At 37.5% G+C, this 72,089-nt stretch overlaps 1 protein-coding gene across 1 annotated transcript; it reads right to left on the bottom strand.

The window, feature by feature from the left end:
• Positions 1-2,532: 2,532 nt before the first annotated feature.
• Positions 2,533-58,755, bottom strand: LOC113987637 (macrophage mannose receptor 1-like). The gene is made up of 30 exons (XM_027720576.2): positions 58,668-58,755; positions 54,516-54,917; positions 52,982-53,155; positions 49,106-49,267; positions 46,070-46,183; positions 43,578-43,724; positions 38,937-39,119; positions 35,000-35,157; positions 31,158-31,271; positions 29,693-29,808; positions 28,237-28,385; positions 26,479-26,678; positions 25,877-26,001; positions 24,606-24,693; positions 23,569-23,713; positions 22,144-22,185; positions 21,859-22,022; positions 20,658-20,725; positions 19,287-19,387; positions 18,603-18,745; positions 17,767-17,881; positions 15,888-16,057; positions 13,867-13,969; positions 12,771-13,000; positions 11,094-11,259; positions 10,614-10,766; positions 9,633-9,749; positions 7,596-7,763; positions 4,316-4,375; positions 2,533-3,938 (listed from the first exon to the last, which is right to left on the bottom strand). Exons 1-30 carry the CDS (start codon positions 58,726-58,728, stop codon positions 3,688-3,690), a joined length of 4,389 nt encoding a protein of 1,462 aa, XP_027576377.1. The 5' UTR covers positions 58,729-58,755; the 3' UTR covers positions 2,533-3,687.
• Positions 58,756-72,089: the final 13,334 nt, after the last annotated feature.

Genomic DNA, 72,089 nt, shown 5'->3' on the forward strand with positions numbered 1-72,089 from the left:
AAACGTACTACAGGCAGCTTTATCTCAGTGTTTGCAGATTGCATCACAGCACACAAAGTGGAAAAGAAAACCAGAGGACTGCAAAGATGCACTCCAGGATCTACCCCTTGGCAAGACACAGCCTGACATTTTAGAAGTGGCAAGGAACAAAGACTGCTTGGTTTTGTGTTGTGTCAGCATTGTTCCTTTGACAATCTCTGCTCCCAGGCAGGAAGTTACATTCACAGTGTGCAAATTCACCACCTTTCTTCTGAAGTTCTAACTTTTTTGGAGAAAAGGGGAAATGAGAATTAAACATAAGGATATCAAGAAACACAGCAACGTGCAAAGAGACAAAATTTTACACACTACTGAATATTGCCATCGAGTCATTCCTCAGCTGCCACAGAAATGCATGGCTGAATCCATCCAGGTTCATAACTCATTTTCAAAAACACTTATATTAAAATCCAAAAGTAATTTTGTGATCAATTAGCCTGCTATAACCTGATATAAGATTTGAATCTGAAATCCCCACATGTAGCAAAATCAGTTTCCAACATGATGTAAAGATTTAAAAAGAAAAACCAAACATACTCTAAACTTCATTAGAAACATTCTAGCCTAAAAAAAGCCTCAGAGAGTGAGCAACCTTTCCATTTCTCTAGACAGACTCAAAACACACTGAAAGAGAAACATAAAGCACCTTGCACTTTCACATTATATTTTCATGCTACATAATCAACATTTTTTTTGCTTTCCTTTACTGAAACTGCCTGATCAAACATAAGAAATATTGGCAGCATCTGATTATGCATATGAATTATTAATGATCAGTTAAAAATTTCATTTGTTTTTCTATCAATCACTTATGCTTTATCTTGTTTATCAAGGAATTATTTTCCTTGTTTTTACAGCAAGAATATTTCAGAAAAGTGAGAACCTAATTCCTCTGTCAATGTATATGGATGCAACATAGAGCCTGAAAACTCCCCAAAGTAGTGGTGTCTACTCAGGAGACAAAATAAGAGATCACAATAAAAACACCTCGGTTCTAAGGCAATGGATTGATCCCACTAGGAATAGCAGTCAGTAGCAGAAAATGGTTGAAAGAGTTGGTGAAGGATCAGAATATATAAAGTGTCAAATTATATTGCATCCATGAATCATATCCAATAAGACACATTTCTTTTGTTCAGTCAAATAGAGAGACATAATTTCCCCATCTCAGCTACCAGGTAAAAGCCTTCCATTTAATCTTATATTAAATAGATGTTGGTTAAAGTGTTCAAGCTTGTTTGCTTCTCTACCTTCCATTCAAAAATTTCTATTACGGTTTGTGTGTAAAGTGCTCATCTTCTGCTTACTACATGGAACTGTAATGATTTCCTGTGCTGTAAATGCCACTGCTTCCATGCTTTATCTTTTTAGTGGGAAATTTGCTTCAATTCCACTGTATTGAAATAGGAGGGACAGTAAGCCATGCAGCTTAAATTTTCTCCTCTTCTGAAAATCTTTGTGGTCTTTTTCACTCACACTCTTTCTAAAGTGAGCAAGCTAAGTAGCTCCATCTTCACAGTAGAGCTTTTTATTTGCAATCTCCTCTATTTTTTCTGTACCTATTTGGACAGCAGAACAGGACTGACACAGCATCTCACAGAAACAGCTATACCTACTGCCAGCTGTTAACTAGCTAGCATGGCATTTTTAATTCTCTTCAACTCAAAGATGATGGTGGATTTCAGGCAGTATAAAGGGGTGAATGAGCTCAGGATTATCCAGGCTCCATTAGCTGGATTCTCTCCCTGATACTTTTTAGCAATGTGTCTGGTAAGTATGGCAAAGAACCAGAAATGAGACATCCCCTCAATTTTTATCTTCTTTCCAACCAAACCTTTGCATATATACATGGGATGAAATGTTACCTGGAAGAATCACTTGGTGTGCAATCCCAGAACAGGACTAAACTTCTTTTGGGTAGAGACTGCATTTCTTTGCTCAACAGCCAGCACAGGGAGGTTGGCATTCTAGTCAGGGTCTCTCAGCCTTTCATTCTCCCTTTCACATATCATTCTACCTGGTTCTATCTATACCTCCCCACATAACTGAAACAACATAATCTTTAACATTATTAATCAGTCAGTCAGGAGCTTTCTGGCACACAAGCCACATCAGATAGTGTAAAGAACCATGAGAGGTACTGCTCCTTGAGAAGATATGCTTAAAAAACTGTGCATTGAAAATGGAAACAGCATTAGGAACAGAGCAAGGAAATAACCAGGAGAAAGGGAGCGGAGCCAGAGAAAAGGAGTTCCAAGACAAATGTTCCCATCTTACCTGCACGTGTATGTAACTTGAGATTTTTTACTTAAGCACTCAACTCACATTTTTGTTTTAGCTTTAAGCAGATAATCCTGGGAAAGATTCAGGAAAATATGGTTAATACAATACTTGGTCACAAGTTTTGGTGGAATGTCTCCACAATGGTATCTTCTTTTTCACTTTATCCTCTTACAGTGTCTTATACAGACAAAACTATAAAATGAAAAACTATTTAAAAATGAAAGCTAGTTACTTTTTATTTCACAGAACAAAACCTGAAGCCACAAAATCAAACCTTGCAAACCTTTGTATGCAAGTGAGGAATCATGCATGATTAACATTTTACAGGATTTACAAAAATTAAGAATACAAACTCCACTCTGGGGAATCTCAAGACTTCCGTAAATAGTAGCTGATCTAGCCATTTTTGAGTAAATAAAATCAGTAGTAACTATTACATAAGTAAAGCTAAATTGTTCTTGACTTGCTTGTTCTTGCAGCACACACCCCACAAACCTACACTGCTTGAGAAGACATAGGAGAGCAGTACCAAATGCCATCACCACAACAGCTACCCAGTGCTCCAAGAAACCCTCAGAACACATATAGGCAACATTCTTCCCCCTCCTCAGTAACTGTTGTGCTCATTAGAAGGAATTTTTGCCATGACCTTCATCATCTGTCACCAGCAAAACCCATTTATGGCCAGCCAAAACTCAAGCAGTTAACATCAACCACACTTTTCCATTCCAGAGGCCTGTCCCCAGATTTTACCTGATTAAATCCTAGAATACATAAACTACAAGAACTGCAAACGTAGTTCTCTGTGTTGTGTGAAATTGTGGGAACTGAAATATCACAAAGGATTTTTTCCCCGCACAGTTCAAAGAGGATGTGCCCAAATACAGACTTGCCATCTAGTAACTACGCCTGTAGTTAAATCCTTAGGAATACCTGAAAGATGGTAGAATTAGAGAAATAGAGAGATGTTTGCTGAACAGCACTGAGCATCTGTTCATTAGCATGGTTTGAAATAAATCTGATGCAAAAATTTCAAGTCTTGTCAGCATTCCTCAATTGGAAGTTTTACTTCCTTTATTGCATCCATTTGTATTGTTCCATTTAATAATTAGTCAACATTATCTCTTTTCTTAAGACACACACTCACCAGTGTGATCATCAAATCCTGAGATATGAAATCTTACGCCTTATACAATATCTAAAAGAAAGTAATTCCTTATATGGCATCATACACACACTGAAACAGGCTACTACAGCAATTGCACATGAGAAATAACTTTGGCTTAATTCTAATTGCATAATTTAAGTAAAACAAGGCACATTTCATTTTATTACATTACACTTTATATTACACATTACATTACATTACAGTGTTGCATGTTCATTTCGTTCTATGTTGGTCACAAGATCCTTTGTGTCACCAGTTCCAGGAAATCCATCACTATTAAAATACAAATTGTTCTCAAAACTGTCATTTGTTGGTAAGCAATTCTTTCTTCTTTTGTAGAAGAGATAGCCTGCAAGGCCACTTCCAGCTAGGAGGAGGAGAACAGCAATAACTACAGCTCCTGTTTTTCCATGGTTCAGGGTAAGAGCCTTCTTATCCATTGTCATTGCTGAAAACAAATACAAGGAAATCAGGAGGATGCTACATACTCTTTATCTGATTACTGGAAACAATTTCTTTAGAATGCATGACATTTTAAGCAAAAGCATTTTGTTTCAAAATAAAAAGAGACAAAGACAGCAGTATAAAATAAATTGATTTTAAGTTGCCAACATCTCATGTTTTATCACAAATTACTATTTTTTAAATCTGCATTTCCCACCAAATGGAATATATTGTATAGTAGTATATACCACTAAGAAACAATATATTCCTAGGAATCAAGTATATCAGAAAATGTAAAAGACATAATACAGGATAGGATTTGTTCTGTTTATGATTTTACATGGGACTAGTTTTTGTCTACTTGAATGATAATATTCTTACCCATTGTAGGTATTTCTGCCGGTGACATTTCAGTTGCTGGCAGCATTTCAGTTGCTGGCACTTGAAAATATTGAAAAAGCATTATCTTTTTATATTATCAGGTTATTTATTTCTACATTTTTTTTCTATATTTGGAACATACTAAAAATCATGTTCAGATAAATATAGGGTAATACAAGGCACTAAATACTTAAAACACTTTGGTTTAGTTCACACACACGAAGTTATATAAACCTAAGGCCTCGCACAATGGTCTAGTGTATTCTGGTCTCATATGTAGTTATTTATGTGAACTAGCAGAAAAGAAGAAACATCAAAAACTCCATGGAGACTGATCCAGACATCAGGGTAAAACCACAAGAAAATCTATACAGCATCTTCAGGATAAACATGGTCAAATATAATCCTCAACATAATTACAAATTCTTGCAGATTTGTGGCCTAAACATAGCAAGTGTAATAAATTTGGTTTGCTAAGAGACCTTAATGGCTTACCTACACAGACATTTGAAATCACTCATGGACTTCAATGTCCTAGCAGATAACTAAACATCCAAACTAAAATGTTTGCAGCTCATTTAAAATTTCATTTTCTGGACCAAAAAAATCTGGCTTACTGGGAAAACTGAACCACTGTTTAAAATTAAGATATGTATTTTCCCATGTGGGCATAAAATTAGTCTATAGCTAAATGTTCAATCAATGCATCATATTTCATTCTGAAATCTTCTCTGCAGTGCTGCCCAGTGACTGAACAGAGGCAGTGGGCATCAACTGAAACACAGGATGTTCCCTCTGAACATCAGGAAATGCCTTTTCATAACAAGGGTGACTGAACACTGGCACAGGCTGCCCAGGGAGGCTGTGAATTCCTATCCTTGGATATATCCAAAACCCATTTGAACATAGTCCTGAGCCACTGGCTATAGGTGCCCCTCTTTGAGAAGGGGGTTGCACCAGATGACCTCCAGAAGTCCCTTCCAGCCTTAGCTGTTTTGTGGTTCTGGGATTTTGTGAAGATACCTTATGTCCAAAAGCACAGTGTAAAAACAGTCTCAGAAATGCAAGAAGGAATAGGAGGGAAAAACTGACGTTAGGTAAACTTTGGCTGCATTACTTCATTTGATTGGACAATTTTTGGAATATAATAACATAGACACTTCTTCCTTGTTCTTCACCAAGAACTGTTGATTGACCAAGTTTGGTACAGCACTGCTAATGTACAGTATGCACATTGCTCTTGAGTTTGATATGAGGTGACTGCTTGCTAAACTTACCTACGTGTTAAACAAGCAGCATATTAAGGGATATGAATCTGCCATTCCCAAAAAATGAGAGTGAGATACCATGAACACAACAAAGAATCATAGAATGGTTTCGGTTGGAAAGGACCTTGGAGATCTCCTAGTTTTCTAAACCCCCTGCCATGGACAGGGACACCTTCCATTAGGCAAGGTTACTCAAAGCCCCATCCAAACCAGCCTTGAACGCTTCCAGGGATGGGGCATCCACAACTTATCTAGACAGCCTGTTCCAGTGTCTCACCACCCTAAAGCAAAGAATTTCTTCCTAATATCTGATGTAAAGCCACTATCCCTTGTCCTGTCGATACAGACCCTTGTAAAAGTCCCTCTCCAGCTCTCTTGTGGACCCCCTTTGGGTACTGGAAAGTGCTATAAGGTCTCCCCAGAGCCTTCTCTTCTCCAGGCTGAATGACTCCTCACTTACAAATAAAAATAGATAGTTTATGGAATAAACCTGCTACAGAATTTCGAATTACTCTGGTAAAAATTATCTCAAGACAGGGAACAGAAAACAGCATCTATTCAATGGGAATACTTCAGTCCTTATTTTGTGCTTCAATCTCTTCAGAAAACAGCAAACATAACCAGCCACAGCAAGGGTAGCTCAGTAAAACCATGCTTCTAACATCCCATAGTCTATAGCTATTAAATAATTTGTTTAAATTCTGCAAAGGTAACATTGTCACAGTTCTGCAAAACTGTGCCAAGAAAAGCTGCATATATGTGACAACGTAGGACTAGATTGTGGCCTGTTCTTGAGCAAAAGACTATATAGTCCTTGCAGTGACACTGGCATTTGGCTGAATCCATGGCATTCCAGATAGTAAGCTAGACTGGTTGAAGCTAATTCTAGGAAAAACATAACTAGTTTTCATCTGCTTCAGCATGAAATGGCTCAGTATCAAAACTGGTCAATGCCAGTATCAGCACAAACAGTTGAATTAAATGGTCACAAAGGAATGGTGGCCATTGATTTTAACACTGGTTACCTACATCTGTGAATATTCTGGATAGAGAAAGAAAATAAAGTGCCTGGTTTTTGTCAATCATAGTGCAAAAAGACAGATAAGTAGACTCTGAATGGGTGGTTATATCGGATAGTTTGCAGTATTTCCTGTAGAAGATACAGTCATCATTACAAGCATTTGAGTAAGTAAGAATAATTTTAGCACATTTGTAGAAAGGATAGCAGAATTTCTCTCAATTTCAGTACTGTAGAGGAAGTGGGTGTATTTCAGCTACTACAAGCATTTCACTCTTCCCAGTAAACACTGATAAGAGATTTTGATATTGCAATATATGCTGAAAGAAATTATTATGATGCCTTTTAGGAACACAGATGCCCTAGCTGTCAAATTTGCACATTCAGTTATTTCAGGACATTTTCAGTTTAGCACTCAAACTATGTTGCTTGCTTTGTGTTCTCCTTTTGTGAAAAGACGAATGAATGAAAAGCAGAGACAGAAGACCCCAGACTGTTAATCAATTCACAGTTCATAATTATTCAATTCACAGAAATAGTACTTCATACTCAGAAAATGCATGCATATGAGAGTGCATGCCAAAGGGAAATAAGCAAAATGTACTTCCTGAGTGGAGCAGAGGGGATATCCTGAGAAATGTATTTTCATATAGATGAAACAAATTTTTGTATGCAAGGCACAGTACTTACACTGTGATTACTCAACCATTAGTCATAAAGAACATGCAAACTCATTAAGTGCATACACTAGGTACAGTTAAAATACAAATGCGTTTCTTTAAAAGTAATTCTAAAGGGACTTGAGCACTGGTCAGAACTTCAACTTACTGACAGAAGTTACTCTTTTTGTTGGCATGCAAATGTGCATCATTTGGCATTTAAAAAAGCTCAAACCAGCCATCTAAAATGCATTGTGTGTAATGGCCATGTATTAATACTAATGTACAGGGAGCATACTCCATACATAAAGCAAATTCATAAATGCAACACTTACTTTTTGGTTTTTTACAAACATAGCCTTTGTAGGAAGAGCAATAGATATTGTTCCAGTACCCAGAGTCTGCGTACATTTCAACACAGTGCTCGTTTTCTTGAGGAGAAGGTTCTCCTACATTCCAGTTGACAAAATTCACTGCAGTGTTGTCTAGCCACAGCCATTCTCCTAATTAAAAAATATGGGGAAAAAAGATAATATTAATATCCATATTGACATCTTCACATTCTCCACATTTATTGCCTTCCTAAGAAATTTACCTGTTGCTACTATTGGAGACAAGCCACTAGGCCATTTACATTCTTGTTCTGACACATGTTGCCGCTAAGTTCTTATGCAAATTTTTTGAAAATAGCAGACTAATCTGGTTTATGATGTTACAAAGGCAAAGCAGTTTAAAGAAGTATCTCCCACAATTTATTGCAGTGGTGTGAAGTAAATTATTTACTCAGTTTATAGAAACAACTGATATCAAAATATAACTTAACTTCACCAGCATTCTCTTTATTTCAGTAATTTGTAGGGAGGTTTTGTGTTACTCTTTTCAAAGCCTACACTGAAATCTTTCTAAGCCCAATTTTATTCCATTCTCTTTTCAGTTTCTGCTCCTTTCTACAAGCTTTACACATACAATTTTCCTTTTTATAGATCTGCTTCAAAAATCTTGTGATCAGCTATGCTGGGACTTTCTGTCTCTTCCTTCCTGTTCCTTTTTTCTTTCTTTCTTTTAATAGGGATATTTATTTAGAATAAATGTGCCCCTTGTGACTCCAAGTTGTACTCAAGCAAATTCTTAGACTCAGCATGAAAGTTGTATTCTGTTTTCTTACAAGATTCTACATATTTTGTGTTTATTTGTTTGTTTTTAAATTCCTGCCACTCTTTGTGTCATAATATGACATCTAGATACAATCCGGATACATACATGAAGATATGAAATTTAGTTATGCAGTTATGCTGAAATCACTATAATCATTATCTAGTGATATAATGAAGAGCTAAAGCAGATCTTGTGTTTATGATTACTCTAAGAACTGTTTTGTTCCGCACAGCTCTAGAAGCACTTTAAAAAACCTGGTTTGTGTCAATTAATCACGTGAGTAAACCCCAGCTTTTCTTTGTGTGTTATGCTATAAATCACTACTTTCAAATTCTTTCTTCTACTGCAAACTTTCACTTTTCCTGGTTAAGATTCACTTAATGTAACTGAATACTTGTCTTCTCCTTAAGCAGTTTGTCATTGAAGTGCTTGAGTAGACAGTTGTTAAAATCCCCTCCAAAACTCAAGAAAACCCCACCTCAAGTCACCTGAACTATCTGCAGCCCTGCCTCTGACAGTTATACTGGAAATTTTAGCCTGAACATTGCAAGACTGAAGCAACTTTTAAGTCTACCATAAAGACAGAAATATCTATTTAATTGAATACTAATTGTATTAATTAAAATGCAATAATCAGCAAATGTAAGATTTAACTAAAGCGGCCTGTTTTCTATTCTGTTTTGCTTTACCCTCCCTAAAGAGAGGCAGAAAATAGAAAAACTTGTGATACACAATTCCAAAGACCTGAACATTTCCATCTTCGAAGTGAAGCTGTTCTGAGGGCCAGCTGTAACTAAAGTGAGAGACTAGTCATTCCAGGATGGTGATTCCAAACACTAGAGGTGTAGCTCAAAAAATGAAGTATATCAATGAAAAGCACATGGGTCCAGGGCCTCTTCATGTTTGAGAGGAACTATGGCTCAACTCCCAATATGGTCCTGTCTGTCCTCTGCTATATGCTCCTTTGTGCCTTACTTTGTTATGAATTACTTTTTTTCCTCTAAAATGAAGTTTCGGTACCTGGTCTTTCTGTTATATATTATTGGTTATCACTTGACTGAATTTGACCAATTCGTCCTGTGAGGATAATATATTACCTTTTCTAATTTCACTATTTAAATATTACAGAAGTATAATCTGAAATTTTCAACACTTATGTCAAAAAGCTTGTGGCAATTATTCACTAAACAAAAAGATGTCAAAATTAAAGAAATTACCATCCACATTTCTGTACATTCCTGTCCAAAATGTTGATGTTTTCCCTTCAAGGGGTTCAATGCTGTAAGTCAGAAAGTTGGCTTCAGCTGAATCTTCAACTGAGACCAAAGAGGCACCTGGGAGACACAGGGGAAGAAAAACCTCTTAGAGATATCAGTTTCACAGTGAAAAGGATTCTTCCTGTCCTGTCAATATATGAGCTCATGAGAACCCAGGAATGAACCTGAGTACCAGCAGAGAGAGGGAGAGTCTCCTTATCCAGATCTATGTGTCTATATTTGACATGGGTTTCACTGGTAGGTTTATTATCAGCGAAGGCCTAGAGTGCAATTCACCTGATCTATGTCAAGATATACTTCCAGTGAAGATAAACCTATAGTCTGTTCCACTGGCAAAGTGAACAAGATCTTTGCATAATCTAATGGGAGGTCAGACACCAAAGTCACATTACCACCAATGCTATCGGCAACAATACTACAGACATATGAAGCCCAGCATAATGAAATTTGCACCCCTTTACCAGAGAAAGAGGTTGAGAGAATGAAACTGTATAACCCTAGTTCACTAATAGATTATCCAGCCTAGAGAGCTATAGCTTTCATTACAGTGGCATAAAACTGCAATAATCGAGGGGGAAATTAGACCAAGAATAAAAAAGATATAAAATTCCATTAAAATAAGCACTAGTGACTGCTGTGAATGAGGCTGTCTACCTCCTATCAGGGTCAAAATACAAATTTTCCACTTTCATGATCTCCACTCCAGGCCACAAAGCTCCTCACGTGCCTGGTCCCATACGCGTGCCTTTGGTAGACCGCTATTTTCCATTACCTCCCAAATTAAGGCAATAATTGGATGCAACTTTCTTCTCCAACACTTGGACCATCCTTGAAATCACAAAACCCACATATCACATGTTCAGCTTCCCACAGATAGGAAAAACAAGTCAGAAAGATGTGCTGGTTAAGGAGGATACTCACCCAGTCGAAGACATTCTAAAGATGCCTGGGCCCAGTTTCTTGTAGATGAAGATTCAATGTAGTAGCAATGACCTCGGAAAGGGATCCAAGACCTGTGCCCTTCTGATTCAGGGCATTTTCCTGGAAGTTGAGGGGGCTCGGTGGGAGCTTGGACTGTTTAAAAAAAGTTTAAAAAATATATGACTAGTCCCTAATATTCATTGCCTCTTGATTTTTGAGGGGTTTTATTGGCATGTTTACTCAATAGCAGAATGAAAGGACATTATCTTTGAAAATTATATCTAACGTTATTGTTGGCAAGTGATAGCTATTCACAGTCCCACTAGCCCTTTCTTAGTATGTGTTTGCCCTCATTTTAGGGTAGCCTGCCCCATTCAATCTAAGTAAATTTTAATGATTTCTATTTGACTCTTGAAATAAAACTCAGCATATCTGAAGAGATACTGATTGTAATTGCAAAGGTCAGATTGAAGTTCTTACCGTCGGATTTTTTGCAAACAGAGAAGTAACTTTCATTGCAGAATCCTGTCTTCCAGGATCCAGAAATGTCTAGATAGACACAACCTATTTTCTGCTTTGGCTCCCCTTCAGCCCATTTGGTATACTTCATCCTCCAGTTATCAATCCACTCATAACTCCCATTGGTCTAAGAACAAAACACATTAACTGGAATGATTAAACTCTAAGCATTAACCATTCTTCCATCAGTCAAATGTCTGTCTGTGTAATACCTTGTGCCAGAAGATTGGGGGTTTTTTTAGAAATCAAGAACAAATACTAATGGCTCCATCTTTGAAACTTTTGTTGTGACAAGCAGCTATTCATTGAGAAATATAGCAGTGCAATAAACGCTTTTCAGCAAAAGGAAATGCAGAGTAGGTTACATTGAGTTGATTCTGAACTTTTAATGTGGAACTAATAAGAATTTCATTTAAAATAATTTGTAGGAGCGAAATACAAATGACTAGTTTATGCACTATCTGTTTCCCCACAAATTTCAAGACACATAGATTATTTTAACTTGAAGTGCATTTGAAACTGTAATCATTTTCCACCAAAGCTGGAGAACTCAGTGATTCATCCTGTTGATTAAAGTTAGGGGAATCTTTTGCGTTTTAGGAAGTGGTGTGTTATGCTCAATCATTTGTTTTTTTCATGTAATCAGCCAAATGGAGTGAGTGTGGGACAAGTGTCTGTGCCAAGAAGAAAAAGCGTTGTATTTTAACATGCAGGAAGAATCAAAATATCGAAGAACTGGGAGAGGGGAGACAAATAAAATTGAACTAAGTAAACAAATTAATTATTTTGCTAACTATCCTCAAAAATGTTTAAATAGTCATAGTAAGAGCACCTTATTATATTTCTGAAAATTAGGTATTTTATTTAGAATAAATGTTTTCCTGTGTACATCTTAAAACATGTGGATTTTATATGAAATAGACCATATATACAAAGAGATACTTTAAGGTGATAGCCTACAATATCTTATTTGGAAGTGCACATAGTGGAATATTACAGAAATAGCGTGGAAAGCATGTGTAATATATACAATTTAATCATATTAATAGAAGAGAATGGTGAGGCCACACCTTGAGTACTGTGTCCAGTTCTGGACCCCTCAGTTCAGGAAGGATATTGAGGTGCTGGAGCAGGTCCAGAGAAGAGCAACAAGGATGGTGAAGGGACTCCAGCACAAGTCCTATGAGGAGAGGCTGAGGGAGCTGGGGTTGTTCAGCCTGGAGAAGAGGAGGCTCAGGGGAGACCTCATCACTCTCTACAACTCCCTGAAAGGAGGTTGTAGCTCCCAGGCAGCTATCAGTAAGACAATAGGGCATGGTCTTAAGCTGTGCCAGGGGAGGTTTAGGTTAGATATTAGGAAGAAATTCTTTACAGAGAGGGTAATCAGGCATTGGAATGGGCTGCCCAGGGGAGTGGTGGATTCTCTGTCCCTGGAGGTTTTTAAGATGAGATTGGATGTGGCACTTAGTGCCATGGTCTAGTAATCATGGCAGAAGTGGATCAAGGGTTGGACTTGATGATCTCAGAGGTCCCTTCCAACCCGGTTGATTCTATGATTCTATGATTCAATGAATTCTGATCTATAATACACAAAAGTATTTAGGACCAATATGTAAACAATTAGTTTAATGTTCTTACCACATTACTGTTTAGACCAATCCATATAGGCACCTCATATTTTAATATCTTCAGCCACAGGAACGAATTACTGTAGGGGTCTAAGATGCTGGAAAGGTCAAACTGATCATGTTTGCAGTTTTTTTGAGCATCCTCCCATGTCATTTTGGTATGGATGAAGATGTAACTGCTGTTACCATAACGGACAAGGTTGGATGGAGACGAGCTTGTAGAAGGCAGAAACTCAGCATCTGTAAAATAAAGGATAAAAAAAGACCCATATACTTGTTCAAAAGGGGATTATGATTTCGAGCGGTTTCAAATAAAATTAAACAAAGACCTTCTTTCTTGATTTCATATTCCCTGACTTATAATCAGCATGGGTTAGATGCACTGTTCTTTAAGCCACTGATAGTAGTAAAAATCAATTACAAAGCTGTAGAAAGGAAAAGAGCTGCTTAAAGCAACCACTTATAAGCAGTAAAGGAGCATTCTGTACAGTTCTCAAGAACAGGATTGCTGAAATTATTCACAATTAGTTCATAATTTCTTTAAAAAGTATTTTTCATCAAATGAAAACTTTTGCAGAAAATGTGTTGTTTTCCAGATATTTTTTTTTGTACCCAAGAAATTAAAAACTTCACAATAGACCAGTTCTTAAAAATCAATCATATACTTAGAGGTTTTCAGTGCTTTATGGTCTCTTTTTTTGGAGGTGATTTCACTCAACTTCAGTGCAGATGAGTTACGGTGTCACTCCAGACAGTTCATGTTACATGTACAAACAAGTATTTTCCAAAACATGTTTTGAAAGCCAGTATATTCAGCAAATGACAAAATCATGGAACAAAAGTCATACCAAGGGTCATACTAAACACAAAGAGGCAGATACAAATTCCAGCTCAGGAAGATAGCAACACAGCAGTTACTGGGAAGGGTCAGGTGAGAGTAATGACTAACTGGACCTCTGACACATATGACCCTCGTGTTCCTGCCTGAAGAACAATTTGTGCATTTATCTTTATTGGAAGTGAAATTATGTTGAAATTCAGACAGCTAAGCAATTCCTTGAAAAAAACACGAGGCGTGACTGTGTTTTAACTAAAATGACAAGTACCTGCATCAATTTGGCATATATATCCTCTGCTGTTATCACAACTCAGATCAGCCCACTTTCCTGCTTCCTTAATAGGATTGTTTCTCATGACAACACAATCAGCCTCGAAGCAAAAAGATATAAAATCAGTTACAAATAGCTAGAAAAAGCAAATACAAAACTTTTGTCTCCTTTTTACATCTTCAGACACAAATAAGACTGTAATTTTACTTTCATATCTTTGTAACATTTAAGAACATAAGTTTTATGATGTGGAAGTTCTATTCCTCTTACACTTCACAGATTGCTTAATGTTGCTTTCTCTTGCACAACATTGGGGTGAGTAAGCAGACCAGAGAAACTGCAGTGTTCTCAATCTCCAGGCATATAGCACGGAGAGGAGTCACAGATAATTTAAAGAGAAATGAGATCAATTATTATAGAAAAGACTGATTAACTTTGCCCCAGAAAAAACCCTGGACCCTCAATGAACAATGCATCATTTCAGACATATCAGCCTCTTCGAATTTATTGTTGTAAGCTGTAATAGTACACTCAGCAGTTAGAATGGCTCTGCCCAAAGGCAGCCACCCTCACAAGGATATTTCAGCTTCAGAACCTCAGAACCAAGCTTAGCACGTATTAAACAAATACTGATGAATGCAAAAGCCTGCATGGGTACAATGAAGCATACATATGATTTTGTGCAATGAAGCATACATATTTATTTTATTCTATTTACTTGTTTGCTTTTTTCTGTCCAGGAGGAGATGCACGGATAAATACTTCACTTGCAAGTGAAAAGCATTGAGATTTAAATCTTTCAAACTGACCAGTTGCATAGTATTTTGTTAACTATAATAACATTTTGTGCTAAGATCAAGTAAACTTAAAAATAAATCTGAAATTTATAAAATAGGGACTTAATAAGTTTTCATGTAAGACTTCATAGAAATCCTACTGCTTTACATAAAAAGAGAAAAACATACGTTGTTCTTTTCAGAAGTGACATTTTAAAGATATTTTCTTTTAAACTCCAAATTCTCCCTGATTTTCTCCCTCCCTTAGAGATCAGAAGTTCACAGGTGATACTTTCAAAAACAGAAAAAAGGACATTATACATCAAAATAAGATTTCTACATTGAAAATGGCAGTCAACAGAAATAGAGCTAGTACTATAATGTGCTGTAGTTTCAGAGTAGAGTAGAGAACTATCTAAATATGTAAGATCAGAGATAGGAATTCTGTGACCTATCAGATCAGTTTGTTTGACAGGGAAATAGGGGAAGTGACTTTCTACTGGTTTTGTTTTTCTTTTTTTTCTTGTAACAACTGAATGGCTGTCTTTTTATAGACTCGTGCCCTTCCTGCAAATGTGACTGACAGAATGTGCCTATTTGCTTCTAAGACACCCCTCTTTGAGAGAAAACTCTGTAAATGCCCCCTTGCAAGTTACCCAGCAGCTGATAAACCTGCAAAGTTCAGGCACAACTGTAGCCTTCATGGACACAGAGAACTGAAAACTGAAACAAGTCTTGTATAAGCACTCCACAGATCCTGTCACCACCTGATACAGCAACTTCACAAGGGCTCAAAACCTCTCACTCTACTTGGATTTATGTCTGACATATAAAAGTATGAAAGTAGTGAGACAAGCAGGAACATGTTTGAAATCACAAAAAATGCGTAACGGTAATCTGAAGCAAGATGGATGTTGGTCTCTTCTCCCCAGTAACAAGTGATAAGACAAGAGAAAATGGCCTCAAGTTGTGCAAAGGGATTGGCACGACTAGATTGGATATTAGGAAAAATTTCGTTATCAAAGCAGTTGTCAAGCACTGGAACAGGCTGCCCAGGGAAAAGTGGTTGAGTCACCATCCCCGGAGATATTTAAGAGATGTGTATATGTGGCACTTAAAGACATGGTTTGGTGGTGCTGGGTTAACAGTTGGACTCAATGATCTTAGCAGTTTTACAAATCTGTGTGATTCTATGATTCTGTAAAACCAAATTTCAGTGAACAATTTGTAATTGTTATTTACCTGGCCGTCATATGAGTATGAATTGCTGTGTCCTGATGGGAAGCCTTTGGCCCAGTCTGTAAAGTAAACTCCTGTTCCATCTGTCCAGAGGAACCTCATTTCATGATTTATATCATTTAATCCGATCCATGTATCCGTATCAAAGTCTTTCATATGAAAGGTGAGAAAAGCTAGAGTAGAAAAAAAAGGCAAAGAAAAAGAGGAATAATTTTAATGGAGGACAATTTAAATATTTGGCCTCAGTGAGATCAGTGATATTGAATACGTTTTCTGAAATACACAACATGCCATTGTTCTCAACACAAGAAGGTAAGATGAAAAGGAGGTGACTTTTGAGTTTGATGAACAGGAAACCAGATATATAACTGTGGCTTTGGGTAAAATACTTCAGCTAGGTACCTAACCTGGCACTGGGACAAATCCCAAAAGCATGACAGAAGTGTTTTTTATAATGTTACAAGGCACTTTTGAATCCTGTTCCCACAACTGACTTAGGAATATACAGCCATGGGGATTACATACATTTGTTACAGTCCCATCTGAGTGGTTGCCCCACAATGACACCAAACACCACCACTGAGCACCTCCATTTGTGTGTCTGCCCAAGTAGTGCTGTTCTAGAACAGCAAGGGTGTTTCCTCCCTCCCTGGATGCCTGGACAATAGCCTGCACTGCCTTAGGAGGGAACCAAATCACAAGTGACATGCTTCAGATGAGTCCCAACAAAACAAGCAAATCAATTACTACAGCTTTGCACAGTCCAGGAGGGTGCTTACATGTCTTAGCTTACATGGCTAGCTCACAAATAGAGCAGGCTAGGTCAGCTGGCATTCAGTAACTCACTAATCCACAACACATCAAACATTTTGATAAAGTGAATATATCATGGCTTATGCCAACTGCTACAGTCATTGTTATGAGGTTTTTTCCCTCTGCAAAGAATAGATGTATTTCTGTCTGCTCTGTTAATCGTTCACCTTCCCTCAGTATTTTTAAATGTATGCAACTTACTCTTCCAGGAATGAAGCCTGTAGATTTCTTTGCCTGTCTGTCAGAAACTGTAACAGGAACTCAAGCCTTTATGCCTTCACTTCCAACAGTGACAATAGTTTTGTGCTAATATCTTTATTGCTTATTTCTCCTTTACATAGAATTCAAGTCCTGTGCATGAACTAAGCACCTGAAATCTGTACTGCTGAAATTATTTTGGATAACAATTTAAATACATTTGAAAAATGAAAGTTTGATTCTTTCCATCTTCACAAGTGGAAAACATAACTAGTACTAAGTTCATGTCAGCCATTTAAATTTAAACTGTTTAATTGCTTAGATTACAACACAGACTTGCTCACACAACAATAGTTCCTCTAGTGAAAAGAGTGGCACATCTATGTCCTGAGTTCTGGGTAGGTGTATGAGCAGTCAAACCTGTTCCAAGTGCCCAGAGACAAATCCTGATCTAAAGGTGTTCTGCTTGATTTAATAGGAAAGCCATGCAGGGAGTTAATGCCATCTAGTGAAACCACAGTGTCTGCAATGGAAATTACTAGGTCTAGTTAGCATCACATGTAAGCAGAAAAAAACTCACTACTTTCACTGTCAGGACAATACACATACACACATATATGTATGTGTGTAGAATATATATGTATGTATGTATATATATATATGTGTGTATATATATATATAAAAGCCAACATTAAAATTTGGTAGATTCAGGTGAAGACTGCATTGCAAATTTCTAAGAATTATATGTTTTGGAACAGAAGTCAGGTGTGCAATCATTATTCAGACCAGTTCATATTCACTCAAATACAACAGCCAACCTGTAAAGATTAAATATCATCTCATTTAGTTGCTACAAAACTGTACACAGTACCTTGTACTTGTTCATTAGGGATAGTGGCCAGGTTTCCTCCTAAATTCATGCAAGCTGTTCGTGCAGCATGCCAAGTGACACGTTCCTCTTCTGTAGATCCAAATATCTTGTAACACTAAAATATGAACAAATTCTTTATATATTATCTTTACTCCAGTATCACTCACAATTGAAAACCACTGCTTTAAACAAAGCAGGATGGAGAAAAAGCAGTAAAGAAATCCATTTATCTGAAAAAACATATTTAACTTAAAATGAGCTTTTTGTGCTGGTCCTGGTTCTTTATAAAATTAGAGGTCTCAATAAAGTCTTTTGCTCAACAAGACACACACTAGATTTGACCTGAAATCCCCAGAAAATAAGTAAAACTTGACTTTTTTTATAAACAGTCAGCTAATAGTGCTGTTAAGCATGACTGATATTAGTCTGCCTGATTATTAATTTGACTCTACGAAGCACAGCATGTAAGTAAAGGTAAGAAAGACAAAATGTAGTCAATAAAAAGCATTATCATTTGGTTAAAAAACATGAAGATCAAGGCATCAATACATCAGGAATTCTAACTAAACTCTTTAGGAAATGCACATCAAAACATTTGAAGAGCTGACTAGAGAATGTCTTTTATCGACTGCAACTGAATATCCTTCATTAGAAGCATCAAAAAAGAACCTTTCCTGCAAAACAGTGGGCAAAGAAAGAAAAGCATGTGTCAACCAGCTCTCTGCAAATATTAATAATATTTTACTCTAATAAGAAACAATATCATTAAATAATTCCCTTCTTTTCTATTTAATGTTTTGCCAAACATCCAGCATGCACTGTATTTGTTATGGTACCTTATTATGAAAGGAAAGCCAAGTTGGATGACATCCTCTTGGAGTTGAAAATGTTGTTGGAGGAACAGTTGAATTAATGGAACTGTTATGCCTTTCACATATGTAGGGATGTGGATAACCACAGTTTATATCATTCCAATATCCTGAGTGCAAGACAAATGGGGAACTGTATGACACCACATAGCTGCTTAAATGGAAATCAATTTCACTGATTCTCACACAAAGTGCTTTTAGTTGAAAGATAAGATCAAATCTGAATCTCTCAGTTTATTATCATTCAATATTAGTGTCTAGGAAAAATATTTCACTTTATACCCACTGTAATTACAGAATGTTAAAAGCTTTGCAGAATCAGGTACTAGAAATATAAATTTTATAGTGGCCCATTAGGTCAATTTTAATAAAAAATTAGGTCAATTTTAATAAAAATATATTTTTAATAAAAATTATCACAAAAGCAATCACAACTGCAGACCTCTATCAGAGCTTCTCCATACCAGGCTTAAGGTAAGTACAAGAGTGCAAGACTAATAAGTCCTGAAAGTAATACTATGATGTGCTCTATAACTTATTGCAGAAGAGCAAAAAAAAAGTGGGGGGAAGGAGGGCCTCTCAAATGAAAAAAATATGTTGTGACACAAACACACAAATAATGAAATTCATAAAAAAACATATAAAACTCACCTAAGTTCTTATACATAACTACACAGTTTTCATCATTATTTGCAAAGTTAGGTTCGTGTGGTGCCCATGCCAAATAATTCACTGGAGTGCCATCCATCCAGCTTAAGAAAAAAAATCCAACAAAACACTTCTTTAACATACAAATAGAATTTCTCCCATGTTACAAAAACTAATTTTGCAATATGCTTAATATAGCTGTTCACAGTTTAAAGTGTACAAGGTTTTCTGACCAACTTGCCTCTTTGCTAATTGCACGAAACCCGCTCTCTGCACAAAGACGTAGGTGTGTGTGTTTTGCTCACTCTGCATTTAAGCAATATGCTGACCCTGTTACAACTGATTGGAGAATGCTCAAAATAACCATCTGGGCCAATACCATTTCAGCATGAGAAAGCCCAGATGCTCACCATATCTCCCAGGGCATACATTCCCTGTGCCTATTGCAGAGATAAAAGTTACTATTTGTAACACCAGTGAAATGTTTGACCATTCCCCCATGCAGGGCAAAAGGGCATTACAAACCACCAGCGGGGAAATTCTTGTGACAATGTCCTCACCTCAAGGTAAAATACAAACACTGACAAAGCTGTACATCCGTCCAGATTAAGCAATGAAGAACAAAATCATAGTCAGGTAAATTATTAGGAGACATATTTCTATTGGTCTGCAAGTGACAGAAGTGCCCAGGTTCATCTTTCAGGAACATACACAAGCTACTTAAAAGAATATTCACGTGAGGACCCCTACAAAACCAATGGAAAGGCAGAGATGCCTCATTTTTAGAGGGTCACCTGGCTCACCTAACATCCTAATTATCCTCTGGAGGTTCCTCATTGTCACTGTGGACTATAAGGAGAACCAAAAACTACTAGGCATCTATCCAGGCATTTCAAAACACAGGCTGAACTGAATCCAGGCCTGAATAAACATCACATGTAAAAATCAAAGTGGTGCTGCACACTGACATTCAGGAAGGCTTGCTGAAAACCTGCTGGCCGTCACAGTGCAACAACTATCTTTGTTCTAGAAAAAGAATATAATTTGCATTTGTTCCTTTATTACAGTCTGTTGTCAACAGTTAAGGATGGGTGAAAGGAACATTTTTAGCTGTTAGAAGTCTTATATATTTACAGTTGGGGCATCTATTTATATTTTCAATATAAATCACAGAATAAAGGAAACTAGAATTCCTGAATAAAAATTCAAAATACATTAACTGCTGCGTAATTCTTCTGCTAGCTTTGGGTGAACTCTGTTTAGGAAACATGCAGTGTTTCTCCTGGATAATCTAGAGCTAAATTAACATGGAATTAAACCTCTTGAGAATACAATAATTTTTAAATTGAGATTCAAAACTTAGATCATACCTACCTTGTACGTTGGTCAATACTCAGTTGTAAACCAATGAAATAAGCATCTCTTCTGCCATTTCTCAATAGCTAGAATGCAAAGATTAAAATTGTATAAATGTCATCTTTTGTCATAGAAATCTATTATGTTAATAATTAGTAACATACCTCTAACTTACAAAAGATATAAACTGCTATATTCTCTAGCTACAACATTTAAGTTAAAGCAGTTCACAGCTGACAGTCCACAGTCAAACTTCCCCACTGGCCAAAAGGTGTGGTCATTGTATCAACACTTCTCACAGTTTTACTTGAAAGCCACTGAAATCAGCACGTCTTGCAAAGTTTCTGCAGTGGAAATCATCTGACAAATTTCTTCCAAGGGATAAGCCTTCCTAAATTTGGATATGAATTGATATAGATCCTTGTGTCATCTCGCTGTCACTCTTCAGTGAGCTCAGGAAATGTTCTATGTAGCTCGAATATGACTTTTAAGCACATTTCTGATTAAAAAGAAGGTAGCTTCAAGACAGTATAACAGGCAACCAACCCTAGAGATATAGGAAATACAGTTTCAAAGCTCTTTCTCATAGCATAATCAATGCCTCATTTTGTTCTTTCTACACGATTATATTCTCCGAACAAGAAGGCGGTGGCAAAGGAGCAAATTTGGGGGCCAAAAAGAGGCTACTGGATAGACTATATCCCAGACACAAAGACAAGACCTAAAGTCAATGTTCTGAGTGCTGAATGTCAGTCAGTTGCTGGTTTGATTCAGTACTTACAATATCTTGTGTTTATCTGTTGATAAACTTTACCCCTAATTAACTCACCCACCTTATAGAATCATAGCTCACCAGGGCAATACTTTTTGCTAAAATGAAGCCACAGATCCCTTAAAAGTAAGCATTAGTGTTTACCTCAGCACATTAAGAGCTGCAGTAGATATAAGGTGGTGTAATCACTACACTGAATTCGGAAAGCAGATTATGATTTATTTAATGCTTACTGTGCTCATTTCTATACAAAAAAAACAAAACCAAAACTGTCCTCATCTCAGCTATGAAAAATTGACTTGAGTTTGTTCTTCATACTAATCTGGTTTAGTGTTACTGAAATTTCACTATCAAAACTTGTAGGGAGAACACCATGCTGAAAAGGATTTCTCCCCATGCTCTCTTGTTTTTGATGGTTTATTTCATAGTATTAATGATTTTTCTTACATATCGCCAGAGGAACTTTCTTTCACTTTCAGTCTCGATGACAGCAAGGTCTCCAAAGCTCTTTTTGCAGAACTCCCGACCTTTTTCCATAGGAACAATATCAATGCTGAAGTAGTATTGTCTATCTTCATGCAAAATCCATCCATCCTCAGTAGTTTGGTATTCTGTAAGATAATTGCCAAGCTAACTATATTGTTCCTGAGATACAAGACATACTCCTTAGTAAAATTTTTAAAGTACTTTTAAACATACACACACACAAATAGCAATACCAGTAACACCTACTGGGTGAAGGAGGTTCTGTTGGTTCAGGCTTTACGCTTGCCCCTATAAGAAAAAAATATTTATTATGATTGTATAATTTCTGCTGTAAGAGAAAATACTTACTATGACAGATAGGCATGTTTAAATACATTTAATTGATTTTTATGGTTAGCAATGCATTTAACATCTTTAAGACAGTTGTATCTCCCGACTCTTGTATCTCCCTCTCCCTCCTTTCCCAAGGTCACCAATGAATTGTGGCTTAAACCAGAGGTAGCAGGAATGCAGGCTGGGTTATCATCTGATGTGGTGCCCTAGCTACTACAGAGTGAGGTTCTTTCCATTTTTCTCTTGTCGAGAGTAACTTCTACCTGGATCTTAAAAACTTCCCTAGACAATATCTCACTGGAAAAGATCCCAAGAAATTAACTGGTCCTTTCTGAAAAGACAGTTTCAGGCCAAAGAATTCCACTATTTGTTCTTGCTGTGGCTTCATGGAGATGGCTTCCAGGATGGTAATTTTAGCATCTCAGGAAAACAGTTTGTAATACAGGAAATCTCTGTGGGTTTTGGTTTACCAATTTATTTTGTGCTAAAATATAATCTCACAGATAATGACATTTAATAAGAAAACATCTGCCTAAGAAATTCCTTTACCAATATAAAGCAGAGCTGGTACCTTATTGTCAATAATCTAATGCATCATCTTTATTTTGCCCCCCCTTCCCAACACAGGAATGCAGTAAAACATTTAAATGCGCACTTTCTAAAGTGCTCAAACTTAGGTAGATGCACTGCTAGGGCAACTCAAGATTTCCTTGAATTATAAACTTTGTCTTGATGTCTTCAGTAAATAAAAAGCATCCAAACTCACATCTCAAGAGAATTTAGCAATTAAATATATATATATATATATGAAAATAAAGTATCTCGAAACCAGGCTCCATCCTGCAACTGCACACTTTTAGCTGAAAAAAACAGCCCTTGAACCAAGTAAAGGAAGGAGTTTTCACATATAAAATATCGAGTATGTGAAGTGATTTGCAAACTATTTTCTAAAAACTTGAAACTCAACTAAGAAAAAAAATTCCATAATAGGATTTGTTGGAGAAGGAATGAACTTCTCTAAATGAAATATCAAATATGAATGTGAATATTCAAAGTAACATTCCTTATTTTTGGAGTATCATGTTACCCTTTCTGAAATCATAGAGAAAGTTCACAGAGCAGTCCCTGCAGGCACCAAAGGCTCTCCATCTTTAAATGCCTCAAAGACATGAAAATCCTTATACCACTTTGATATTTCACATTCCGCAGAAGAGAATTCTTATAAGGAGAATTTATAAGAGAACCTTATGAAAATTTCTTTGAAGATTTTTATTGCTTAAAGTTAGGGGAAAAAAATCAACTGAGAATCTCTTTTTATTACACAGAAGTAAACTGTACCTTTTCTTATCTGGCAAATCCATCCATACAGATAATCGCAGTGCCTGTCATTCCAACGCATGCTGGAATCACCACTGATCTCTGTACAAAGTTCAATTCCCTGATAATTATTGGGTTCTCCAAAGCCCCAGTTTTCATACCTCACCTATGACAGAAAAAGTTCTGTGAAGATTATGTTATATGGAAATAAAATAATAGACAGAGGAGACAGCATCAAACCACAGACCTACAGCTTGTTCCTACTGTCAGTTTAAAGACAGGTAAGAGGAAATGGGAGCCTCCCTGTGCAAATGCTAACATTTCAAACTTTTTTTGAGGTTGCAACTGGACTGCAGCTTAGATAACAGTTGTTTCTGTTCACACTTGGAAGAATACTGACATTTTTTTGGGGACCTAAATTCTGTAAAATTCATTTAATAACAATGATGGGGCACGCTATATGTAAATATTAAATTAACTAAATATGTATTAAGAATAAAATAGTGAGATAGTATTCAGACACGACAAAAATGTTAGCATTTTTCTCAGAAGAGTATTACTGCTCTTCTAATTTTCCTATGTAAAATCCAATTCCAGTTTTCTGTATTGCAAATTTCCATTAATGTCTCTTGACACCCACATCTCCAAAATCACTTTTGTTTCAACCGTTTTCTATCTTAGTTTAAAGTGCAATAAGTCACACTGGCATTAAAAAACTGTCTTAAGCTTCATGGATTGTAGGTTATTTCAGATAATTAGCAAAGAAAAGAAATACTAAAGATGGACTATTTTACTCAAAAAATCCTTGCATTTATAAGAACATCCTTTTAGTTTACATATATTTAGTTTTCTTGTTGATTCAATGCATATTTTCTTATAAAAAATTTTAGCCAAAAAAATCAAGCCATGAAATTGCTATTCAGTAGCTTTCCTAAAGAGAGCACAATACAGTAGAGGGATATGACTAAGCATAAAATTACACAGAAACACATATACCACACACAACTGAGAAGCTTAGGGAATGCAAAATAACAGCTGTGGAAAATTAAATTACTCACTGGGGATCCATCACTCCAAGCAAAACCATCATCAGGATTCAAGTAATATAAACCTATCCAGAAAGTCTGGTGGTAATAATTATTTTTCCTTAAAAAAAAACACATCATAGTAATAAATGTCCCATTTTTAAGAAGTTTAAACATAAACACAATACTTATAAGGGCATTACAGTATTTTTAATAATCTATAATTTGCAACAGTTAAGAGAGCTTCTCTAAAAATAGACCTTAAGGATGTTAGAAACAATAACAAACAGGGTGGAAATAAATTAAAATGCAACTACTTCTAGCTGTTATTTTTATACATTTACTCAGACAGATTGAAATATGGATCAAGAAAATTACCAGATCCAATCCAACTCCTGTAAATAAGGTGGCTTAATACTTTTTCATAATGGTTTATTTCCTACTATTGCTCCATTGATCAACTCTCTGTTTTCTCTGTAAAGGCACTTAAGAGTTTTCAAACACAAAGTTGCTTGCTGCAGCTGAATCACACTTAAAAAATTGCACCTAGAGCTAATTCTTGTCTGCAAGCAGACACACTTTACTGATTTATCTGAATATACTGAGTCAATTTGCGATAATGAAACATCTGAGACTTCTTCTTACTCTAAGTATAAAGCCAGGATTCTGGAATGGTCACAGCATTTTGCAGGGCCACCATGTTTCAGGCTTGCTTCCATTAGTCAGGGATGTACAAGATCATTGAGCCTGGTCTGTTCAGATCATACTGCAAGTGTTAGCTTTTTGGGAGGATTTCACCTCATTCAGAAATCTCACACCTGCTTTTTGTAGTTTAGGGTCTTATTAACCCTATTTACATTCCCTATGTAGGAAAAAAATAATTTGAAGTTGCTTCTGCTTCCTGATTAGTTCATAAAAATGACCAAAAAATCTACATATTGTCCATATTTATATTATGACTACTACCATATTTGTACACTTATTTACATGAAAACAACTGGCATCTGTGTTAATTTTATAACATCCCCAACTCTGCAGTTTTATTAATAGTTTTATTTCAGATGATGAATTTTGCCTCAAATAGATGTCTTCTCAATCTCATTTCAGCATTAGCTTTTGAGGTGATTGTCACTAGTCATACAAGTCCCGGTATTTCATCAGCTCTGCTTTTTTGCTATGCATTTGATACAGATACAGATAATGAATCCAGACTGGCTTATACTGAAGTAAAAACATATACTTAAAATTAAATATTTCAGAAAGGCTAATTAAAGTGAATGGATGATCACACTACAGATACTCACGCAATAGAAAGCCGTATCACATACTGCTCTTCTTTACCATTAATGGTGGCCAGATCTCCTCCTAGAGCTCGACAAAACTCTTGTGATTCAAGCCATGTTTTTCTTTGCTCTGCTCTTAGAAAAGGCTAAAGAGAGCATTTTGCAGTCAGACAAAATAGACCATATAGATCAAAAGATCAAACAATATCAGCTACACAAAAAGAATTAATTTACAATTACCTTGTTCTGTGGGGATTACAGAAACTTTGAATATAGGGTTTAGGAGTGTTCAGCTTTGTGAAACACAAACTTAGAATGACTGTCTTTAAGCCAAGTTAGCAAACTGCATTGCTGAGAGGAATATCTGCTGCAAGACAACAACTAGGAGAAAGGTACTTTTAATCTTAAAAGAATGGAAAAATAAGAACAGAAGTTCAAATCTGAAGTTCAGTCTTTAACAGAATAAACAAAAACATGAGCACTTCAGTTGAAAGGAAGAAGGCTTCTACATGTAATCTGTAAATAAGGTTACGAAACAATAGGACATACGTATACCAACTTTTATTGTACGTATTTGCAGTGAATAGAAACTACCTTAATGAAGAAGTAATCAACATACTTACTTTGAAACAAAAGCTAATACGATTGTTTGTGTCCCAGCCTTCTGGACATCGGGGAATAGGAGTTGTTGTAGGAATAGGGGGTGGCGTCACTCCTTCTGCCCACATTTTACATAGGAACTTTGCCTTTTCTTCACATTTTATTACATCCCATAATCCACCTGCGATTCCAGTCCTCATAGCAACACAACCTGGTTTTCTTCCTGGTTGTAAAAAAGAATGCACAACACTAACATTTAGGCAGTCATAAGAATTTAGAAAATTTCATATTCTATTCTGAAAGAAGTAGAGTCTTTGTCGTACAGAGTCAAAAATGTTTTTGATGTTAGAACAGGTCCACAGGAGGGTCACAAAAATCATCAGAGGGCTAGAACACCTCTCCTATGAGGAGAGGTTTAAGGAGTGGGGTTGTTCAACCTAGAGAAGAAAAGGTTCCAGGGAGACATTACCATGGTTCCTCAATATCTAATGGGGGTTTATGAGATGAAGAAAGACTTTTTCCAGAGCCTGTAGTGACAGAACAAGGGGCAACGATTTTAAAATGAAAGAGGGTAGGTTTAGATTGGGCATAATGAAGGAATTTTTTATTATGAATGTGGTGAGACACTGGAATATTTTGCCCAGAGCTGTGGATGCCCCATCTCTGGAAGTATCAAGGCCAGGTTGAACAAGGCTTTGAGGAACCTGGTCTAGTGGAAGGTGTCCCTGACAGGGAGTGGGGACTAGGTGATCTTTAAATGTTCCTTCCAACACAAACCATTCTATGACTCTAATTAATGAAGAAAAAAAAATGGCAAAAAAATATGTAATTCAACCACGTCTGCGATACAGGATTGTGCCTCACATCAAATCACTTCCAGGGGCTGACTTTAGAAACCCCTGAGATTAGCTCAGTTGGTTAGAGCATGGTGTTAATAACACAAAGTTTGTGGGTTTGATCGCTGTATGGGCCATTCACTTAAGAGCCAGACTTGACAATCCTGGTGGGCCCCTTCCAACTCAGAATATTCTGTGAAACCTGTGAAACACCATAACCTTAGATCCAACAAATTCTCCCCTAAAACTGAAGATTTGGTTAGAGCTAGTTTCTCAAATTTGTCTCATTTGATTCATGATTTTCAAAAATGAACTTGCTGTATATAAGCTTTACCACTCAGACAGACACATTTAAGTTAGCAGTTAGGCACTGAAATTAAACAGAATCAGCAGATCTCCTGAAAGGCAAATGCAACATGGTAGAACTTTGGATGCTAACAACCATCACCCTTCTGATGTGATCACATCAGAGATTAAATGCCCTCCCATCCCTGTACTTCAATCCTCTTGTATTTCCCTGCAGTCCCATTTTCTCTAGGACCAGAGTTGCTTCATGCATGCTGTTATCTCACACACCTCAGAATATTCAGTGAGCAAATGTACTATGAGATATGGCTGAACAGGCAGGATTTGTAAGCAGGGTGCAATATGCATGCAGAGCTTGTTTTTCCTGAGTAGTACAGACACAGACTTTCCCAGAACAGTTGCAAATGAGAAACCTGATTTCAATTAAAAGTTTCTTCACAAGCTCATATTAAAAACTCATTTCAGCACTAAGCAGGAACTTGGCAACAACATTGGATTCTTGGAGAAAGCAACCAGACATATTTGAAAACAATTAGTCATTATGCCAGCAAGAGGGCTAAGAATGAAGTAAAAAAATTCAAATAGTGAGCAATGTATTATGGGCACAGGACTCATTAAACAATATAGAGCCATACCTACCAGGCATTTCAGAATTCCAGTGTGTAAATAAGACAGATTCACCATTAGCCCACTTGAATGTTCCCTTTTCTTCTACATCTGAAAGTCCAATCCAAAAGTATCTTTCTGTTCTCAGCCCAACCAGGCTAGTCAGATAGGCTTGCTCATACCTGTTAAAAAGAAAACAATCGTTAAATTAATTAAATTAAGTTTATTTTTAGAAGTTGTGAAAGGCTTGTTTTTTCCCAGAATTACTTATGTACCTTTTTGAAAGCATAGCTTGGATGGATTTACTTGAGCAAAGCATATAACAAAAACATTACACAGTAGATATTTTGTCAGCTTCAATACCAATATTCTGCCTTCTCTTTGGATGTCCAGTGAAGAATGTGGTATAATAACGGACTGACATGAAATTGATGGGAAAGAAGAAACCTGTCATGACTTATGTGTTATACCACTGTATTTTTTGAGTTTCTAGTACTCTTGTATTTTAACGACTTCTTGCTTCAGGCAAATCCATAACTGGAAAAGGAATCTTGGCATTAATGAAGAAAGTAGAGTAGTATGATACTAAATTATCAAACTAAGGAACACTGTAAATTAGATCCAATAATCACGCAAGAAAAGTTACATTTGGACAACAAACCTATGCAGAGGTAAAGCCTGGTGTTTAAACAAACAACTCTTAAGAAATCAAAGCAAATGAAAGTCTCTCCTTAACAAGGTGTAGTCCGAAGACCACATTAATGTCAAACCATTTTTATGGAAGCTGCAGTGCTACCTACATTTAGAGAGTTGTCATTTGTGACAGCTGGAGCTTTCACACTAGAACATACTTATTTAGACTATATAGAAACAAATAAGGGAATGCATAAAGCATCAAGTCATCTGCAAGCAAAATAAGCTCTTTCTTAACCCTTTCATTTTTCCAGTATTCCACACTCAATAATATGCACCAATTGTTCAGAAATTCAGCACATACTGAGCCCTGGTCGAATTGTGATGGATTTTCAGGTACCAGGCACTTCTATCATCATTTGGTTTCTCATTTAATTGTTAAAATTAGTTCAATTTTGAGAAGACCAGATAGTTAAAAATTATATCCTCTTGCTCATTTGAACTACCTTTTGAATGGAATTCAGAGCCATGTCTCTTCATTTAATAATCAAAATTGGATTCTGTATCCCTTACTCAAGTAAGTCACTACAATTAAGGAAGTAGAAAACATAATTCTATTTTTTCCTTGACATAACCATCTGTATCAATGCTGATTTCACAGCCATGACCTACTTTTACTATAAACTGGATTTCTGGATTTGAATATACATGCAAAAACTGTGAGAATTTCTGTATCTACAGATAGCTGTCCTCTTAAGCTAGATTTTTGTCCAGATCAGTCTTTATTTTGATATGCAGGTGATGCTAGATGTTGAATTCTCGTGTGATCCCCTCATACAAATAGTCTTTTACATACCTGTCTTCAATAGTTACTAAAAAAGCCTGATGCCTTCCACAGGTTTGATTTGCTTGAGAAAATGATACAAATGTATTTCCAATGAAGTAACAATAAAAACCATGTCTTTTCCAGCCCTGTCAAAATAAATGTGAAGTGATCACGCATGCTGCAGTGAAAGCAAAGGAAAGGGGAAAGGAAACAAAGAAATGAAACCAACAAAGTTAAAAACTGAGTCATACCACTGTTAGCTAACCACTAGACAAAGGAAAAATGGAACTGAAAAAATCAGAGTGGAAACAGTCAGGATCAAAGCTTTTTAAAATTTTGTTTCAAATAAGTTTTCACATCTAATGAATCAGTACATTCCACTCACAAAGGCATGAGAGGCGTGGCTGTGCACCTTTTGTGCTCAGTGTAGGATTATAACTAGCACACAGGCGTTGCACAATCATAAGCATAGTCTTGAAAAGCAAATTTCAGCTTGGTTTTTCAGAAAGGGAATGACACCTCAAACAAGTTTGTTTATTGTTAACTAACATTAACACTCTCTCCTAATGTTTTGTCATTCAAATGTCATTTACTCAGGAACATGCTTCCAGAAAAGGAATTTGCTGTGACCAGCCACGATTCACACAAATTTTCTTCTGATGGTTTTCAACTTCTCACTCATGAGAGACTTTTTTCTAAGAGTATGGACATAGTTCTGTAGGCAAGGATAACATCCATAAGCATTAGGAACCCTTTATCTTCTCCAACATTTGAATATTTGTAAGGATTCCAGGTACTCTTTTACAAATACTGGTAATAATTCGTCAAAGACTTCCTCTGCAACTATATAAAGCAGAATTGGGAGAAAAGGCAGTTTCTTCAAGGAAGACAAAAACTCAGTAATATTTCCTATTACATAACAAATTACAGTAGCTTTTTTAGAAATACTGAGTGTTATGTCACCAGAAGGCGAGCATTGCCAAGTAAACAATAGATCTGTTGGCAGTTCAGAAGGAGCACAAGAGATTCGTTTTACTTGGGAACTGCTAACAAATTCTCCAAAGTAGAGAGCACTGCCAGAGACCACAGTAAAGCCTTGAGAACAGTATCTAGACAAGGACACTCTTCCTGCTGTGAATAATTTTATAGAAAATTGTAGGCAGAGCTGAAGAGTAACTGCTGGTACAGGAAAACGCCTTAGGAAAGCTTGAATGCCAACCGAGGAAAAATGGTCTGGTGCAGGGACAACAGGTTGGAGATTTGGCTTAAGTTCTGGAAAACGAAAAGAAGTATCAAGAGCCAAATGACAGTCATTGACTAGGTTTAGTCATATGTATCACCTAAACCACCTGCCAAAAAAATGAGAAAGCAAACTCTTAGGATGATGACAACACAGAACCCATTTTTCCTGTTTTATCTGTCACCTAGGTGACAGTTTCTCCTCTTTATCATTCCTAGCAGCATATTCAAATCAGGCAGCTTTTTCTTCACTTACTCTCTGGCATCCCATGTCAATGATTTCCTCTCCTGAAGGACCATCTGACATGGGTTTCCTCTTACAGATGTAGCCAATTTTTTTTTCACAAGAATAGTCTGCCCAAAATCCATCCTGTACATAAGAACAGAACATCACAGTCAAGTGGCATTTACTTTTCAAAAAAGGTGCTTTATGCTTTTAAGTATTTAATTATTTTGATACCTTAAAAAAAAGCAAAAACTACATTTAAGTTCAGTTCTTAATTTCAACCTCATTTCAATTTCACTTCTGGAGCTGACTCACCACTGATTTACACCTTTTTTATTATTTACCCTTCTGAAAAGTGAACCCTTGAAGGTGACAGCAGTATACCATCTTTACAAAGACTACTGATTCAATAAGCATGCAGGAAGAAAGGGAGATACCACCTCTCTCCATAGAAATACAGCTGCAATAGAAAAAAAACCCAAACCAGAAGACTACATTCCTTAGCTAATAAAATTGCAGATGTAAAAAGTTTTTGTCAAAGTTAGAATTAACATTGTTACTCCTCATAGTAGAAACTCTCAGAAGAAAAAAATGACATTTAGTGTGAGCTGTACAAAAACCAAGAAACCTCACATCATGTTCCTAATATGTTTTACATATATTTTGATTGAACAGAGGAACTAAGGTACTGGGAGAGAAAGAGAAACCTGTGTGCAAAACACTCTCTCCCCTGTGCCTTAAAGACTCCACTTTTGTAAAGGTAAAATCATAGCAGTTGGTGGCAATTTCTTACCCCCCCCCAAATGTAAAATAATCATCATGGTAATACGGAGACACTTGTGCTACAATATGCTAAGTCCTCAAGAGCCTCAACAAACTCCACTTGTGGTAAAAACTCTCCCAAAGCTCAACACTACTGCCTACAACAACAACAACAAAGCCTTAGATGTTTAGATGGTGCTTGTGTCTGTCCTGTGCTGACTGCAAGGTAAGTCCATTGGTGGTCATCTCATCGTCTCCTACCATGTCTTTCTGTTTCATTAGGTGGTAGGCACTTCAAATAACCTCCCAAAACTCTGACCTTCTCAGACTGAGAGAAATCAGAAAAACTTTCAAAACCTTTAGCCCTCTTCAACAGAGGAGAATCTACTCTGAAGTTTGGAGTCTCTAATTGCAGCAATATCCTTTGCTGCCTTTCCATAGCTGCATCTTCAGTGGGAAATTCATGCAGTAATTTGTAGAGACTTCTTACCAGGTCTTATGAGCTGCCTTTTGCAAATGTATCTCTGTTCCCTTACTTCCTCATCAACTAAACCCAAACACTTCCTTTAAAAAGAAAGTGGTGTCATAGACAGGGGCAGGCTTTGTTCCATAAAAATAAGTGATGATTTCAGATTGCTTCAGCCAAGCATCAATTGATTGAGTCATCAATCAAAAGATATCAGGAATGGAACATATGTACTTAGGTAGAAAAACCTCAACAAAAAACAGGGAAGGTCAACTTATAGTTATGCATTGTTTGGTCAGCTGATGGCTGATTCCAAGAGATAATGACCTAATACAACTTCCATGGAATTTCTTAAGCCCAAACCTACATCATGGTTTCTGTATTCTTTTGAGTGCTGATGCAAGTGAAAGGATGACAGCTCTTCTAAAGCAGCAGAATGGAAGAGCAGGCTGCTACTTTTATTTATAGATACAGCCATAAATATATCTATTGCTGCTGGAATTAAAAGGGCCTCTGAAGTTTTGATATAAGTCTTAATATACATTCAGTGCTGCAGGACCCCAAGATCCTTCAATAGTGACTGGTACTGTGTTAGGTGAAGGAAGAGAAGGCTTGGTCTAACAGAGGATTGAGTCCTCCCTTCCCAAAGTCAAGGCCCAGCATCCTGAGCCTGTATTTTCAGGTGGTTGTTGATCATAATATTAAGCATGTCAGCCTGCCATCAAAAACTCTGCTTCTGAGCAATGGTCCTGGGTTATCTGGCTGCACTGAATGCTGCACTTTTAGCACGGCACATGGGATATGACCAGTAAGCCCAAATTTTAACACTTTGAGACCCTGATCATTGAATTAATTGATTAATTAATGCCTCTAACTTTCTCTCATACTTTCTGTACCAGTACTTTCATGTATAATATCATAAACCCTAAAGTTCACACCAACAGTTGAAGGTAGCTAAAGGGCACAGGATGGCAGATGAGACAAAGCCTCAAGTAGGTACTCCTAGCTACTCACTGCCCACATGTACCAAGGCCAGCTACTTTTCAAACCTCCCATGCCTGAGCAAGTTCTCCAGCCTTGACGAGTATAAAAGTCCCTGGAGCAACTGCCATTTACAAGCTTAGTTCACTGACCCTCATATTTGAGCACTCAGCTTCTTTCCATAGTGTGATCCTCCTCTTTCCATAGTGTGACCCTGTCACACTTTCCATAGTATGACAAAACATTTACTACATTCTCAACCACCACTGGCATAGCACAAACAACAGAGCACAAAAATCCTCACACCCTGAAAAGACTGTTAGTTCAATTACCATGTGCACCATGGTCTGGTTGTCATGGAAAAAATATACATTTATGCTCTTCTTGCCAGAGCACCCCCACTAATACAATGGAGAAGAATTGTTAATAGATTCTAATTTTATTCATGCTTCTGACCAGTACAAAATTTTTTACTAAAATATGTATCAAATTCTAGAGTTCGAGACATCAGAGTGCACATGAAGTTACTTCTCCCTGCTAAATTCATATAGTAATAAAACTGTAGATCTGAACTTTGGCCCAGTCAGAGAACACCTCCACAAATACGGATAGCTCTGCTCAATTTTGGGAGATCAATATGCTCTACCCTACACAGGCTTGCTTCTTCCATGGATACTACTGCGGTTTTGCCCTCCCAAGGTTGCTGTTCTAGTACTCTTCCTCATTCCTTTCTGGAACTGATGGTGTGGTCCCTTTTTCTTCTAGTCCTGTATCTGTTACCTCTTCTATGTCCCCTGCAACTTCCTCTTGTCTTCAATTTATATGTGCACTCACCAAAAGTGTAGCAAGAGAACAGCTGTCAAGTTTTAATTTTTCGAAATAAGAAAATACCTTTGGTATGAGTATATACTTTTTTCCCTCCTGATAAAATAGGCAAAGCTGAATGAGGTGTTAAGTTCAATATTTTTAATTATCACAAAAAGGAAAAATGCCATTTTGTAACATCAGACAGACTGACTTTTATACCATGTATTATCTCAGTTTCTGTAATGTCCCTAGGTCATCGATCATTCACAGATAGAGTCACTCAGGAAAAGCCTTCACTAATGCCACTGCTAACTACTCTTCTCACAGTTCTTTACATCCAGTGCAGGTACAAGTGTAACAACTAAACCACCTAGATCCAAGATTTATAACTTTGCCTAAAAAGAAATTAAACAAGGGTTTCTGTGTTCTAAAGACAGTTTTTTTAGCATCAACAATGTTAGTGCCATTTTTTAAGGTAAATCCCATATTCAGCCAAAGCAGAAAAAATCCATACATATCCAAAATGCCTTTGTAGCTTCCTGAAGAAAATCATTTACATGTTCATGTACTTCACAGTGTAATTAAAAGTTTCTTTAAAAAGCCCACATGCACAAATTGAAATCCAAAAATAGGGATCTTGGGGGAATTTGCCACCACCTGCCTGCTTCTCACAGAAGGCAATGAAATTTTCTGTCAACCTTGAACAGGGATCCTTTTTTGAAAAAGTAATACCTTTAAGACTCTAAAATAGCTGCTTCAAGCAGTAATATCCCTATTTTTGTACACTTGCATAAGAAAAAGCCCAGATGATAAATGAAACTATAAGCCAATTAGGCAAATAACTCTACGACTTTACCTTTCCCTTCATAACAACACAGTCCTCTTGCCTCTTGTTTGCATGAGTGGGTTCTCCATGAAGCCACTTGGTGTAGGTGACAGGTGTCCCATCACTCCATTCAAAGTACATCTGAACCTTGAGGTCATTCAACCCAATCCACAGCTCATCAGCTGGTTCTAAAACATACAATTAACAAGGCTGATGACAGTTCTTCTTTATGATATGAACTTTCACCTTCATGGAAGAGAAAATAATGTATTCTCAGGAAGTTTAAAAGGCAGTCACAGGAATTTAAGGCTCTTAGTTTCATCAAGATGTCAAACTGTTCCTCATATACTTACTCCAGTCACCAGCAAAGACCACTCTCCAGAATGGCAGTACAATAACAATGTTTAACTTTGCATAAAACAGCCAAAATACTCTCTTTGTTGAATTATACTGCAACAAAACTAGGTTAATTTTTTTTCCAACTCAAAAATCTTGTAACAAGATATGAATAAACACCTAAATAAAATTTTACCTCCCTTTTTCCTCCTGCTTCTAGTGTAGTGGAGAAAGAAGTGTCCTATTTTCTAATACTCAGACACCCAGCATTGTCTTTTAGAGCTGACAATCAGAGTACTTGCAAATATTCCCATTACGTGTTCCTATATCTTATCTCATTTCAGAGCAAAATGAAATTCATGTAGTTGTTGCACTTTTTTCACTTTACAGTTAAAGGAGTTAGCTGCTGGTTTTTGTCTGGAAGGAAAGTGCGGGACTGATCAAGAATGTTATTTCACAACAGCTGTTTCTTAGAGGTTTATTTGTCTGTGTTTAAAATCCTCCTCTCTGACACATTGCTACTGTAATGTTCATACCTAGTTTTGTTCTGAATAAACTATTTGAATAAGGAGGATTAAAAATCGGACATTTATAATTAGTCTGAACTCCATCATCATCAAAGGGTATTCCTCTCTAGAAAAGATTTTATTCAGCGCAATTGGCACTTTTTAAAATATCATTTTATTATTTATTTTTAGTCTGTTATCCAGTTTACACTAAAGGCAGCAGCTGTTTCCTTTTTTTCACAGCACTATGACTCAGACCACACTGAACAACTACATGCACAGTCCTTTCCTTAGATAGCAGTCTTTCCAAGAAAAATATTAATTACTTGGTATTATAAGTATTTTTCATAAAGGATATGGAGACTACTTCTTAAGAGTTTTTTCCTTTGCTTATGACCTTGCATTTCTACAACTCATCTACAGCACTTGGAGTTTTTTCCTATTCAGTTTGTTATCAAAGTTCTTGCATACATCTTCCTCTAATGCACTCTATCCAGACTGACCACAATCAACCTGACAATGAAATCAGCCATGGAAATTAAAAACAGAAGCCCACCCAAAAGTCATCGGTTGCAGGAGCAGGTCTCTCAATGGAACTGCAACCACTTCTTTTCTGTTGCTGCTGTCCCTAGCAACAGAAGTGCAGTAAAAAAGGTAAAAGTCATTGTCCCCAAGGCAATCCTTTCTGATTAACACATTTCAGATTGAGGTTTCCTTAGATACCCCCATAACCTAAAACTGTCCTTTGATTTCTCCCATCTGCTAGTTCTGGAACATGAAGACTTCCCATTTTGATGAACCAAGCTGCTGCAAAGATCACCCTCCCACCTTGTCACTTTAAGGACAGAGTCAACTCTCTCTCCCTTGCCTCTCCTGTCTTTATTATATCTAAGTATGATCAACCCTCATAGCTCATCCATAATGTTCTTGCCATCTATCCTGCAGTAAGGAACACTCAGATTCACAGGACATCAGGCTCCATTTTCAAACAGGCCCCTTTGCCTCTTCCTCCAGACCGCTCTTCATGTTCAGAAGTCCCCCAAAATTACATCTTAGTACCCCCCTTTAAACTCTCCTCTGCTAACACAATTGAAAATTGTTCCAATTCCACTGTCCATCATGATCTCAGTCCCTCCTTGGCTACTGCCATCCAAGCTCTCTAATTTATTTTTTGTTTAGTTATCTCTTAAAATCTTTCTGTCTGTATTTATTGAGCACTTAGCACAGCAGAGGCCTCATCAATGCCCAGAACTCCTACTGTGGTGGGCTCACACCAGGTAATACAAACAATAAACAGCATTCTTTAACGAAATAAGTACATCAAAGTCATCTGAATAAGTCATGCAAATCTGTGGTGTCTTTTCCTACAAAGCACTAGAAGAACTGCTGGTTTTTTGCAATCATCTCTACAGTTGGCTGACTAAACACCGAGATTCTTTTTTTCCAGCCATTTGTAAAGCTGCTTCCCATTCTCAGTCATGCACTTTGCCACATTGTGCCATATCACATGCTGGACTTCCGTGTAAACATCCAGAATGCACTTCTTTATTCTTCATGTTCCTCTCTGAAGTTCTCCTTTGTGGGTGATGACAACAAAAGCTCAGCTACCATGACAATACTCATCTCATTGTACCCGTTCTTCCTTTGTTTTATGATGGGACTGTGAACTGTTTGGCACAAAGATAGACTTCTGTTCTTTCTGTACAGCACTTATTGCAGCAGAGTTCTGAGGCAGACAAGATTTTCCGGGCACTGCAATATGTGGTGTTCTCCTCTCAGTGGTGAACAAGGGTAATCTCATACAGTCATAAACTACTGTAAAAGGCTTCTTTAGTCGTTCCAGTTTTACTCCTCTGAAAAGAATGCTTTCAAAATAGTCCGTTGCAGCTAGTGTGCCATATGTCAGAAGCCTGGTTTCCTTCAGGACTATTTGCCTTTCAGAAACACTTACTTCTACAAAATCAGTGCAGCATAGTCAGTTCAGGAAAGGTCTTTGTAGAAGGCATTAAACTATGAAATAACCTACTACCAAGATGTAATGTGAAAATACAACTAACTTCTTTCAAATGTCCTAATGTCTCATCAAGAGGCCTCACCTTTCCTAATAATTTCTTTTGAAAGAAAGTTTCATGTTGTTTATGAAAGAACAACAAAGCACTCTTTCAGGAATATGAGGATAAGCACAAGTTGCCATGGAGTTGGCTAGGATACAAAGGTAAAGCATATCAGCTATTTTATGATTGTCACTCCAAGACTGCTGTCACACTGGAGCTCAAAGCAGATTGCTGCACCTTCAGTGAAGGATAAATTAAGTCACTTTTACCTGGCACTAAAAGCATACATAGGATCAGTTGTTGCAGAGAAGCATACAAAGGCATGAACGTGCTCCTCCCATCAAAAAGCAATAACTGACCCTACATGCAAAAGCAGGTTCATGTGAAGCAATAGCAACCATTAAACTGCCTCAGTGTCAGCATGGTTGCATTTTCCCTAATGAACACATGGTATCTGCAGTCTAACTTGCCTTGCAACAGCTCAAATGTGTGCTCAGAAAGCAAGCACCTAAGTACTATATTTAATGTGGGGCACATCTGAAAACATGTGCTGGGACACACAGCTTCCTTTCTCAGAAGAAACACAAGCAGTGTGACTTGAAAACTAAGGACATGGCAGTGCTGGTAATAGGACCCTCTTCTTCCCAAACTGTCTTTGACCGGGAGACTTTGCTTCCCCTCATTTATTTTTGCAGATCAATAGTAAAAATCCTTTCAGCTTCTGAAAAAGTTGAAATTTTTTTTAATCTGTACAAAGAGAGGCAGAACCAGGCACTAAGAAATAGGCATTTGGGGATTATGCAGCTCACATCATTGACCACAGCTTTTCTGTGATGGTAAAGTCTGTTTGGGTTTTGTGCACTTATTGTTTGTTTTTTCTCACAATGATTTTTTTAAACTTAACTCCTTCTGCACCCTGTGATCAGGACAATTTTTTTTTTTTGAACAGTCACTTAATTTTAATAACAGGCAAGACATATTCAAAACACTTTCTTTACTTAGTATAAATATATATATATATATTTATGTGTTTGTTTGTGTGTGTGTATTTTATTATGAAAAAATACTCACGGTACCCAAGCTGAGAAATAACAAAGCTGTATTCTTCAACATTATGGATGCTCGCCAGATCTCCATCCTCTTTCCTGCAAGATGTTAAGGCATCTTTCCATATTTTGGGGTCCCTATGAATTATGTAACAGTTACCAGCATATGACATCCATTGATCAGGACACCTAATAGGCACATTAGTCTCTGAAAAGAAAAATTGCCATGAAGGATTTCAGAATTCTATTCTTAACGCAAGACTAAACATCATGTAAGGAAATATTTAACAAAAAATATTTATCATATATTTTCTTCATGAACAACAGCAGAGACAACAAATATGTGCAGGGATAATAATCTGCATGAATAATTAAAAGTTGAAACTCCCAGATTGTTTTTAAAGAATGTTACAGTTGCAAACAAGTGCTTGTAACTTGCAAAAAGATAGTTAGAACAGTTTTGACTTCTATATGCATGCATATATACATACTAAAATGTAAGGTCTGAAGAGCAGTGCTTTATAATTTTTCTACACTCATGTCACCATCTCTCTTCAACCTCTGTGCTGTAAGCTATCTGTTAAGAACCTGGGTTTACAATGCATATTTTTGAGGGCAATTTTTCCCCCCCCAAACTAATGCATTTTAACGATTAGCCCTATTTGCTAGACTAGGAAACAAGACATAACTAATTCTACAGAATCCCAAGATCACCCAAATAAGAATACTACTTTTAGAAATCTTTTACAGAAGCTTCATTGAGAAAATTATACTGTCAAAGTAAATTATTTATGCTTAAAATTTGCTTTTAGAAGTTCAGCAGAACAGCACTAGAGTATTGCCAACAAGCACATGCTGTTCGGCAAACAATTCAGCCTTGGGAGGAGTGCCACCAGAATATATAATAAACAGAGTATTGCTGTTGTAGAAACAAATTCTGAATCTTGCATCTCTTTATTTATAATCAGCAGATGGGTTTAGCAAACACTAATATATAGAGTAGAACAAGGACAGCAGATTTTCAAAAATTCTGCTGCCCAAAAAGTTATGTCAGAAGAAGCAATATGTTTGTGCATAATAGGGGGGTTATGTTCTGTAGAAATATTTAAACAGGCATCCAAAGTCATGACCAGTCAGGCCTAGGTTACATATCCTGTTCCAACTGGAACATGATGATGATTAATAGATACTTAGTGTCACAACACACATTTCTAATAGAAACTCTGTCTGCTGTTTCACACCTGCCTCTAAAAAAATGATAGTATGTTCTCACAAAGTTTAAGTAAAACCAAACTTTTTGTCCCCCAGGACAAGGGGCTCAGAGCTCTAGTCAGAGCCCTCAATTCTGCCAAAAGAGAGAAGGAACTGAAACAGTGAGCGAGGGTACCCCAGAAAAAAGAACTGGATGTACATGGTGATGTTGGGAGAAACAAGAGAGCACAGAGGTGGCAAATGCTGTTGTAGAGGTTAGTCTACCTAATTAGGTTAGCTGCCTAATTTGTCCTGTGCCTGGTGTCAGCTCTGAGTATAAGCATTTTATAGTGCTTCGCTATAAGTCAGAGAATATGCACCTCCAACACACTCAGCACACCCTTCTGCAAACTGCAAACACTGGATAGAACAAAAATCAGTGCTTCAGACGTGGCTACAGAGAGTCACAGAGGTATTTATTCCTCAGGGATTCCAGAGTGTCTCTTTTTCAAGTCAGTGGAGACTCCAAGAGTATTCCTGTAAACACTAAAGCAGCTATGGAAGGGCAGGAAAAAGCTTTCTCTTGTAGACCCAGTAACACCAGGGAATTGGTTGCAGGCCACAAAACAAGAGAAGCAGTTGATGGTCTTGTTTCTTTGGTGCAAGTCTTATTGAATTACATTGCTGGGGATTTCTTAGTAAGAGAAACTCTTCAGTTCTTCATTTCCACTACTCAGCAAAAATTAACTTTGTTCTTCCCTATTCTACTTTTAAAGAAAATACATGACATCTCAAAGTCATACAGTCTACTTTTTCATCCTAATGCAAACCCATTTGACTTAAGTAAAAGAAGGAATGCAAACTACAACAAATAAGATGTAACAAATTAAATCACATTAATGTGTAAAAAATATTATTCCAAATGTCAAGCTGATGAATTTACTGGTCCATAAGTGTAGAATGGTTATTCCTCAAACAGAGAGCAAATACTTTTGTAAATTACAAGCTCGACTTTCTGAGGTTTGAAAATCTCAGTGATTGACCTGAGTGACTAAAAGGGTGAAAGCACTAGCTGAAGTTTGTCTCATGATTCAAACATTCAAACTTCTTTCTCAGACCCATCCTCTGTGGTCTGATAAGAGAGAGCTCACACAGGAGTCACAAAACTAACAGTAAGAGAATTTATTTCCACTAATTGAATGTTTAATTAAACATTTGGAAACAATATTTTAAGATCAGTACACCTTGTTGTCTTGGAAGGAAATCTATTTTGGCAGTCACTTGATGGAAGTAGACAGACATAAAGCCTTTCCTTAGAAAATAAAGTTTAAAAATAAGCACATTTTGCAGTTGAAATTACCATTTAATACTATTAATACTATTATTAGTTCCTATCAATCTATTTTGCGGTGTTACAGGGCAAATGCTCTGTAGCCCTAAGACTCTATATCACTTTGATGTATAAAATGATGTGGCCCCCTGCTGGAAAAAAACACTTTTGCTGCAAAGAAAAAAAAAAGCCCTGAAGATGTTCACTTTGTGAAAATACTTCTATAATGAAAAAAAATGTTCTGTAAAAATTTTTCTTGACTTTTTTTAACATAAGCAAAATTATATTCTGTTGTAAGGTGTTTCTCTGTCCCACAGACCTCATATTGTAACTTCTGGTAGACTCAATTGTAACTTCTAGGGTTAAAATTTTAAAAGATTGCTTCTGTGTTTATTGTCAAGTGAATAACTAAGCATGTGTGAATCTGCAATTAATTCATTTCCTGACTCAGGAGTCCTAGTCAGGAAAATATAATCTGACATGGGTTTTCCTTTATGCTTTTAGAAACTAAGGGCACTTAACATCTTGCATGATCCCATGCTTACTCCTTTTATGACTTCTCCCCATGGGACATTCTGGAAAATATTTTATGAAGTGAACGACTGCCAGTGGTTAATCTGTCACCATGTTTACTCAGCAATTTCTGTTCAACTGAACATTTCTGTCTCTTCCTCTAAATTACTGGTAAACTGTAGGGCAGAGATGGGGGGAGAATCAAAAGCCAGTGTAAAAGAAAGTAATGGCCATTAGACCCCCTCCAAAACTAAATTTATATCTAAATAATATAACAGCCAGTATTGAATTGATAGTATATTTATAGGCATCAGTGTTTAAGAACTGATGTATGAAACCTGAAAAGACAAGCAGTAGCGAATTGAATGACCTAATATAACCTATATAAATTGAACTATTTGAGTATCACCTTTATACAAATACTATACTGAACTTTACACCTTAATTTCAAAAATAATAAATATGCATTGAAGTCTTTCTCAGTTAAGGCAAAAAATATGCTTAATTTCAATACTGAAGTATTAATTTAATTAAATATTAAATAGTTATTTCAATATTTAATTAACAAGACACTAGCTCAATCTTGTTGGTTTTTCTCTTAGCAATAAAGCAAAACAAATTAGGCCAAATCCTCTTTCCTAATTGTTTTTGACTGGACTGATTCTATATTGGCAAAAGCAGGAAAAATGTTAAAAAACCCTAACTCTTTATTAAGCCAAATGTCAAATACTGATTTTGCAAAACATCTGTTTTGCCAGTAATTATGTATATTAATAAATGAACTGGAAATCTAAGAGCAGTTTAGCTTTCTGCTTCTAAAACCTATGCAAAATAATATCAGCGGATTTAAGAGAGACAGGTATGTCCTAGAAAAAGAAAGAAACTTGTAAAGAGCAGAAAGAAGGAGTGATGAAACAAAAAATAAGATACAAGGTGTCTATAGTACACAAAGAGAAAATAAGGAAACAGGTATAAATAAATCTTATCCCTGTTCTGTCTTTCTTATGTACATTAGGCATGTGTCAGAATTACATTTCTTCTGAAAAACTGTCTGTACATAAACCATTTAAATAATTTCATAAAGAATTTTAAAAAATTTATGTGTGTAAATAAATATTTCTATATAAATGTTTCTCTCTATCTCTATTTATAAGATACATAAATATATTAAAAACATCTAACTCTCAAAAGAATTTTAAAGAATTCCTCTAGTCCACTACTGGCTTGCACTGACAAACTTACTCACTTTCATAAATAGTAAAAATTAGAGGAAGAAGAAATGGATTTGTTTCATTGTGTACATTTGGCTTCAGATAATTTCACTGCTTTTAAAACTGTTATTTTTTTTTTAAGTATACACAAAGCCTGACAGTTCTGCTTCATTTTGGAAAAGAGAATTACACAATTTTGCAATTTAGAACTCAAGACTTCTGAAGAAAGATTATTACCCAGGAAATAGGGAGGTCACAGTGAAAAGAAAGTACAGGCTGTTCACTTTTACAGAAAATTTTGATCAAACCACAGTCCACAGAGTCCTTTGCTTAGTTTACCACATGCAATAACACCTATTCAGATTATGGATAAAAAACACTGGTCATTAATTATTTGTTGATGGTTTATTATCAAACCTACCTTTAGGAATAATGAAAGACTCTAAAGTAGCATTTCCTCGTTTACAAATATAGCCAAGTTTCCTATCACATTCCCAGTTCTCCCACTTAGCACCTTTACCAGGATTTAATGCACCACAGATTCTTCCAGGTTCTAGAGAAGGATGGCCTTAAAAAAAAAAAAAAAAACCAACACAAATCTCAATAACAACAACAAAGTATAAGCAAAACACATTACCCTCCCAAATCTCGCATTAATTCTGGTCCATGCTTTAAGTGAAAGATACATTAACATACAGGCAATTGTGATTCTCCACAGTCCTTTAGACTGAAGGGGGAAGCTCATTCCCTTAAGAGATTTTTGCAGAGCAACCACAAGCTGCAAATTCACATTTTAACAGCCTCTTCACATGTCCAAAGCCTTGATGGAAGGTATTACAGTGCATGGATTTATTTTCTTTGGGTCTTTTTCCATTTCTAAATGGAGAATGCCTAAACTCCAGAGGACAGTCTTTAGGTGAAAAAACTGCTCAGTAAGCTAGTCATATTATGCACTTGGTATAAGAAAAATAGTAAGTAATTTCTTTGCTAATGTGAACTTCTTGTCCACTTGTCTAAACAATTTGACAATGGCAGGAGATTTGGATATTTTCAGTTGAAGATTAGCATTAGCACTAACACAAACATCTCAAAGAAAAGTAGAACCAGTAGAACAGAATAAATTTCTGCAATAAATCAGATAAACTTTTCAAGATCTGACCTAATATTTTAAATGTAACGTGTTTTTTCTTTAATTTCTGAACACTTGCTGCTATACTACATAAAAAAAGGTCAGAACGACTCAGAAATAAACACACTAAAACAATATTTTTAGTGTGGAAGATTGTTCACTGAAAATTGCATTATATCATTATAATTTCATTACCTTAGATTACAGTTAGTCTTATATTTGCAGTCATGTTATATCTTCTTCCCATAGGAGAAAAAGATATGCTTACTTCCAAAATACAAATTTAAATTGTTTTCATGCACAAAAGAAGTTCATCTGTTGGCATGGTAGCTCTCCCAGATTTCTAAGCAGAATAATTTTAATTTAAACATTGATTACATTTCCCGTTTTTTTCTGCTATTTATTTAGGGCTAGCGAGATGGAAAAATATGAAGTTTCCATACATTACATTAAAATATGCTAGTGAAAAAACCGCCAGTTCTTGAACATCCAGCGTAACAGGATGAGACAGAGGTAGGCTATATAGACCAATGTAAATTCATGAAGGAGATAGCAGAAATATAAAATAGGATATATGAATATAAGAGTAGAGTATTATCTAAGAATTAAATTAGGGAACATAAAAAGTTAAAGACAAATTGAGTCCATTTTTGCTACACCAAAACCCAGCTGATTCTTTACAGGACAGCTGAGAGTCTGCAGTTTTAACAGCCATGAACAGCTCCCCTTGCTGCTTCAGCTCCATCTCACAGTCGGTTGTCCCCCACTCCTCATTACGCACAGATGCTTATCAGTGCATTTAGATGACAGACCTACAAATACCTCCACAGCAACTTGCAGTTCAGCCCAACTGTTTGCCGTGTGTGCTTACTCCAGTGGAGAGCTATTTATAAAGCAGCTGAATTCACTCCTCAAAGCTTACCTACTCAGGAAGTTTGTCCACCTAAAATGTGCTTTTGGCCTTTCCTACGCAAGGAAGGCACCGGGTGATACAGTGGAGTGTTACTGATAGTTAAATACATGTGATGAAGATAAAGAGCATTTACACTGCATAACTTCAGACTTCTGCTTTTAATCAGTCTCCAAAAGCTTCCTGAATAGCCAGTGCAAAGGGACATGGCAAGAGTCCTCCGAAAAGACACCTTAACACAGACACTCTGAACATCAAACCAGAGATACAGTTCTTTTTCATTGTGTGAGCAGATGCTAAAGCTCATCTGAACTCTGTAATAATGGCATCAGAATTCAGCATTGCAGCTACAGGTCTGAAGTACCTTGCCTTCCTTCAAATCAGACTCATCTAACATGTTCGTTTTGATATGTGTTAATGCTGGGGGTAGGTTAATCCCAAATGAAAATGAAAATCTATTCTTTAAGCAAATAACCAAAACAAATTGGAAAAGAATTTAAAGAAAACCAACCAACCAAACAAAAACCAACACTGGTCAGTCTAGTCTCATGAATGAAGACATCTTTAGCATCAGATTTATTCAGTATTTGTATAGAAATACAGTAAATTAAGAAGATATACAAATGAAGTGTCAATAGGTGACTTTTAAAATTTTCCTCTGGATTATGAGGATGCCATTTCTATTATGAACAACAAATTAAGCCCAGTGTACATCCCTAGAATAAGGACCATCACTCACAGTGTTTATAGTCACAGTCAGGATCTTTCAACATCAAAACAAGCTCAATAATTACAGGGGAATAGAGTGCTAGAAAAGAAATATGGTACAAAATGACCAAATTTTTAAACTGAGTAACAACATACTTAACCTTACCTGGAACCCAATTTAAGTATCGAAAAGGAGCACCACCAACCCATTGCCATCCACTGTTGAAATTCAAACTGTTAAGACCAAACCAGAGAGCTGAACTCAGTGTGAGAGTCAAACCTAAGTAACAGAGACAGAGAGAGATACTGGAAGTCCACAGCAGGAGTAAACACTTTCTCAATATTTGAGAGCTGAATTTTAGTTAAACCATCTGCTTCTACTCTTCTCCAATACAAGTTTTAACAACTTTTACCATTTTAGTTAAGGTGGTTTTGCTAAATCTGTAAAACATGTCAGCTTACAAGGGCCACTTTTGTTTTAGAGTTTTCACATTTTGAAGTTTGGAGAATTTTATTATGACAGAAAACAAAATTACTCTTCTACATGTTCCTTTCAAAATTAATGATCACAAACATGAAATAATTCTTTCCAGAATTATAGAATATTAAACTGATAACATTGCACAAAAGGTCACCAAACCAAAAATGAGTTTTTTAAAATGAAATGTGAAGTTTCCCAGTGTGTATTTTCTCTCTCATAAAATTAACAAGTGTGAGTTTCAAATGTACAAAATACTGCAAAAAACCTGTTCTCATTTTATCAAAAAACATTAAAATGCAATTATTGCAAACATCATCTTTTTAACAGCATATCTTGTGCACTTTTCAGACTGATCTCATTTCAGTTCTATAGCCAATAATAAGTCAGGCTTCAAAAACCAGTTCAAACTTTTTGCTGTAGTTTTAAAAAGCATATAGAAATATCATGGTTATGTATGGCCCTGCTGAATTCCCTAGAATTATTTATAGTCATTATTATTCAATTGTCTATCTCTGTCTTTCATATAAGACTTGGAAGCCCAACTGGTGGACTGCTGATTTTTTAAAATTAAATGTGTTTCTTCATAGTTCAACGAAAATCATTATGCAATATGTATTATTTGTTTCTGCTTCTACTGATGGCGGCATCATGCCAAGATGTTGCAATTCTTAGTTGTCTTTGACACTATGATTGTGGGCAGCACTTGAAGCCTGGCAAACTTATAAGGAGAGGTTGTTAAGTACCAGAAAGCACTAGAATGTCAAACTAAAGCCTGGTTTGGTGCCAACACGTTAACATGTTCTAGTACTTCTGTACAAATAAGTTGTGGTTAAGACAATCAAGAACTGAGCATGACAGGAAATCCTGCTACTGCCAGGGTAGTTGCATAATGAAAAACTGATCTTCACGTACATTTGGCAGCCATATCTATTAGTTTGCATTTAAAACACGCCTACTATTAATGCACTCCTGTGTTAGTGCCAGTTTGTTCCCTTGAGAGTTAATTTCAACAATTTCATCACACTCAGTTAAAAAAAAAGACCCATATTTTGACCAAATCCTTAAATTGAAAACAAAAGTTTAGACAGAACAGACTGTTCATAGCAATAAAAGCACATTTATCATTCCTCTAAATTGGAGAAATATGGATTTTGTTGATGGAATTGGCTGGATGTTTGCATCCAAACAGTTACTCTCAGTGGCCAAATGTCCAGATAGAAAATAGTAACAACTGATCTGTACGGGGACAGGTATTATTGAATATCTTTGTCAGTCACATAGACAGTGGGATTGGGTGCACCCTTGGCAAGTCTGCAGGTGACACCAAGCTGAGAGGTGCATTTGATTCACTTGAGGGAAGGGGTGGCAACCAGAGTGTCTCCGACAGGCTTGAGGAGTGGGCACATGTGAACTTCAATTTCAACAAGGCCAAGCACCTGGTCCTCTACCTGGGTCATGAAAATTCACAACGTCAATATGAACTAAGGAGAACAGCCCTGCAGAGAAGGACTTGGGACTACTGGTGGATGAAAAGCTGAACGTGAGCCTGCAATGTGCACTCACAGCCCAGAAGGAGGCACGAAAATTCATCAGAGGGCTGCAACATCCCTGGGAAGAATGGCTGAGAGGATTGGGACTGTTCTGCTGGGAGAAGAGAAGGCTCTGGGGAGACCTTATCAAGGCCTTTCAACATATAAAAATAGCTTATAAAAAATTGGAGGAAGACTTTTTATCAGGGCTTGTAGTGACAGGACAAGGGACAACGGTTTAAAAATGAAAGAGTAGATTTAGATTGGACATAATGAAGAAACTTTTTACAATTAGGATGGTGAGGCACTGGAAGAGATTGCCCAGGGGAACTGTCGATCCCAATCACTAGAAGTGTTCAAGCTCAGGTTAGAGGGGGCTTTGAGCAGCCTAGTCTAATGCATGATGTCCCATTCCATGGCAGGGATGCTAGACTAGATGTTCTTGAACTGGTCCTTCAAACCCAAGCCATTCTCTAATCCTCTGACATAAATTTACAGAGAAGAATACGGCATAGAATAGTTGGGGTTTTTTTCAACTGGTGTAATATATTCGAAATATTTTATAATCTATTTAATAGATTAATTAGTAGGCTATTTTATGTGTGTGCAGAGGCTAGGAAGGTAATAAAGAGGAGACTCATTGTGAAATGTAAATATATTCAAGTACAAATTCAGAATTTTCTCACAGGACAAGTTTGGAAATTACTTCAAAAAACACTGAAGAAGATTGAAACTAGAAGAGATTATTTGTGAGTCCTTGTGTTTATTAGTTCTTTTTCCTTTCTTTTCATATTTTAGCACATACTGATGATGCAATGCCTTTACTGAGACAGTCCAAAAGTGCTGACTAGTACACACAACAAAAAGAATGCAAAAAGGATACAGTCTTGGTATCTGCATTTTTGGTTTACAAACTATTTTGCATTTTTCTGCATTCCAACATTCATTCTTTATTGCTTGCATTACTTAATTATTGTATTTTTTATGTTACTGTAAGTTTATGGTAATATTTAATCAAGACAAAATAAATATTATCTGTCCTATATTCCCAGCTGAATCATTCAAGATAACAATTTATATCTACTAATTACCAGAATTGAACAAACATAAATTTTCAAGATGGAACACACTATATGTGTCACTGTTGCAATAATACAGTTCTTTAAAAAACTGCTGGATAATATTACCCTACCTGTCAAGTATGTTTGTTCATGTAATTCCGTGATGCTTAATAACTCTGCCTTCTGTTGTTGACAGCTTTTTCTTGCCTGGTGCCATGTCAGAGCTGCTTCAGAGTTTACCTGGTACTGGACATTTGTTAAAGAATCTGTGTTCCACAGACTCATGCTATTAACTGTAGGGAGAAAAAGAAATGCTGTAACTCACCATGAAGATGAAGCCAGATACAATATAGGAAAAATTGCATAGCAAGAATATGCAAAACATAAACAGCACCATAGACAACTGGTTTGAAAGGAATCCTGAGGCTCCCTCAGCTGTTTGTAGACCCAGAGCTAAACCATGACAGCAATGTTGGGCAGTACACAGGGAATAAAACAAGGTCACCATTTTCTCTGCTGTAACAAAGCTGCTGCTTAAGGTAAACAAGTGGCTAACATCATGCTAAAATAATTGATTTGTCAATGTGGAGAAAAAGACTGATGCTTGATAAAGTGTATTTCAAGCTGGCCACTTTTCTGAGAAAAGAAACCCCAATTTTTTTTTACTAATTTGGGGTACTATGTAGAGTGGCTATGGATTTTCTTACTGTGATAGAGATGATCAGACCAAGCACTGAATGCAAGGTTGACGTTATCAGCATCCATTTCACACGTCTCTGCAATTCCTGATTTCTTATGCATATGCCTGACATACCATGACTTTCTTCTCTGCCACATAGCCTGACGGTGACCTCCCTGAGTACTTGCACTTGGCACATTAGGCAACACCAAAGCAGTGAAAGCTTTTGGATGAAAGTCATCCAAAAGGGCCCAACACTAGACTTGGCCCCAGAAGGTACCACACTCCTTACACTGCTGCAGTCTCTCTTGGCTCATCTCAATTGAATCTCCACAACCAAGCAACAGAAAAGAGCATGACCTTGCTCTGCCAAAAATGGAATCTACAGGAGGCCTGAACGCTGAGCTAAATATCACATAAAGAGAGTAATGTTGCATGACAAAAGCAGCAGAGGTCACTGTATGTCTGACGACAATGAGAAAACAACTGAAATTCCTGCAGCCTCTATCAGTTTCTCAAGTTGCAATCTGTGAAAAATTTGAGAGAAAGAGATCTTTTCCTTTTCTGAATTCAGAGAGCTCAGAAAACTTAAGTGTGCAAGTAGAGGGAAACAGCACAATAAACAAAACTCAAGACAAAGGATTATATATGTTAAATGTCAGCAGGTCAGTAACCAGTTCCACTTTTTCTTGTACTAGATCTGATAGTCTATAGGTAATATGAAGTGCTTCTTTTCAAATTATCTTTCTTAAGAAAAAAATCAAATATAACCTACTGTAGTAATGACATTTCACTAAAAATGGAAACTTTCACCCCATTATCACTATCCACAAACCAACTCCAGTCTAAAATATTTTATGACTACCAAAATCAGAACTTCTTTGCCACGTTATATTCTACAAGACCATAAATCCCTGTGCACAAGCACAAGCCTGGAACAAAATGAATATTGCAAAAACAGTAAAATCTATAAATCAATAAAGAAAACTGGCTCTGACTTGATAGAAAGGGCTTTATAAATCCTGTACTATTATTACAGAGGAAGAGGTAAACAAGTCTTGGGCATTTATTCAACTTTCCAACTCACTCGCCCAAACTCATAATTTACAGCTGATTTTCATATGGTGCTCTCCTGTAGAACTTTTGTCTTTCATAAAAAATAAAACTAATTTCTGAACCTTGGAAAATTCATTTTTAAGCTGTTTGAGTTTTGAGACTTCAAATGCCTTTGCAGTGCAGGATTTTGGAAAATCCTTATGCTATTTTTTAAAGTTTAGTACCCCCAGAAAAACCAAAAGATGAATCACTTTTCTGAAATAATATAGTTTAGCATCTCAGTTAAATTAATGTTAAACCACACCTGTCCTTAGTACATAAGCAGAAAATTAGTAAAAAAAGCCTAACTCTACCCCTACACAGATGAATTCAGTATGCATTTTTACTCTGGACTTTTTGTTTCTGCCCTAGTCAGCTGCAAGTTTTATGCATCAGACTTTCTAAATCCTTCAATAGATACTAGCTCTCTAATCTGTCAAGAAAGAGGCCTCAATGGACTTTTGTCCACTGGAATACAGCTATAGGCACACATTGACTCACGCTCCTGGTGATCTTACACTGTGCAGCCTGTTTTCTTCCCCAACACCTACTTTGTAGTGCAACATACAGCTCAAAAAAACCATAGTGTAACCTATAAAGAAGCGGCATTCCCTAGGGTACTAAAAATTGTTTGCTGTAACAACATTTCTCAGTTTCTTTCTCTGGGATTTAAGTTTCTACTGCCACTGTATCAGCATCTTTTTCTAAATCCTCAAATAGTGGGTCATACTTACTATTATGTCACTTCCACCGATCAAATTTCTACACCTCTATTGAGTATAATAAGTGTTATAACTATGGTCTTATGCCCTCTTCATTTTGGAGAACACTTTAGCTGGTTTAGCTCACAGTGAAAAGTGACTGGTTCAGTCACACTAATATCTCTGTAAGTCCAGACCCTAATATGAACAGCTGTAATGGTTTGCATCACGTTTTCATATTGGCCCCTTTGCTCCCCTGGACAGTTTACCAAACAACAAACACTTTAATCTTATTAAATAAAATTTAACATACACAGAGGTAAACATTCATTGTTGAAGGTTATTACCTTATTACTCATATCTCACTCATGCCTCTTTCATAGGGATAACTCAAACTTCTATTACCATGGCCTGTCTCTCATTAAAATATATGACTCAAACCTGAATATTTTATAGTCAGTACTGAGGAATCAGGAAGGAAACATGCAAGCAATCAGCATAAAGCAGCTTTTTCCAAAAACAATCACAGCCTTCAGAATGGATTTCCTTGAATTATGCCAAAGAATTAAACAAAAGTTTAATGATACCTCCTATTTGCTGTACTCAAATAATGGTAGACAGGTAGCATTCTTAAGTCAATCTTGCTTTATTAATGGGATTGATATTCCCAATGTATTTTTATTATCTTGAAAATAATACTGGCATAGGAAAAAAGGTGTAATTTCTATTTGTCTGAGTTACTGACTGCAACATTCATGGAAATCAGGCAAGCACACTAATACTTCATCATCAAACCACTTAAGATCAACCCAAACTGTCTTCTTCGCATGAAAGGAAAGGCACATTTTTCTCTTTAGCTCTGACTCAGTTAGCTGGAGCTTTACAGCAAAACACAATAATAAAGAAGAAGGAAGGGAGAAGTACTGCCCTTCTCAGAATGACAGAAGAAGCAGCTTGCAGGCAAAATATGTATTACATATTTTACAGAAGTTCAGAGAAACTTCATTTAAATTTAAAAGGATTCAAATAGATGCAGGCATAAATTACTCCAATTTACTGAAAGTATAATCAACATTTCTAAGTTCTGTATATTCATAATACTGCATTTTAAACTCTAAATATACTCAAACCAGAGAATTTAGATTAATAAATACTTCTAATTGAGTTAAAACAGAGAACTACAACATAGCAAACAGTTTTGGGAAACACTGTGATGTAGTAAAAAGTTCATGTAAGCTCCTTCATGTCTAAAAGACAACTCATCATACAAAGTAATTTTCACTTTCAATTATGCTGTATTCTATCTTCCAATTCCACTGCACGAATTTCTACATGGCCATTGGCATATACTATACGTGCTAATGTAACATCTTTATATCTAAATAACTTTCTGTTGAAGTAAATTATGTATGTACAAATTCCAGCATATGATTAACACACTTCCACCTGGATGTAACTGGTCAATGTTTTTTATGCTGGGCCCTATATTTGCATATTTAAGTAGTTCCTAAAAGGATAGCATAAAAGCTTACATTTCATTGGGCAAAATCCATACTTCTTGTCGACATCATAGTCTGAAGTGGTTCCACACCAGAACCAGCCATCTGAGCTGCCAGCATCTATGCAGTCAGCATACCATTTACCACCATACTTAAAAGGGAATACACAAGGTGCTCCATTGTCATTTCCTTTCACTGTGTAGGTATCTAAGGAGACACAACAATTTAAAAATGTATAAACATTAATAAGCATGGGATATATATAAATTTATCTTTATGATCCTATTATAGAATGTTATAGCAAGGATAGCTTGATAGCTTAGTATACAAACTATACTAGAAATGAGACAAATTTTTGTTGCTTAAGGAGACCACAACTGACTGAGTCAAGACATGCTAAAGTTTACATGCATAACAATCAAAAGTATAAAATCCACACAGTTAGGCAGTTTTCTTTTTAAATGCAAACAACTTTAGACTCTTTTGTCAATAACTCACTCAATTGCTGATCATTTTAGATAGAGATATATACATATAAACTTGAAAGATACATGCTATGGAGTGACTCCACTATATGTCCAAATAATATTTCCATTTGCATCTAAAGATAATTTTTATTTCATCAGAAATCTGACTCAATGAAACTTATCAAAGTGACTAAAGCAGCCTTCTGTGTGTGCACGTATAATATACACACATTGATGGGAGGACGTACAGAGGAATGGTACGTGAAGGGACTGCTAGAGAGGTGACATACCACGGTCACTGCCTCACAGAGCTGCTAGAAAACAAAGGAGGAAGGAATAGCAGGACATCATTCTGTCTCCTCCCAACTCCTTTCACATAATTTGCTTTGCTAGTGTTCTTCTATTCTGGCTTTAGGCCAGGGACTAGTACTGTAGTCAGCCATGGTGTAAACCACAGAAACTGCATCCATACCTCCCTTTTTGACCATTTCTGTTTATCAAAGAATACTAAATGGGAAGTCAAACATGTTCCCAGATACTTATCATGAATATATGCATATGTGTATTATACATAACTTTTCCAAATTTATATAAAATATCTTATTTCTTTGTCTAACATTTCAGCACCAACTTTGAGACTCCCTTCAAAGACTAGGATGACATCTTCAATATATTGGAGCTAAAGAGTTAACTAATTCCTCACAGCATACTTAATATTTGCTTCCCAAAGAAAAAAAATATAACCAGCAGACCATACACTTACACTACACCTTTTTGTGCATGTGCAAATAGTAAAAGCCATCATCAACTGTTGTGTAATAGATATACACTTTTTGAACAACCATAGAATTTTTTCTCCTCTACAAATGAATCCCTACCATGCATGGTTAATCATCTATCAGAACTTTGACAAGTTTGACAAAGAAGCAAAATGAACTCAAAAAACAAAAACCACACACTCAAGTATTGCTGATTTCACCAGAAGTCACACTCACTGATCATTAATGAGAGGAAGGAAATTCTCATACACTTATAAATATTTTAATTAGCTACACATAAAAATAAGTTTGAGATACAGAAATTAATTTACAGAACTTTACCTTCATAGCCTCGAGAACACAGATCATCTGTGGTTCCGTAGACTTTCCACCTACTCCATAAACCAGATCCCTTGTACAGCATAATATTCCTTTCCTGTCTGTTTCCATAGTTGAAAAACAAATCTTCCCCTTGGATTGCAAAGAGAGTCTCATTTCTGCATTCCCATCGCTGAAGTTCACTAGCCTTGTCACAAGGATACAGAGTGATCGGAACCCAGTCTTTCTTCGAAGGCACTCCCAAGCACAATTTGAATGCTATGCTCATAAGCTGGTGATCTGAGACCCACCTGAATTTTTGTGACTCATTTTCTTGAACACAAGGAGCAACAGTCACTGAATTAGAACTTTGAGCCAGTACACAGCGCTTGTGTTCTTCATTATATATTAAGAAGGTGCTGGTATCTGTAAGGCAAATAACAGTGGAATCATTTGGGTTGAAGTAATCTAACCTACTACCTAAGCAGAATACAAATCTGGACACCGCTCTTGGTGTTAAAATCTCATCACCTGTTCAGCAAAAGAAGATGCAGCATTCCTGTCACTTTAACACCTGTTAAAGTGACAGTACAACGCAACTAGTTCAGATGTGAGGACATTCCAATCATTTTGTGTCCAAGCATTTACATGCAAAAGTGCAAGGCAGCAGAGGTGCAAGATCTAGTGTCTCCTGTAGCTTTAAAGCATGGATTAAACTGAAGATAGAAAACACACTCTATTATTAGTCCAAGCTGCACCCATGGGAGTTACTGAAACAAGGGAGCACACACACTGTAGACTGCAGATCCTGACTCTAAACACTCCAGCAGCACTGGCTCCCTGATCCTGGTTCCGAGGCATGAGGAGATGAAAACAGCCACTAAGTTCTTCAGGCTCCATTTCCTCACAGTGGGGAGCTCTGTTCTCAAAAGCCCTGCTAAAATCCTTAAAGTATTAATTGAAGGGAAGGATATGTTTTTAAGCTTTATACAAAAGTTGCTTGTAGAGCATATTTATTTTTTATTCCAGCCATCAATGACTTCTTTCTTACATCTCTCCATTATGAATGATATACCAACAACAGTGGGATTTGCCATCATCTCTTCATGATTTATGAAAATATACAAAGCTCTTCGTAGGTGCCCAGGTTATTTTCCCCTCTTCATAAATAGTGCTTCACAGCATGCATTATCATGTATTCAAAGTTTATTTCTAAATTGTAGCCACTTGAAAAGTTCTTCTCATGTGTTACACTTGGTTGTGCTATGAAGTGTAACATTTCTGAGCTGTTCTTGCCCAAAGACTGAGAATTTCGCCTCTCTGATCCCCCTAGGATCTGATACTAGAACCCATAGAGTAACAGGATGCACAAGGTCTTAAAGCTATATTTTAACTGGGATATGAGCTAGGAAAGAGAAATTTTAATTTGTGTGACTCTGGAGACTGAAACTAATTAAAACATTATTTCTTTACTGTATGATTACCAAATTAAACAAATTCTATAATGAAGAAATATTTAAGGGGAAAAGAGGTTAACCACCAAAAATTTTCCTCTCTCTTTGCTGAGGCTCCAGTGTGGAAATGATCAAAATTTTCTGCAGAAGAACAACCTGGGAACAAATAATCTCTCTCTCAGAGAAAGAGCTGACCTAGAGTTATCTCATCCATAGTTCAGCTTCCTTCTCCTGTCCTTTGGCTTCCAACTCACTGGGAAGTAATGTAAAACTGATGAGTACTGGAGACAAAAGTTGTTGTCTTTTGCCAATCTGTTTTACTCACTGACAATACAAGGAAATGTACAATTATCACTGCTGGTGACAACTTTTTTTTTATTCAGCTTTTCTACTAGCATTTGGTACAATGTTATTGTAAACTGATATATGCAATGCTTGCAACTCTCCTTTTCCTGACATCATATTTAAAGTTTCTGGATAACAGAGATATCAGACACTTTTTCAGGTGTGGAAAACACTGCCTGATTTTTCAAACTGCTAAAATTGTATTTCTGGCCTATAATAACATTCCTTACTTTATGCTACTTATGGTGTTGAAGAGAGAATGCTACGTACACAAAAAAGTTACTCCAAAATCAAAAGTCTGTATTGCTGTACACAAGCATGAAAGGGTGCAGAGTTTTGGCTTCAGAAACAAGGTTAGAAAGCTAAACAAAGAGGTCTGACCAGTGGGGGCAGAGAGGGGGACAAAATTTTGGCTGTTCTGGCTGCATCTTTACAAAGCATTAGCAGTGTGTAAATGTAACATATCTGCTTAGACAAGGGCACCAGTGCACATTCCCAGTGCAGGGAATAGTACATATGTAAGCAGCTAAGACCAACACAGGCATTGAAAATAAGTTGACACCAAAACAAGAGAACAGAACGAGATAGCAGGATACAGGAGCAACCATGGCTAAGGCTGTAGCTGCAAGATTTCTTTTCCCTTCGTGTTGCTCTTGTCTCATCCATGACCATGCAGTAGATTTCTGACGTGGCCCTGTATTGCTCTAGTTTACAGCTTTATTTCTGTGTCTGTTCTGCCTGCTTGGTCACCAAAGGGGATTCCCATACAACAGTTTCCATGCAAGTATTAGATAGTATAGAAGAAACAGGACAGGTATTTGTGCAGCACTTTCTATGCCCTACCAACTCCTCTCTGTAAACACTTGATTCCATTCCTGTCAACATGATGAATTGTATCTGTAAAATAGGCTGAGCAGAATCACACATATAATAACCATTAGCTGTGTTTCAGTGTTCTGTAGCAGCATTTATTACAGAGCTCCATAACAGGTACCATTCTTCACTATAAATGAGCTGTAGCTGGCACACCACATGGTGCACCATGAATACCAAAGTATTGGTACTTTGAACTGATTATACCCATTTCTAACAGTAATTGATACGTTGAAAATTACTCCTAGAAGGAAGTTCTTTACAATGCTTAAGAACATGCCAGGCATAGGAGACAATTTACTTCACCATTATAAATCATTCAGGGAGATCTAGCATCTTTTTCCTCAAATCTCTGGAGTAGATCCTAATAGAGTTTTTCTCGAAGGCTTTGATTTTTTTCTTCACCCAGATCACTGTTACTATTTGCCTGTCTCTGGGCCCAGTTCATATCTTAAGAATTGTGCCGAGTACAGTAAAATCCTACAGGACAGTATCGTTTCCACAGCAGAAATTTCCAAACTAGTTTCACACACTGCAGCATTTGCAAACTATCACAGATTATGCAGATGTAAATCAAGTAACTTGTGAAGCCACTGAAGTGCTACCAGTGCTAAACACTAGTGGAGAGCACCAGAAGAGCACACCAAATACTAGAAGCAAGAGAGAGGGGAGCAAGGAGACAGCGAGTAGGTTGGATAACTGTCTTCTCTACAAAGACTCCTGCTTACCAGATGGCCTACAATGATTGCTGCTAATTACACAAGGCAAGAAAGGTTACAAGGCAGTGTTATAAAGTTTTGCTTCAGCAGATCTCAGTCTGGAGAGCAGAGAATGCTGAGAGGTTTTCAAGAAGGACAGATGAAAAAATTTCACTGAAAAATAACTGTGCACTGGAAACAGCGATAAATCTCAGATCAAGTGGATGCCAATTTCAGGTGTCACCAAGCAACACAGCTTTCCCCTCTTTTCACACCTCTATCCATACCAGCAACTCAGCAACCTTAACACCCCTCCATGAAATCCATCTGCCAAAAGCATGTCCCTGGGTCCACTGAAGAACAAAGGACTGGAGGACAAGCCGAGCCCCACCACCAGGCACTTCTGCAGACCTTGGTGGTGAGGGGGTCTCTGAGGGAAAGCTGGGTGTTGTTATTAATTCAACCAGGGACTGATCAGAGTGGTGGGGGAAACTGAGGCACCGCCGGTGACAGCCCTGTTCGACACCCACAATGTCATGGGCATCCAAAAGTTCTCCCTACAGGGCAGTTTCGCCCACCGGATTCCTCGGGATGCGAGGGAGGAGGGGAAGGTCCCAACGGGAGAGAACCAGCTCCATCAGCCGATCGCCCGCAGTACCGAGGGGGTTAAAATGGTCATGGGCTTCACCTGCGCGGATGCTCCCTCCTTAAACCCCCGCCAGCCCAGGTCAAGTTGGGCTTTGTGTCCGCAGTGATTCCTCGTTTTTCGGCTCATCTCATCCCGCATAGCCCCTGCGGGCACTTACCCAGTAGCGGAAAAACCCGGGGGAGAAGTCCGAGGAGAAGCAGGAGCAGAGAGGGAGCCATCGCGGCGGCTCCGCCCGCGGCTCCACGGCGCTGGGACGAGCTGGGACGAGAGGGCTTCCCGCCGGGCAGGTCCGCCGCACTTGTGAAGGGATGGTGGATCGGGGAAAGCTCTGGGCTCCAAATGATAAGGAAATATCCTGTCACATGGGGCGTTCTGAAATAACAGGAATTCGCTGTTCAAACTTTGCTTTCCTAAGCTGATTTTTTTTTCTCTTAGCGGAGGGAAGAGCCTCCTTCCAGGCACATGCAGGTGATAAAGCGGTGATAGCTGAGAGGAGGGCTGCTTTTTTTGTTGTTGTCGTTGTGTTTGGAGTTGTTTTTTTTTTTTCTTTTATCCTCTTTGCGACCCTGTCAGCGTTGAACGTGGGTCAATGGTTTGTTTCCCAAGAAAATTAGCCAACCCCGCGCCAAGGGAAGAGGACATCTCTCCCCTTTCTTCCTGAGGTGAACCCAAATCTCAAAGAAAATCCCCGCTCGAACGACCGGGTATACTCCCGGGAGCGAGGACTGCAGAAGTAGCAGAGACCTACTTTTGGGAGCCCGAGATCTGGGCCGCACCCCCGTCCCCATCACTCCTCCTCCAGGCGCGAGCAGGTCGCTCCGATGGGAATAGAGAGCGGGTGGTGGCCGGGGCGCAGCCGGGTCTGGGCTGCCAAGGAGGAGCTGGGGGGGACACGTGGGCTTAAAATCCCTAAGAGGCATTCTCTGAGCTCCAATAAATGAACTTCAACCAATTTGATTGTTTGTTTTTTTATTTATTCTACTGCCTCTATCTGCTGTTAACAGGACTTAAATCTTGCTTCTGAATCAGTGTGAGAAAAACAGAACCTTGCCTGCTAGCTGGGTTTTCAGAAGCTGAAGAACCTGCATGGACTTAAATGATCTCTCCAAAAAGGTTCCTTTAGAGCACAATCTTCCTTGAGGTTTTTATGGCTTCTTGCTGTGCTGGGTAGGAGACCTTCCCTGTGTGCATTTTTGTGGAGAGCACCATGTTATTCATTAGAGGTCATTATCAATATATGGTGTGAAGTGGATGGAAAACATCAGTCTTACTGTTGTTTTACACAGAGAGGCTTTTGTAACGTATGAGACTTACTGAGTATTGTGATAGGGCATTCATGAAGCTCAGGGGGCACCTTATTGCTCTCTAAAACTACCTGAAAGGAGGTTGTTTCTCTGAATTTGCAAAGCATCACACCTACCATGTGTATGAAGCATATTGTGAAATGGCTCTCCCTGTACTGGCGTGTATTCAGAAGTCTCTGGTAAGTATTTAAAATCTACAAAAGCCTCCCTGATGGAAGTTCTGGGTGGTAAAGTACAGCACACCCAGGGAAACACCAATATGAGATTAGTATGGAAAGAGGTGGGGCAGAGTGAAAAGGTGCTTTGACACTATTATAAGAGAAGAAGACACAACAGAGATGAAGACTGAACTCATTTAAGTCAATGAAACTCCTGTAAGCATTGGAAAGGATTACAGCCAGGCACTTCAGCTGTGTTAGGCCCTACTGAACTACATGAGGGGAGGGAAGAGGACGTGGTTCATAATTTTTCTGGACAGCTGTAGACCCATGCAAAGGTCAGGAACAGCCTGGCCCGAGGACAGGGGGTGGGAAGTATTTCAGCCATAATCAGCAATGTTCTGTATTGTTATGCTGATGAATAATCATCTGGGAAACCTAATCTCTGAGACGCTGTGAGAAGTTCAGTCAGAAAGTAAAACTGCCACAAAAATCTTTGCATTAAACCCCTATGGCTATGTGCAGTAAAAGGGGGCTGCACGTAACTGAAGCGCATACATGTATCACACAAATAGGCAGAAAAATGGAATTAAATATATGTATAGTTATATCTATCGGGTTATCAGTGGCTGTACTTGGAATGAGCGATACTCTGAAGTGACTGAAGGAACTGTATTAGGCCATTCTCAGAGATTCTCAAAACTGAACCGGACAAGGACCTGAGCAACCTGATCTAAATATCAAGTTAGCTCTGCTTTGGAGAGGAGGTCATGCTAGATGAATTCCTAAGGTCCCTTCCAACCAAAATGAGACTTCAGGAAAGAAACTTCCAAGCAAAATATTCCAGACTCCCTTCATGATCTGAAAACTGCCTTTTCTCTCATTGTCCCCTGCTCTCACTGGCAATACTGGCAATACTGCCAGTTCAAAGACATTCTGACATAGACATGTGATACATATGTGTGTCTGTATGTGTATATACATATACACATGCCCTCTGTCTAGAGCAGCACTGGTCTTGATGAGCTTATTCACATAGGCTCTGTGTCTCATCTGGAGCGTACTCCTCAATAATTATGTCTGGATCTGGCTTCCTCTTTGGGAATCATCGTGCAAATACATGAATCGTATATTCTGATCTGATATAGTCAAAGGGAAAGATTTTCTCTCCTTTGAGACAAAAGCATTCAGCAAAGTCTCAGGCAATAGTGATTTGTAGGAAAATAGTTACCGGAAGCCCAATCTGCTAAACAACTAATGACAGGGTACATGTCCTAGATAGACATATGTTTTCATCTCTCCCCGTGGGTAGGAAGCCAGCTGCCATTTATGCTTGGAACAGGAAGGCCTAAATTCCTCTGAGACAGGTCAGACTCTCTCTTCTTCTGGCACATCCAATACTTGCAACTGGTGACTCTTCCTCGCAAAATACCTTGAAATCCTGAAGCCACAGTAGCCCTTGAATTTGATAGTCAACAGGAAGATGGAAAGTTCAGTCTAAATGAAGTCATATTCAGAACTGAATCATAATATGTCTATTTTGTTTATGTTGAAGAAAAACAAGTGGATTATTATCCATACTTTCACATTTGCACCCAAGATGTTTTTTTTGGTGTTTCATTTGGGAACCTGTATCTCTCAGATAGTCTCTCTCTTCATTAGTTTTCCCTACATTTCTAATGTTTGCATGGGTGCTGTTGTGGATTACCTGCAATGGAAGCCTTTGAACATTACAGCATTTCATTAATAATCCTAAAGTATTTAAATAACATTCTCACACTACTTAATGATTTCGGAGGCATAGCTTCCTAGAAGATTGTATTATTGTAAAGAGCTGACTTAAGTTAGACCCTGTACTGGTTTTGGCTGGGATGGAGTTAATTTTCTTTGTAGCAGCTCAGATGGTGCTATGTTTTGGATTTATGACCAAAACAGCTTTGATAACACAGGGGTGTCTTAGTTATTGATGAACAGGTTTTTCACAGCCTCAAGGCCTTTTCTGCTTCTCATGCTGCCCCATCAGCAAGATGGCTGGGGTGGGCAAGAAGCTGGGAGGGCACACAGCCAGGACAGTCGATACCAATGGACCAAAGGGATATTCCACACTGTATGATGTCATGCTCAGCCATGAAAGTTGGGGGAAGGGGGGGGAAGGGGAGTCATTCAGAGTTATGGTGTCTGTTTTCCAAAGCCCTAATTTCCTTGGAAAGTAGCTGAACACCTGTGTGCCACTGGGAAGTAATGAGTGAATTCCTTGTTTTGCTCTGTGCACTCATCTTTTTGCTTTCCCTATTAAATTGTCTTTATCTCAACCTATGAGTTTTTTCACTTTCACCCTTCTGTGCTCTCCCCCATCCCACTGCAGGGGAATGAGCAAGCAGCTGTGTAGGGTTGAGCTGCCAGCTGAGGTTAAACTACAAAAGACACAGACTAAAACGTTATTTATTAAAATCATTTCAAGAACTTTGCTGTTCTATACATTCTAATTAATATATCTTTGAGTGAGAGAATTTAGCTTCACTTGAACCAGAATCTTTCATGGTCAAAAGGAGTTAAAAGATAAGAGGAAAATCACAGAAAATGGACAGAAATCTTGAATTTTTTCTAAGAATTTTCAGTGACAAAGTAAATGAACTATTAAATTAAGGAAAAATTATGGCACTGTTGTGTATGAACTAAAAGAGCCAAGACACAAACCTGTGAATTCTGGATGCTGATCAACAGTCACCATAGCTGATTTCAAATGTAGCTAAAGCTGAATCAAACACCTCCATACAGGAGCAAGTAGAAAGAAGGGTTATGAAAACGTTCAGTACTTTTTCATCTCATCTCTTACTTTGCAATCATGTTGTTGATTTCTGCAAGCATTAGAAATGAGACAACTAATAGGAACAGTGAACAATACAGCACATAAGTAGGATCCAGTTCAGCACTGGTTTTATAGTACCATTATCTCAACAAGAAATTTTGAGCACTGGTGAGAATGTAGTAATGTAGTAATTCACAACCAAGAAATGAGATTCATTGTTCTGTAACTACTTTAGATCCACCAAAGGAAAATCTCCTCTAAATACACCAATGTGTTCAGCCCCTGTCCTAAGACAACAGTATAGTCATCCTAACGTCCCTTTGCTGTCAGTGGATGGAAATAGAGAAGCAATTTGGATCTCATACCCTTCCAGGAACAGCTCAGATGTTTGATCTTACCTAACTTGTGCCTCGGCCTGCATTCCTGAAGAGGATATATATATCACTGTGCTAAGTAGAGCAATAGGATAAATATTAAATCAAAATAACTTTTTTTTCCTCAAGGCAGCATCTCAAGCCTTTATTGTGAATCTCTACATGCCTCTTTTCTTTTTTTAAAAAACCCTCTTTTAGTTACATGAAATCCATGCTACAAATGCCCTACAGCCAGGAGGCAGGAAGGGGAAGTCACCGTTAGAAGCGTTGGATGATCTTGACAGTCCATTCCATTTTCTCTCTCATTCTGTAAGAATAAATCACTCTTAAGTAATAACTGTGGGAGTTTTGCTTTAAATACAGTGTTCTACATGCCAAAGAGCTGTACACAACCGGAGCAGTGGAACCCACAGCTCTGTTATCTGCACAAGAGACAATTACACAGCTCTGGACTGCCATCTCTCATTCATCTAGGTGCCATAGGTCTTTTGATAAGCCTACTTCTCTACTAACAAAATGAATACACACCTTTAATCCCCCTCATAACTTTACGAGTACAGCAATGATCTCTAAGCTTCTCCGTGCATAATAATCCCGCAGAATCCCACAGAATCATCAAGATTGGAAGAGACCTTCAAGATCATTGAGTCCAACCATCAACCTAGCACCAGCATAATGACCCCTAAACCATATCCCCAAGAGCCACATCCAGATGTTTCTTGAGCACTTCCAGAGATGGTGACTTGATCACCTCTTGACCAGTTTATTCCAATGCCTAACTGTTGTTTCAGGAAAAAAAAAATGAAGGCCATTTCCTCTTGCTCTTTCACTTGAGACAAGGCAGAAGAGACCAACTCCCACCTTGCTACAACTTCCTTTCAGGTAGTTGTAAAGAACAGTGAGGTCCTCCCTGAGCCTCCTCTTCAGACTAAACAACCCCATCTCCCTCAGCCTCTCCTCACAGGATGTGTTTTGTAGACCTTCACCAGTTTCATTGCCTTTCTCTGGACACGCTCCAGCACCTCAATGTCTTTCCTGAAGCGAGTGGCCCAGAACCAGACAAAGGATTTGAGGTGAGGCCTCACTAGTGCCAAGTACAGCAGGACAATCAATTAAGTGTGTGGATATTATTGTAGAGTCAAAGGTCAACAAAATTTGGAACTCAGTGGGAGTCAAGCAGAGCACACTTGAAATTAATGTAATGCCATGACGTACTTATAACAGTTACTACATTTGAGCTGTACAATCATTCCCAGTTATTTATCATGGTTAAAAAGAGATGCAGGAGAAATACGGAAGTTCACAGATTAGACTGTTTAATAAAGGATAAAGAGATTTTCTTACAAGGAAATAGCTATTTTTAGAAGTGAAAGGCAAAAGTGGATACATGACAGGAAAAAGTATAAATGATACAGAACTGGTTTGTATTTTCTATTTGGCATATCACAATGCAAGCACAAAAAAAATCAGTTTAATTCAAAAACAACTGTCTTCATATCCATTGTCTTTATCAACTCAAAATATAGCAATGACATAAGCACAGAGGTCCTTCAAGAACTATCATCCTTTATGAAAAAAATAATGCAGTAGAAGAAAGCACTTAAGAAGAAACTTTCAAGGAGGAGGTTAGGGGCTTGATCAGGTAGAGAGTTTGGAGAGAAAAGGGTTATTTAAGAGTTTGCTTGCTAGTTTGTTTTAACTTTACTTCAAATAATGAAATTTTGGATGAAATCTTAGGCCACACTCCTTAATCACAGATTTGATCCTGTCTCACTAGAATTGAAATATTATGGCACTTCTATAAGTATTAAAAGGATATCTGGGAAATCTTTAAATCATTCTTTTGGCAACTATTCTGTTGAGCAGTAGTTGAGAAACATTGCAATACTCTTTATTATAAGTCTGCATCAATGATCAGTATGCCACTAAGTCATGAATATTCATTCATGATGGCTACAGTAGCAAAATACCACACATATGTGGCATACGAATTTTATTTAAAGAAAAGGAACAGATCTCAGTGCAATCTTCCAAAGAACTATGAAATTAAACAATAATAGGAGTTTAAAAAGCATGTATTTTTAAAAGAAATTATACTATCCCTAATGTCAGTCAGATTACTGTTACACATTACTCCTAGCCTCAATTTTATGAAATGTTACCCATAGTATAGGGTTTATCCATCAGCAGAATATTAGATTTTTGAATGGAATTATACCTGATTTCACTAAAGGCACTGAGAATTGCAGTATATGCTTTAATGTTCAAAACTTCTGTCTTATTCAAAAATTCCTTAAGCCTGTGCTGTCTGCATTTTTTTCCATCATTTTTGCAGAATATAAAAATTTTTTAAAAAATATTATAAAATCTTTTTCTTCAGAAGCCTCAGTGAAACTGAAATATTATGAAGTATTACGTAAACTAAACAGTCACTGAGTACATATTATTACAGTTTCAATATAGTAGGGGGGAAATTGACTTTTTTTTCACAGAAAATGTTTACATTTCATTCTAATATTTCCTTCAGAACAGAACAAAATTTCCGCACCTCAGTTCTGAGCATCCCTCTCAGTGACTTCCCCTTAGGTCAGCACCAGCTCCACAAGATGACCCCCTGTCCACTACAGCTCACCCTCCACTTTGCTCATAGACGTGTTGGGTTTGTCTCTCCTGAGAATGACCAAGACTGACAATGATGTTTTTATTTGACATTGTTTAGTCAACAAATAATGTCATTTTGTTTAGTCCAAAACTGTTTGTGCATTCTGATGTGGTTCACCAAATTTGTTTAGAAAGTGTGTGCCATGCTGGATTCACAAGATGGGGTGACTCATTAGATCACAGCAGGCTGCATCAGATCTGGGCACAGGTACAGTGACAGATGCCTCCCACAGTGGATTTTGGATCTGCAGCACATGTTCTGTCATCCAGGAATATCGCCAGTCCTGATGAACACCCGCAGTTGTCCATAAAGCCAGTCCTAGGTAGCTAACCTAGGTAGCTGACCCCATGTTTCACTTACCCTTAAAATAACATAGTTGCTACCTCCCTCAACTTACTAGAGGAGCAAATGGAATGATATGCATACTGAGTATTGAATATAGTGAAATTTGTGAGTCAAAAAGTAGCTAAGAGTGTCTCAAAACTATTCTACCCTCCAGCCTATTTCCAGTGAAATTAAAACCATGTAACAATTTTATATGTTGTAGCCTGAAGAGGTATAGGTGAAGGAAGATGACCTGTGAGATAGGAACAGAGGGAGGGAAGCTGGTACTACCTGGTGTGTGGGAGGGAGCAGACCTGCTAGGAGGTGAGGAGGGGCTGGGATGTTTGTGAGTACTGCTGTGGGAAGGCACACGTGCTGAAACACGAATTTGGGACTGGTGTAAAGGATACCTTGGGGCTTAATCCTTCCCTGGATCCCAGGAGCCTTTTCATTTTTTCCTCCATCTGCTCATCTGTAGCTGAACTTCAGGTCAGTGCAGCTCCAAGAGATAAACAGCTCACCACCAGCTCTCAATGCAGTGTCTCCTGCACAAGGTCTTAGTGGGAGAAAGATAATGAGAAGAGAGAAGTTTAAATTACTCTCTTCCTCTTCTGAAGTTTTGATAATTTAGAAGGAGTGAGTCTGAGCCTGTAGGTCATAATTTCCGGGAAATTCAACAGCCTTGCCTTGAATGTTAGGAAGTTTGGCAAGAGGTCCAAAGGTAATTACAAATGTAGCAACATGTTAAATACATGAAAAGCACTACACCACCCCAAAGAACCTGCCACCTGAAAACCTGCTTGGTGAGACAGTAGTGAAATGGGTCAGGCCAGAAGCAATCTCAGGTAAGGGACTCAGATGCTGTTTTTCAGTGTGTTGGTGGTATGTGGCACAGTCACCACGAGCCTCATTTCTCCAGTGTAAGGCATGTTGACACAGAGTACTGAGTAGGTCAATCCATACTTGTAAGATGATGACCACTTATAAGCGAAAATAGAATGTTACTCATGGTAGAACTTGTTTGCAGACCAAGGGATAAAGTACAATCACAAAAGCTTTCCTCAGAACAGTAGGGACCCACATTCCAACAACTTTTTGAAAACCATGCAAAAGACCAAAATGGTAGCAGCAGCACCAGGGTCCTAGCTGAAAATGTCCTGTCCTGTAAAACCATTCAGGGTACAGCACTATTTTCTGTGTTATTCTTATATCCTTTTTTGCAACAGTAAAACATGTGAGGTATCAGTCCTCACACGTGGATACTGGCAGCACTGTAAGGCTGAGTAGCCTCATACAACTCTCCCCTTCTCTCCTGCAAAATAGTCCTGTACCTCACCCCTGACCAAACAGCTGTACCAGGAGAGCTTGATCTCCTGTTTTCACACAGGTATAGATTGTTTATGGGTGACCTGGACTCACTCTTGTTGGTATTTCCATAGATGGACATTTCTCATGTAAGTCACAGTAAAAAAATAAAAAATAAAACCAAACCAAAACCCCGACAAACAAAAACCTCAAAACACACAGGGGAAAGAATATCAAGTACAAGACAAAGGTACCTAGAGAAAAGGAATAATAATCCCAAATCAGACAGAGTTTGAGATTAGTTATTTGCCTTTCCTGGTGCCTTGGCTAACAGCAAGAGATCAGCTGAATTATTTTGATGCCTCATTTCAGTGGGAGTTAGGCATCATAATAACTTTAAAAATATGAAACCTAGCCATTCTTTTAATCCTAAATGTGAAGTCTCAAAGCTGATTAAACAGCAGTTAAATCAGGAAAAAAGAATTGAATGGAAATAATTACTCAGATAGGTTAAAAATAGTTTTGTGACAGGGTAGGTTTTTGCCTTTTTTGAGACTCTTTTTGTCAAGACCAATATCTTTTTTACAATTTACAATCTCCACTGTTTCACAGAAGAAACTTCTAAATATTTCAAAGCGCTTCTGTCATTTCAAGTAGTAAGAGAGTCCTTAGATAAAACTAACTGATTTTTCATTTACTAGTATCTGGCAGTGTTATCTGCATTTAAACCCAAATCAGGTTACCTCCACAAGCAATCCCAGAAATTAGATTTCTGCAGCATTCAGTACAAGAGATCCTCATGGTCTGTTTCTGAAGGTACAGCGGCAGCTGTGCCATTTGCTATTCCCACCAGTACAGTGTGTAGCTGCTCAGGCAGCCCTGTTATGGCAGCCTGCCAAGCAGTCCAGACAGCAACAAGATAACAACTTTGTCCTCTCCTTATTTCATACTGACATTGTCATCTTATCTAAGTTTTCTGTAGAGTAATGGGTTTGAAACCATGAACAACTCAGAATATCTGTATTTTCTGAGAACAGCTTCCTTCTGCAGTATCAAAACATGACATTTGCTTTTTCTTCCTAAAATAAAAATACTCACTTCAGCTCTGTGCTGCATGGAAGATTTTAATGATCTATTCTTCTTAGGAGTCCTGGCAGCTTTTCCTGCCTGTTATCTATGACCAGAAGTGAGCTGATCTATCAGTTTTCACAGGAAACCAAATCAGCAAATGTCACACAGGCAGTGAAGCAGGATATAGCAAACCATGCTCCATATATACATCCCATGCTTCCTTTACACTCTTAAAGCTGAGACCCAAGTGGTAAGCAGCAAATGTAGGCATAGAGGGTAAAGAAAGCTGAAGTGCTTCATAAATCTTAAAACCTGATTTTCCCTACAAACTGGTCAGTCCAAATGTAAGCAACTGAAAATCAACGTTAAAGTGTTCAGGATATCGCGTGCCATAGGAGTCACAACACTGCCCAAAAAGGCTTGCCTATATATATCCTTAATTTTTTTCTGTTTTAATAATTCTCCTGAGGGAGGTATTTAACTACTGCACCCAAAGCAGAAAACTTCTGTAAATCTCTTGTAGTTACAGAACATGCCATAACTCTGATTTCACTCAGAGCCCTGGCTTATTTCACATTTTTTATAACATGAAGAGGTTACTTTTAACACTTAAAATACTGCTTGGTTTTACGGACCATTGAAGGTTTCTATGGTTCAGTCCTCTCTACAAAAAGCATGTGTGTCCTTCCAGAAATGAAGCTTTATTATTAAAGATTCATTTTTTTGCACAAAGTCTTCTTCCTTCTTTGTCTTTCCTAATTGCATCACTGACCTCAAGCTCTCATTTGCTTTTTTCTTTCAATCTCACTTTCAATTCCTTGAGACCCTGCCCCACATGGCATACCCAAACAGAGTGAAGCCATATTTGACATATTTGGCAGTGAAGCACTAAGAAAAGGGATTAAATACATTTCATGATGGTCTCTTGCTTGTCATTGCTATTCTAAAGTAAAACATTACCCAAAAATATTGACTACTATATTCTACGTTTTGCCACAGATACCTTCAACAGCTGCCCCTTCTGTTCGGTTCTGCAAGACAAATAGGTATTACAAATAAAAAAGGCCAAATACCTGTAGTGAGCTACAGATAACAACTCTGGTCTAGCTGAGGAATTCAGACTGAGTATTTCTGAGTAGTTATGACAGATTGGATCTGCAGACAAGATCCATTTAAAGGCACAACATCCCTTACAGTTTTGCATTGGAAGTCACAGTCAATGAAAGATCAAAGAATCAAAAAAGGAAAGATTACTATTCGTGCAAAGTATATGCCAGAAATGACATCTGTATCAATGCCTGAACACAGCATCCTCCTATCAAAGAAGGTAAAGATCCTTCCTTACCAGCCTTCTCAAATGAAACACAAACTCTTTAGGCTTGCACTGCTGTTACTGATCTTATGCAGAACTTATTCTTAATAGAAATTAATGTAAGACTATTGTACCTCAAGGATCAAGTCCTTTGTTTTCCAAGTGATAATCTAAAACTGTGTGCCCCCAATGGAAACAGAAAAAAACCAGACAATCCTGATATTCCAGTAAACTCAGTGCACAAGGCAGGCTGAAATACTCCACGAATATGTAGACAATGCTACAGCTGTCGTGTAGGATTCCAGAGCTTAAGAGGGAAACATGAAAGGGAGTTTTGTGCAGACTTTGTTGATAAGAAAGATTCTTAAGCCCACTGGATTTACTGTTCTAGAACATGCAGTAGGGCTGTTGATAAAAACCAGTCTGGCAATAATGAACCAGAAGCTCATATTCCTTAATATATGAGTAGAACAATAAAAAAAATAAAATTGCATATATAGGAGGTCAACATTGTTTTTATGTGACAGCTACCTACATGTGAAACTATATATGCAACTGTAATAGCAACAGTTCTTAATAACAACAGTTCTGCTACGAGTAAGGACACAGAAAAGTAACTCTGCAGGCACTCACTACCCAGCACCTAAGACCTTCCAGTCCCTCAAATAGGATGAGCAAGTGTGCAGTGCTTCATTCAGTCCAGAGCACTCTGGTGTCATCCCTTCACATACCAGTAGCCCAGTATATGGATGACCCTGTGAACACAGGTATTTGGATTTGTTGGAACACATCTAGGGAATGCGTGGCATTTATTCTGCTTTTCATAAAAACAAACAAACAAACAAAACCCCAAAACCAAAAACATTAACTGAAAATAGTTTTGATCAGAGATGCTACTTATTTGGTTAAAACTCTGACTCAAGTGTCTTCCAGAAAAAAAGGAGATTATAAACTTAATATAGTCAGCACTGGCAAGACAAAAGAGTATAAGGGGTTCAACTGACATTATTATGCAAAATTTCAATACGTAACAGGGACATTATCACTGTCACAACACACGGATTCCACATATGCTCAAACTGTTTAAGCAAGACTTGGAACTTGGAGGAGGGGAAACTGCAAAATACCCATAAGAGTTCTGAAGCATTTTAAAAACTAAACCAGCCAGAAACAAATCAAGTGACCATAAATGCAATGAAAGCAAGAAGACTCCTAACAGATCACAGGGGGATTTTTCAGCAAACCTCTATTAATGAACTGTTATTTCCAAATACTGAGAACCAGTACTGAGCGAACCATTATTTCCAAAAACTGACTGCAGCTTGAAAGACTTGCTGGGAATTGAGACCAGTCAATTGAGGTTTATCTGGATAGAAATAAAAGGAAAAGGCAACTGTCACGGTCCAAAGAGGGGACGGGACACCAGGAAGCATGCAACCAGAGGTCCTTATTCAGGCGTGCCCCCTCTCTTTTTATCCGCTCGGGAGCGGAAGGGGCCAGAACATAGGGCGGAGCATGAGACCGACAAGCAGAGGGACAAACCAGCATAGGGACACCGGCAAAAGGGGGAGGAGCGGGGGCAAACTCATGGCAAGCCTGGGCTTGTCCAGGCTGTGCACTGTGCAGTGTGAATACAATGAAACCACATAATAACAGCAAAGTCCACACGACAAAGTCCTGCCAATCGCTGCACGCTTCTCTCCACGCCTGGAACTGTTCTATCCTGAATCATGTTCCCTCACATCTCACTCTTTCTTATTCCCTTGAAGCACGGCTAGAAAATACCTGTTTTGATAGTCCTCTTAGGCAATCATAGGAAAGATTAGGAGGTAGGAAGACAGAAAAATAGAAGAAAAACACCAAGATCACCATGCTTTTGTGTGCAATAGTTATTGATTTATTTGAAAAAGAGACAATAAATATGGGAGAGGGGAAACACTCACTTTTCCCACCCAGAAAAAAATATAGGATGGTGCAAGAGGCCTGTTAAATAGTGTATTTTGCCAGGATGGGCACTCCCAACATGATTACAAATGTGCTCCACTTGTACCCATTGCTGACACCATATTTTATGAATGTGATTCTCTTTTAGCTGGGAGTTGCCCTAATATAAACTCTATTAAAAAGAATTATCATTACAATTATGCAAAATATTTTTCTATTACTATGAGGAGGGAACAGATTAATAACACAAATGCCATGATAAAAATAGAGAAGCATTGGATTTTTCATAAGTGGAAACTCTTACAAGGTCTATTGC

This window comes from Pipra filicauda, unplaced genomic scaffold, assembly GCF_003945595.2.
Source record: "Pipra filicauda isolate LSUMZ 115617 unplaced genomic scaffold, ASM394559v2 scaffold65_size3143899_pilon, whole genome shotgun sequence".
In the NCBI taxonomy this organism is placed as follows: Eukaryota; Metazoa; Chordata; class Aves; order Passeriformes; family Pipridae; genus Pipra; species Pipra filicauda.

Bases quoted from the DNA above. Each gene is read 5' to 3' on its own strand.
- LOC113987637 (XM_027720576.2), bottom strand. From the start codon at position 58,728: ATGGCTCCCTCTCTGCTCCTGCTTCTCCTCGGACTTCTCCCCCGGGTT. The intron at 29,809-31,157 runs GTAAGTGAAGAA...TTATTTTGACAG, and splicing joins TTGACATGGGATGCCAGAGA to GGCTGGAAAAGACATGGTTT. The intron at 16,058-17,766 runs GTACTGTGTACA...TTTCTACTCTAG, and splicing joins CCCTAATGAACAAGTACAAG to CTTTTCTCACCTTTCATATG.